This window comes from Euphorbia lathyris, chromosome 3 (assembly GCF_963576675.1).
Source record: "Euphorbia lathyris chromosome 3, ddEupLath1.1, whole genome shotgun sequence".
Lineage (NCBI taxonomy): Eukaryota > Viridiplantae > Streptophyta > Magnoliopsida > Malpighiales > Euphorbiaceae > Euphorbia > Euphorbia lathyris.
In genome coordinates, this window is record NC_088912.1 from 22,910,195 (window position 1) to 22,982,283 (window position 72,089).

General features: G+C 33.2%; 2 protein-coding genes across 4 annotated transcripts; one reads left to right on the forward strand and one right to left on the reverse strand.

Annotated features, from left to right (window-relative positions):
- The first annotated feature begins 41,042 nt into the window (after positions 1-41,042).
- Positions 41,043-43,475, forward strand: LOC136221622 ((+)-neomenthol dehydrogenase-like). The gene is made up of 7 exons (XM_066009014.1): positions 41,043-41,097; positions 41,229-41,313; positions 41,424-41,520; positions 41,610-41,853; positions 41,941-42,018; positions 42,313-42,498; positions 42,972-43,475. The coding sequence occupies exons 3-7, from the start codon at positions 41,477-41,479 to the stop codon at positions 43,347-43,349; spliced, it is 930 nt and encodes a 309-aa protein (XP_065865086.1). The 5' UTR covers positions 41,043-41,097; positions 41,229-41,313; positions 41,424-41,476; the 3' UTR covers positions 43,350-43,475.
- Positions 43,476-45,434: 1,959 nt separating this feature from the next.
- Positions 45,435-55,835, reverse strand: LOC136224393 (uncharacterized). 3 transcript variants are annotated; one of them, XM_066012725.1, is made up of 13 exons: positions 55,553-55,835; positions 54,646-54,796; positions 54,465-54,542; positions 54,100-54,215; positions 53,486-53,539; positions 52,641-52,728; positions 52,405-52,497; positions 50,538-50,578; positions 49,545-49,598; positions 49,252-49,415; positions 47,281-47,350; positions 46,691-46,823; positions 45,435-45,808 (listed from the first exon to the last, which is right to left on the reverse strand). In XM_066012725.1, the coding sequence occupies exons 1-12, from the start codon at positions 55,646-55,648 to the stop codon at positions 46,698-46,700; spliced, it is 1,131 nt and encodes a 376-aa protein (XP_065868797.1). In that variant the 5' UTR covers positions 55,649-55,835; the 3' UTR covers positions 45,435-45,808; positions 46,691-46,697. The 3 variants fall into 3 exon arrangements, with proteins under 3 accessions (XP_065868797.1, XP_065868795.1, XP_065868796.1); XM_066012723.1 differs by having other exon boundaries at positions 54,646-54,799; XM_066012724.1 differs by having other exon boundaries at positions 45,435-45,858; positions 54,646-54,799.
- Positions 55,836-72,089: the final 16,254 nt, after the last annotated feature.

The window sequence follows — 72,089 nt, forward strand, 5'->3', positions numbered from 1 at the left end:
ACTCGAGCTTATTTCGTGTTTGGGATGGAATTAGAGGGTAGCACAGGCATCCGAAGATGCGCAAGTGGGAATAGGTGGGTTCCTGTTTGTACAGAATCTTGGTGGGTGATTGATATCCTAGAACTTTGTGAGGATATATATTTAGAAGATATGTTGCTAATTCTAGAGCATGTTACCAGAACTTAAGCGGAATGGAAGCATGATGCATTACTGTTCTAATCAGATTATTAATGGTGCGAATGGTACGTTCTGATTTCCCATTTTGAGGTGAGGTATACGGGCAAGAGAACCGAAATTGCATTCCGTTTGTTTGACAGAATTGTTTAAAGGAATTGTTATTGAATTCACCCCCATTGTCACACTGAAAAACCTTAATTTCTCTTTCAAATTGAGTTCGAACATACGACCGAAATATAAGAAAAGCGGAATAAACTTGAGATTTGTGAGCTAACGGAAAGGTCCAAAGAAAATTGGTGTGCGAATCTAAAAACAGTACATAAAAATGATGGCCACCCGAGCTAAGAACGGGTGAAGTCCAAATATCACTATGAATTAAATCGAAAGGCATACAAGCAAAATTGTTGGAGGACTGAAAAAGTAATTTTACTTGTTTTCCATTAATGCATGAAGAACAAACAGAAGAATCCTTAACTTTATTACAAGAAATCAACTTTTTATTGAGCAGGGCGTTCAAAACAGGAAGCCCTGGATGTCCTAATCTATTATGCCAAACGACGGAAGACAAAGCAGTGAAGACAGAATGAGATGACGCTGAATTGTGGGTGCTAGAGGTGACTGGATATAGGGCGCCGGAACTCTTACATCTCATGATAGTAGTACCCGTCCGTAAATCCTTCACAGAAAAACCCAAAGGATCAAATTCAACAGACACTTGGTTATCTTTAGTAAATTGACGGACAGATATGAGATTTTTGATAAGATGAGGTGCATGCAGAACATTGGTTAATTTTAAACAGTGAGGATTAGCATGTAAATAGGCATTACCAGATCCACAAACAGGCATACAATGACCATTACCAACAATAATATTTTTATTGAGGTTCGAATTGAAATAAGAGGTGAGTGTACCTTTGTCAGCTGTCATGTGCGAGGTAGCTCCTGTGTCCATGTGCCATTGATCAGAAGGTGGAGCAAGTGTCATGGTGTGCATAGCTTCTGCAATATCAGTAGGCACATATGATGGGGATTCCATATGAAGGTGTGCTTGCGGCATTGGAGGACGAGGCCCTAAGATTCCAGATTGGGATGGTTGTCTGCCTGAATTAGGGTAAGGACACGGAGGAGTAGCCCATTGTTGTTGTGGTGCCCATGGGTATGTATATCCCCAAGGAGGAATGGCAGCAGGACGATAATGGGGTGGCGGAGCCGATCGGTTGTGGTGTCGACCGCCCCTGTCGCGATTATAACGGCCACCGTGTCTGCCCCCGCGATAAGACGATGAGCCGCGATAATGCGCAGGTCGTGGAGTGTTATGCGACGGCGCACCCGTATCTTCGGCGGATGACACATTCAATGCAATTGGTTCAGATTGAGGAGGGGTCTTGCGGGCACGAGCTGTTTCTTCCAGAATCAGCATGGATCGGGCTCTCTGAAAAGATGGAAGAGGATCCCCATATCTAATTTGAGTTCCAACGGTATCATAAGCCTCAGTCAGACCGGATATAAGTTGTAGCACCATCTGATCGTTAGTAACCGGACAATCCACATTTGTCAGTTGATCAGACAAAGATTTGAGATGCTGACAGTAGGCTGAGATATCAGAGTAGTCACTGAGTTTGGTTTTGGAGAATTCTTGTTGGAGAAATAGAGCTCGGGAATTCTTGTTGTCTGAGAAGGTTTCCTCTAAACGACTCCAGGCCCTGGCGGCTGTGGAATCGGTTTCAATAATGGTGTGGAGAAGGTCGAGGGAGATGGTACTATAAATCCATTGAAGAACAACGGCATCAATGCGAGCCCAGAGCTTAGGATTGGATTGTTTAAGATCATTGGCGGAAGGGTTGGTGGGTGATGGAGGAAATATATGGTCCAGGACCTCGAATGCGGTGGCATGGAGCTTGAACAGAGCAGCCCAAGTGGGGTAATGGCCTTTTTCTATGTCGAGAGTAATTTTGATAAAGGTAGAAATATTGGAGACGGTGAGGGACGGATGGTGATTTGGATTTGTGTTTGTGTTGTCCATTGTCGAGTTTGATTTGGGAGGGGTGCCGGTTGAGGAGTTTACGGTGTTGGTGCTCATTATTGTCGACGGGAAAGGAAAGAGAAGGGATTGCGATTCTGTTCTGAACCGATAAGTAGAAGGTGATCGGAAAAAAAATGGAGAGGCTAACGGCGGCAAGTTTAGAGGGCTAACTGGACATTTTATGCAAGTTAAAGGGGTTACTGAGACACTTTAAAAATTAAGAGTGCCAATCAAATTTTTTAGACAAGTTTTAAGAGAAAATAATGTATTAAGCTGGTTTTTTTAATTATAATTTAAGACATTATGTAACTGTCATATTTTTTTTATCATGTCGACAATAAAAATAAGACATATGCAACATGATGTTTACTTGATATATTAACACCCTTTTTACTGTGGCTGTAATTAGAACTGCCCCATGGGTTTAACCAAAAAAAAAAAAAAAATCACTTCAAACAAAAATAGAATTCCTAACTATTTATCTCCCTCTTTAACTCTCATCTCTAATGCGATTGAATCCCTCTCTCCTCTCTCCATTTCCTCTCGGCCCCCACAGTTCACCGTGCTACCTGCCACCAACACCAATATTGCGCCTCCACCTCTACCTCCCCTCCCCCATCCTTATCCTCTCGAACCCGATTGGTATAGTCTCTTTACTCTCCATTGTCTATGTGCTTTTAACAGTGGCGAATACAGGATTACTCGGTTGTGGGGGGAGGGGGTTGATTTTACATGTGCGTTCGGGGAAATATATATATATATTTTTTTTTGCTAAATCGAACTTGCTTAATTTTTTTTGTTGTATATACGTGTGTTATAATTTGAATGATCAAGAACCAATTTTAAGTATTAATGTACAATTTATCAAAATTAAACTAGATTTCGTTTAATAGTCCTAATAGTAAAAAAATGGACTTAGGAAGGGCTGAACATGTAAAAAAATTAAAAATTTTGGTTTCAGATAGCCTACCAATCCAAAAAAAATTAATAATTTGGATTTAAGGAGTCCTAAGAGGCAAAAAAAAATTAAAAATTTGGATTTATGGAGACCTAATAGATCAAAAAAATTAGAAATTTAGATTTTAGAAAGGCCTAACAGGTCTAAAAAAAATTAGAAATTTGGATTTATGGAGTACTTAATAGGTCCAAAATATTGAAATTTTGAATTTTGGACAAGCTTAACACGTAATAGGATATGTTTAAATTTTTTTATTAGTAGGGCTGCTATCACTAGATTAGATGTAAGCCCTTTTGATAGAAGGGTAAAGTCCTCTTTTTTGTTTCTGTACGGCTGTTTTTTCTTGGCTCGTTTAGTAGACAGCGCATATAGTTGCTGAATGGAGCAATCATTTCTAAAAAATTATAACATTTTTACATTTTTTTATTTTTAGTTTTAAAATTTTAAAATTTAATTTAGAAATTCAGTTGTTTGAGTTTCAAAAATAAGAAATTATTTTTTTAATGGAAAAGACATAATAAAAATGAGTTCAAAAGTGTTAAGAAAATAAATAAATTAATTAATAATGGTAACATAATTTTATAATTATTGAAAAATAAAATTTAAATAAATAAACACTTTCTAAAATAAATTGACGTTGAGGGGAATTGAATCTAGGACCTTTTAAAAAAAAGCAAGTGTTTTTAAGCATCTCATCTACTTTTAAACAATGAAATATTACTACATAGAGTCTATATAGACCATTACTAATATTAGAGGGGGCCAAAACTACTCGTAACCATGGAAATTTCGGCGGCCGGAGGGGTCCGGGCCCCCCCCAGGCCCCCTGTATCCGCCCCTGGCTTCTAACGATTCACAGCACCGACATCCTCCAACACCGGCTATGCGTATTGTGTGGGTTTTGTAATTAGTTTATACTCTGAAGTAAACTTCATTAATTGTGTTGGTTTTGCAATTCGGCTATGCTAAGTAATTTATTGTAACACTTATTTTTTTTTTTATAACATGTAGACTTTTGGTGAGGGCGAGCTTTGGCGCAACGGTAAAATGTTCTTGTCGTGTGACCGAATGTTACGGGTTCGAGTCTTAGGAGCGACCTCTTGCCGAAGACTTGCCCCCAGTACACCCTTGTGGTGGGACACCTCTCCGGACCCTCTCTTAACGGGGACGCGTAGTGCACCGGCCGCCCTTTATGTAGACTTTTGGTAATGTGCTTTTTTAATCTGAAAAAGCAAAGCGAAAATTAATAATCATATTTTCAATGTATATGACTAATTTTTTATGGACAAATCTTTGTAAGAATTCAGAGATATCAATAATAGATGGATTTATGTAGAACTTTGTTGCTGAAATGCAATTGAATTTGAAACCATGGATGAGATGAAAATATTTAGTTAAGCAAAAATTAATGAAAGAAAAAGAAATTCATTAACCTTTATGGAACAAATTTCAAAAATTAATGATCATCGGTGTGTATTTTAGCCAATAATATTTACAAAACTTCTCCAAATATCGATAAAGGAAAAGCTTCTTTAGAAAAATTAGCCATAAATTTGTGATTATGATACATATTATTGATGGGTGAGTTAGTTTTGATCGCAAACTAACAAAAAGTTTTTTCTCTAGCTAAACTAGAATGAGTTAATTCCAATGTTTTACGGGCAAACCCATAGAAATGGTGAAATCCCCATTGATAAAGGGATGAACCCTAAATAAGCTTTCAAAGAGAAAGACGGATTTTTGGTTGATAAAAATTAATAATTGATTAAAAAAGAAATAAATAAATTTATATCACCTCAAAACCTAAGGATAAAATTACAATAAAGGGAAAATCATACTATTAAATAAATAAAGTTTAAAGGGATAAAATGGGACAGCGGTAAAGTGGTGAAATGAGTTGTAAATAAGGGGTGACAAAGTTGTAATTAGAGTGGAGTTAGAGTGAGGGGCAATGCTGATTTATAAGGCTTTTTGAAGAGCCAACTCGGCGAATGGGAATAGCCACACGACGAGTGGGATTCATTTTGAAATTTCACACGATGAGTGAGATGCATGCTGAAACTTCTGATCCCATTTTAATGAACCACTCGGCGAGTGGGAATAGCCACACGCCGAGTGAGATCTATTTCTTACCCAAAATCCTCATCTTTGGCTCCAATGTATTGCCCCTTTTTGATCCAGCTTCTTCCACCACTCGTCTCATCTCGTCTAGTCGACTAGATGATCACTTTAGGGCCATGTTTGCAATTGATTTCCCATATCCTAAAGCCTTCCTAGATCTAAAAGCAACGTTTGATAAATGCAAAACTAATTTTCTTAAAAGTTGGAAAAGCTTACAAAATCGCTTTCAAGAAAAGCTACAATTTGTAGCTTTTTGGAAAAGTAGCTTTCGTAATTTATCCAGAAAAACTGATATTATTTTTCTTTTTATAAAAATGACCTTAACTTTCAATATATATATATATATATATATATATATATATATATATATAGGGGTGAGATCAAGCGTGACAAGGTCTTAAGTTGTGACAATGAGCTTATTGTGTGACATAACAAAACTACGTCGTTTTGGCAATAAAATTCAAAAAAAAAAAAAACGCGTCAATTAGCCTCTGTTCCTCACAGGAAAAACGCGCGAATCAAATATCTCAATTCTACTCTGTTCCTCATAGAAAAAATGCGATTTTATTCTCACAATCATCGATCGATTTCAAATCTGTATTCAGATTAAACTCTGAGTTTCTTCTCCGATGAATTATCGTTCGATTTTCCACTCTGAACATTACTGATCGATTCTCTTCACATCAACATTATCGATCGATTTCTCAACTGCATTCATATAATTCAATCTGAATATGGAATACGAACACCAAAATATGGAATCTGAAGACAACAATCAGTGCAATATGGAAGACAACACAACATCATCTCCAGGTATTTTGCTAATATCTGACACTTTACATTTTTTTATAATAGATTTATATTAAATTTAGACGATATATATGGATTTCTTGATAATAATTGATCTAAACTTATTCTCAAAATTGATAATATATTTCTTATACTAATTATTAACAAAAGCTGTACTGTAAATTCTAACAAATTGTAATTGTTATTCCATGTAAATATATTATTGGTTCCATAATAATATATTAGTTGTTCAAAATAGATATACTAATTGTTCCGAACTAATGTACTATTTGTTCAAAGTACATATTTGTCCTAATCTCAACTCTCTTACCTGTTTTGTAGATTTACTTTCGCCTACTTACTCTTCTACTGCAATTGTACCTTATAATTTATTGATAATAATTGATCTAAACTTATTCTCAGACTTGATAATATATTTCTTATACTAATTATTAACAAAAACTGTACTGTAAATTCTAACAAATTGAAATTGTTATTCCATGTGAATATATTATTGGTTCCATAATAATATATTAGTTGTTCAAAATAGATATGCTAATTGTTCCGAACTAATGTACCATTTGTTCAAAGTACATATTTGTCCTAATCTCAACTCTCTTACCTGTTTTGTAGATTTGCTTTCGCCTACTTACTCTTCTACTGCAATTGTACCTTACACACCAGAAGTAATCACAAGACTCAGCCCTAATGGAACAAAAATATGGATTCCTAATTGTTCAAATGAGTTAAAACCTGCTCTTGGAATGATATTTGAGAATTATAATGAAGCACAAGAATTCTACAAATCATATGCATGTGCTGGTGGATTTAATAGTAGGATATCAACTTCAAGAAAGAAACAAGGTGTTATAAAATGTATGCAATAAAGAAGGTTACAAATATCACAACAGAAAAGCAACATCCAGTGATATAAAAACCAGAAAAAGGACACTCAGTCGCGTAGGATGCAGTGCTAAAATGATTATCAAACTTTCCGACAATGCAAAATATGAAGTGACACAATTTAAAGAAGAACATAATCATCTTCTATACACTCCAGGATCTGTACAATATCAAAAAGAGGGCAGGAACATGAACCTTCTACACAAAAAGATGGTAGTTAATAATGCAAAGGTAAAAAATCTTCTTCATAATACTTATGCATTATAAATAATGTATTCTGTTTATTTATAGAATTTTACTCATTTCATCTTAAAATAAATAAATTCTGATTTGGTTAAACAGATGAACGTTGGACCTCTCAAAACTTATAGACAAGCAAAGGAACTTTATGGAGGATATGAAAATATTGGTGCATCGAAGATAGATTTTAAGAACTTCCAGAGAGACTTGAAAGCATATATTAAGGATTCAGATGCACAAATGTTTGTAGATAATTTTCAAAAAAAAAAAGGAGTTATGGAGTTCATTATTTTTTGAATTTGAAGTAGATCAAGAAGACAGACTATGTAGAGCTTTATGGGCAGACCCTGTATGTATCAAAAACTACGCTCTTTATGGTGATATGGTCTCATTTGACACCACATATAGCACAAACAGGTACTACATAATAATCTTTGGCATAAAATTATTGCTTTCTGCCATTCATATACTGATTATGAAACACAAAAATTCTGTCATGTTCTTCAAACAGAAAACTTATTTTATGTTACAATGTACAGGTATAATATGATATTTGGACCATTTACTGGGGTTGACAACCACAAAAAAATGTATTACATTTGCATCTTGTTTCGTGGCTAATGAAGATATTGCATCATTTGAGTGGGTTTTTAAAACATTTCTGAAAGAAATGGACAAGAATGAGCCGACTTGCTTGATAACAGACCAAGATCCAGCAATGATAGTTGCAATAAAAAATGTTTTCGAAAAAACAGAACACAGATTTTGCATGTGGCACATTATGAAGAAGATGTCAGACAAAATAGGTATGAAAAATAATTCTATGCTATTTATGTTCAATTGTCCAATTCAATAAATACAATGTTCCAAAATAATACATGTGTTGTTCCATACGAATACATAAAATGTTCCACAATTTTATATGTGTTGTTCAATACGCATAAATTAATTTTATTCTACCCTGTTTTCTGACAAATGCAGGAAGACAAATAATGCAAGAAACAGATTTTATCACAAAGATAAATTCTTGCGTATGGAGTGTAGAGTTGGAACCAGAAGAGTTTGAACAAAAATGGATGGAAATCATTTCGAAATTCAATTTACAAGAACATGGATGGCTGAAACACATGTATGATATAAGATCAACATGGATTCCTGCTTATTTCAGAGACTCATTCCTAGCGGGCTTAATGAGAACAACATCAAGGTCAGAAAGTGAAAATCACTTCTTCACTTCTTTCACAAAAAGTCATTTAACTCTAATTGAATTCCTCCTCCGGTTTGAGGGTGCAATGGAAGCACAAAGACATGCACAAGGAAAAAATGACAATGATTCTAAACACTCAATACCTATGACTCAAACACCAATTCCTATTGAAAAACATGCATCAGAAGTATTTACAAAAACAATATTCTGCGAAATTCAAAAAGAAGTCATAGATGCTTCATTTAAATGTGGCGTTGATGATATACAGAAACAGCCTGACAAATGCATAATCACTGTAAGGGAAAAAGGTAAAAAAACAACATATCAGGTTGTTTATAATACAGAAAACAGTGACACAACATGTTTATGCAAGATGTTCAATAGAGCAGGAATTCCCTGTAGACATATGGTTCTCGTATGGAAGGATAAAATGCTGGAAAAAATTCCTGACCAGTATGTGCTAAACAGATGGAAAATATTACAAGAGATAACATTGCAAAATAATGTTATAGAAGAATGTGCCCGAACAATGGGAAATAAAATAATGTTGAATAACTTATGGAGTGAGATTCACATGACTGTGTGTTTGGCTGAAGGGGATGAAGAGGAACTCAATAATCTCACAAGAAACATTCAATCATTGAGGACAGAGCTGGAAGCAAAGAAAAGAAAGAACATGAACAATTCAACTAAAATTCAAGACATAGAGATGTTGGTTGGAACAAGTCGGCCCTCTGAAGTACTAATCAAAGAACCGAAAATTTCTAAAAATAAAGAAACTGGAATTCAGCTTACAAACAGTGAGAAAAGATTGAAGGGAGAAAAAGAGAAAGCAATTGAACAATCACAGAAAAAACAAAGGATGTGCAAAGGATGTCACCAATTGTGCAACCACGACATTAGAAACTGCCCTAAAAAAACAAAGAGATAAGGTAAAAATCCTATGTCTAAACTCTGTTTCCTCTAACAGTATATTTTTGTTATTACCAGACTTGTAAAGCTGTGATTTTTTTTTGAAACAACTTGTTATTATAAGTCTTGATAATTACTTAGAATAATTACTGAATGCTGTAGAACAACATGTTCCATATAAATATATCATTTGTTCATAATTAATATATGATTTGTTCCATATAAAAACGTTTATGCCCCTTTAGCTTCACCATGATTCAATCAACATCTTAAAAAGTTCATCAGCAATGTCACTACCTGTATGTTAATTTAGTGTAAACTGAAATCCAGTTCCTTTTCTCACTACCTGTTGATATCACTATCTCCATATCAACAATGACCTTAAAAAGTTCATCAGCAATATCAACAATATATAGAACTATAAAAAACATAAAAACAAATTATATCATTAAATAAAAAAAAATACAGACATAAAAATAAAAAACATACCAACATAAAAATAAAAACAAAATGTTCACAATTAAAAATAAAACATTACAAATAAGGATTATCAGGGCCCATAACATCATTGTTATATTTCTTAATCTGGTTCTCCAGATTCATCTTCACTTCCTGCAGCTCCTCCTTCAACTCCTCCTTCTCCTCCACTCCTTTCTCAATAAAAGACATCATTGAGTCACAAAATAAAGACATAAAAGCCTTCATGCCCTTCAGCTTCTTTAGGATATCGTCAATATCCCCTTCCATGAAAGTTTCTTCCATATCTTTAATAACTTCAAAAAGCTCATCAGGAATGTCACTACGTTCATTACGTAGTGAAGGTTCAACAGGAGAAGAGGACCTGCTTCTTTTAGACGAACTCGAGATGCTGCCTGACATCTTTGCTAAAATTCAACTTCTACTAAAAAAATACGATCAATAAATAGAGCAGTACTATTTATAGAATTTTATTTAGTCTCTTCAACTTCATACTATCAAACACGCTTTCTTTCATTCAAATGATTATCTATTGGGAAACTCACAAGCTTTTATTAATTTAGACTCTTCAAATTCTACTGTTATTGCAATTAAAGACAGCTTTCTTTCCTTCAAATAATTATCTATTGAGAATCTCAACAGTACTAATATTATTACGTATATGAAAATATTTATTAAATGCAAACTAAATTAAAACTGTAAATCAGTCTTTTAAGCTATTGGTATTTATTCCTATATAAATATGTGAATCATTCTCTTAAACTATTAGTATCAGAATCAATAATTATTTACTCATTTATTTATTATTGCAAAAGGGTATGAATTAAAATCAGATTAAAATAAATCTTTATTCATTTTATTACCAATTAAAAGTTTAATGAAACATATATCATGTATTAATATTACATTCTTCCAACGGTATATATACTATGTTCTATTCCATGAGCTGTATTGTTCAGTTTGAATACATATGTTGTTCCGGAATAAATATTACATTGTTCCATCAGAAATAGTTACATTATTTTTATTTACTTTAATGAGATCTAAACTCATTTAACATTCCAAAATAATTAATACTATAATCCAACCCAATTTGTTTAAATGGCTAATGTATATAAGGTGGTTGTGAGTCCAAACCATTTAATATGCTCTTATACTGATCCAAATTATACATAAATTTGTACATAAATTGTACAAATTCTTCAATATAACTATATCATTTGTGATGAGTATTGAAAAATGATCTATACTGAATTCTACAAAATTGTACCACTTGTTCAATGTAACTATATCATTTGTTCCGAAATAATTAACAATTTGTTCCATTCCCTAAACTGAATAGTTCAATCGGAATACATATGTTTTTCCGGAATAAATATTACATTGATCAATAAAAAATAGTTACATTCTATTTATTTACTTTAATATGATCTAAAATCATTTTCCATACAAATATATAAAGGGATTGTGAGTATGAACCATTGGAAATGCTCTTATATTGAGCCAAAACTATACATAAATTGTACAAATTCTTTAATATAACTGTAACATTTGTTCAAACTTAATGTACCATTAAGAGGTTGGGAGAATTGAAAAATGTTGTGGATGAATTCTACAAAATTTACGACTTGTTCAATGTAATTATATAGTTTGTTCCGAATCAATATACCATTTGTTCAAATAAAATGTAACATCTGTTCCAAATGAATTATATCTCCTAAATATTAAACATATTGACATCTGTTAGGAATAAACAAACATAATTTCAAAAACCTTTATAAATGTAAAATTTTATATACAAATTCTAAAGTATATTTACAAATTCTAAAATATATTTACAAATTTAACATACAAAATATGCTATTCGAAATTTAATCCAGCACCAACAACCCATTCTTTTGACTTCTCATCAATTTCTCCAATAAGTTGATTTATTGGATTCAAAAGAATGCTCCAGCAATAAAAAATTCTAAGCTTTCTAAACTCTTTTCCCTGTAAAAAAAATGATATAATAAAATAGAATAATAGTAATACAAATTGTTACATAAAGAATTTACAACATATACCTTAGAATTCTTTGTCAATCCAATATTCCACTCCTTCACACTCTGACCAATGTATGTTTCCATATGCTTTAAAAGAAAAACACCACAATCATTGTGGTTATTATTGCTTCTCCACTTCATCCTCAGAATTTGCACTTTGTATGCACACATTTGTTTTAATGAATAAGCATCATTTTTGAAAACAAAATGAGCATAGGATTTTAACTACAACAAACAAATCAGAAAAATATGTTATCACATATACAAGAAAAACAAAAATGAAGTAAATCAATTTACAACATACCAATTGTTCTAGACAATGATCATACTTATCAGCACGACTGATTTTGTGAGGAAGTGTCATATTATCCAATATTTGAACACTCTTTGAAAGATTATTCACAACAATCAGATAAAAATGTCCATGAGCAATAACAGGGAAAAACACCTGATAAACAGCAAAAAACATTAGTATCTCAATACATTTAACAGTATTCAACAACTGCTGTTCCACCATAAAACTTACCAATTCAACATTAGTCAAGTTTTTAAATTTGAAAAACTTAAGTTCATTCTGAAGCCTTTCATTAAAATTATGTTCTCTTGTTCTACTAGCTCCAGAAAACAGAAGATTCTACAAAATAATCAAAACAACATTTAGCAAAACAATTATTTACAGAATGAAAACAAAAAACAAACTTACAAAGTTAGGAAACATACAAAAGCATATGTACTGAAAAAAAATCTTTTCGGCTTTCCACTACATTTTTTCAGTTCTTCAGTATTCAAAATTGAACTCCAAGCATCCACAATATTATTGACAATATGATCATGACCAGACATTGATAAAATCTCCCGTTTATCAATAAAGGTTTGTCCATCGTTGAAAAATACATCACTTCAAAACAAGGAAAAAAACTATCAGTATATGCAAAAATAACATATAAATTCATATAACAAACATAACTTCAACTTCTTACTTGCTTAAAACAGGACTCAGAGCATATTCAACAATCCTCCTTTTACGACTATCCATGTTATCAACCAACTTTGGATGCCGAGAAATAAAAGGAGAACGGAGGTACTTCGAATCCTTAACAATCCTCCTTAAACGATCTCCTCCACAACTTTCATTATCAACACCATATCTCAAAATAATATTTGCCAAATCTCGACGTAATTCATTTATCACATCTACACTGTAAGATGATCTCCTAGCATACTTATCCCACTAAAAAACAAATCACAATTAACATAATCCATCAAAACTAATTGTTCCAAAAAATAAAAATCAATTGTTCCAAAAATAAAAACCAATTGTTCCAAAAATAAACACCAATTGTTCCAAAAATAAACACTTACAATTTTGTCAATTGTCAACACTTTCTCAGACACTATATCATACATATACTTCATTACATAATACCCACAGCTTTTTGTATCTTTCTGAGTTGGAATATTCTGCAAAATAAAATACAAACAACTTAAAAACAATAAAAAACAAAATTACACAAATATACATACAAATTAAACACGTAACACAGGGATAATCCACTTTACCAAAAACTTCTCATGATAAAAAGAAACAATAGATCTGCAAAATAATATCATATATATGTCAAGCTATTGCATTCAATAAATAAAATACATTATAAAAGAGCATTTGATTATTAACATACTCATCAACAACATTTCTCCATTCATCATTTTCCACGCCCAAACGACTTTTCAATGGATTCAAAAGAAAAACACGTTTCCGCTCAAGATCAACAACAGTCAAAGTCCAATGATAACTGAAGAAAACAAACACATAATAATACATTATTAAACAAATAAAATAATCATCAATATAGACAAATAATGCATACCCTTTGTTTCGTGGTATCAAATACAAACATTTGTTGCCAGACTGTTCATATCTCTCGGTCAAAAACTTGATCTTCTCCCCAATCTTATCAACTCTTTCAAAATTATTAGTTATGTTTAGATCAACAAGAGAGAAGGTGATATCCAATCTATCATTATCCACAATCACATCATAAAGGTGCCTGTAGAAAACACACACGAAACATATACACTAAACATGTCATTCAAAAAAATAAAACAATATAACCACTAATACAAACATACAATTATAAACAAAAAAATACCTCATGTAATACAAAATTGGGCCACAGCCTATTGGATCTAGATCAGCCAATTCACGAATATCCTTCCTCAATATAACTGCTTTAACAGAATGACCAAAAATGTAATCTTCAAATGTAGTAAAAACTGTCCTCCCATTACATAAATAATTGTTAGCCCATCTACACATGTCAGCAAATTCATCTGGAATATCTCCAGGCAAACACTCCAAATCTATATCATCATCAGAATCAGAATCAGAATTCTCTGACTCAATCGCATCATCGATATCACTGGCAAAAATATAAAACAACTTAAATATATAACAAAAAAAAATAAAAAATAAAAATGTTCCATACATATACAACAAAGGTTCCAAAAAACTGAACCATTTGTTCAACAAAATAATAACTTACACAGTTTCATCAGCAGCATCAACAAACTCATCCCCTTCATCTTGATTTAAACAAACTAAAGGACCAGCCCCAGAAACTATATCAGCAGCCCTACAAACAAAAAAAATAAAAAAATAATTAAGCCACAAATATTAAATGACATGATCCAAAACAAAAAACAGGAATTATTCAAGCATAAATAAATTACATTTCAGACGAAACAGATTGATCAGCCACACTCTGGCTTAACAACTCAAATTGAGGAGCAGAATTCATCTTTATTCTCAACCTCAGACTTTCAGATGACCCTACTTTCACTCTAACTTTCTTCACTACTCCTCTCTTCTTTTTCTTATCCTTCTCCTTCTCTGCTCCTCCTCTCTCTTTTTCTAAACCTTCAGCTACCTTTCTCTGAACCTGCTTGTTATATTCTTCATTAACAGCATCATATTCTTCCCAAAAACCAGGCAGATTAAAAAATTCATTATCCTCATCACATTCATTAGATAATCTTCCCGAATGCTCACTTGCTGGCATTCGCTCAGAACGCTGGCTCATCCTCTCTTCCTTACTAACTTTGTACTTCGTAAAAATGTTTTCAACAAATCTATTCATCCGTACAGGTAACTCATCCTCATCAAACATATTTTCAACTTCATCCACCAGCATAAACATCTCAGTTACAGCATTAGCTAACTTTCTAGCCACTGATTTAAACCTGACAGTGAAATCCTGCATTTATAAAAACACTAGTTACTAATCTATTAAAACGAAACACAAACTTCTATATAAAAGAAAAACACAGTTGCATACCATGAAGGGACTGGGACAGCCAGAAACTCCTTCTTGAGTATCTTCTTCTTCTCCTTCTTCTACATGCTTATTTTTCTTCTTTTCTTCTCTCTTCTTCTTCTCTTCTTCTCTCCTCTTCTTCTTCTTACCTTCAACATTCGGGACTTCACATTCTACATCTGCTTCAGATGTAGATAATCTCTTTAATACAATGCCCTTGCCAAAACCACTGGCATTTTCCAACTTTATTCTTTCAGAAATAAGAACATTATTCCAAACAGAAGTTAGCGGAAAGGAATGTGGCCTCAAATCAACCCCACGTTGCAACCGATCAAAATAACATATCTACAATAAAAAAATGAGAAAAACAAATTATAAGATAATACATAAATTATTCAAAATAAATTCAAACATATTAAAAGAATTACCAGAATAAATGGAAGAGGGCCTGTGAAGAAATACGGATTGGAATCGTTCTTGAAAGAACGAACTGAATCAATAAGATGCTTAAAACTAAAACGACACCAATCTAACTTTGAAATTTCATTGACATTCATACAACTAAATAAAAACTTATGGTACAATGCCCTGTTCTTGTTTGAACGAATGCAAGAATTAACCACAATAACGATAAAGTTCCAGATGAACTCATCACATACATCAACTTCCAACAGACTTTTCAGCTTACAAAGCACATCCTTATCCTTCGGGCTGCCAGTACTTAAACCATAAGACTTCCTCTAAGTGTTTAAAAAATTACACCAAACATCCCCACTCTTACTATCAGCTTCCAATATTTCCTTTCCTCCACAAGGCAGACCATAAACACAATTAAAATCCTCTGCACTCAAATCAATCCGGTCATTACCAGAAAGAATGAAACAACATCTATCAGGATCAACAGAATCCACAACCTTCCCACAAAAAATTCCATTAAGCTTCCCAATATCCAAACACAAAAAACCACCAAAACCTATCCTCCTAATGGCAACTTTATGTGTCTCTGGCATAGTTTTCACAAATTTAATAAAGGCTGTTGGACGAACCCTTTGATTCAATACTACACCAGATAAACCTTGCTCTATCGTTCTTCCACAATCATTGTTCACAGATCTAGGAGAACCAACTCATTTCACAACCTCAAATTTATTCCTTCTCAATTTAGAAGCACCAGATACATTCACAAACTCAACATTCTTCATCTTCAACTTAGAAGAAACATCACCCTTCAAACTAACTCCAACTCTTCTTCTCTTTGCAACAGAACCAGAAACAATATATTCATCATCTGCTTGTTCTGATGGTGTACTTGCACTGATAACAAAATCAAGATCATTAATATTATCCCGATCATCAGAAGAAGACTCATCAGCATCAGAACAACTTTCAACATCCTTGAGAGCATCTGAAGAACTTTCATCAACACGAACACAACTATTTGATGACTTCTTCTTTAAAGAATGAGATTTCTTGACAAATTTCTGTTTACTTGCTCCTTCATTATTCTTTTCAGAGACCCTTGAAACATAAAAAATAACAAAATTAACAACAATACTAAATAAACAAAATACATATATAGTTACAAACGAAATTAAAAAATGTTCCAAACGAATACATATATTGTTCAAAACGAATACATATATTGTTCAAAACGAATACATAAATAGTTCCATACAAAAACATAAATTGTTCCAGACGAATACATATATTGTTCATTAAGAATGCATATATTGTTCATTAAGAATGCATATATTGTTCCATAAAAACATAAAATAGTACCTGTCCTTATCAACCTCCATATAATCAGAGTTTATAGAACGAAGTAACGCAGGATCAATAACATGATCAGGCAAAATATCTTCCCTACAAGAAGAAGCTTTCGACATTCTGATATATACTGAAAAACAACAAAAAAAACACATATACATGTCACAAAACTAAGAAATGATAGACGCAAAAAATGAAAAAACATAATAAAATGCCGTTGAAAACCTAAAAACAACAAACAAAACAAAAACAAAATACAAAACCGAAACAAAACATATAAACAAACAAACATAATGTACATGCATAACACAATCTAAAATGAACAAAGAAAACACAGAGTAACTCACCGATAACTTCAAAAATACACAAACAGAGAGCCTAACCTAGCGATAAAGAAAAAAATATAGGAAATCAGAGCCATAAATATTCAACTTAAAAAAACGAAGAGAAATGAACAAACCTAAAAACATAAAAACGATCAAAACAAACAAAAAAATATACAGGAACTCACCGATATATTCCAACAAACACAAAAATGCGAGACGGAACAAAGAAATCCAAACAAAAACTCAACAAAACACGATCGGAAATGTAACGGAGCAACCGCAAAAACCAGAGAAATATCAGAGAATCATCGGAGAAGAAAGAACGAGAGAAATATATGAGATTACAAATTTGCCCCTAACATAATAACTATTTATACTAAGCGCGAAAAATTACAAATATACCCCTCTGTTTTTTACATAATTATTAAAAAGCCACTGTTGTCACACAATAAGTTTTGTCACACCATAAGCAATGTGTCACACCTGATCTCTCCTCTATATATATATATATTTCGTTCTTGTTTTTCTTGTTTTTTAATTTTTTTTATCATGTACTTACTAAATACTTATTAGCTTTTTTTTCCTGCGGCACTTTTCCTGAAGCACCTCACAACACTTTCCTCCATAGGAGGTTCGTTTGGCCGTAGAATATCAAAGTGGCCCTAAATGTCATATGTTTTCCTGTCCTCTAATATATTTTGTGCATCCTTTTTCTTCAATTTGTGATAGCTAGAAAACTTTGAAAAATTCACATTTTTTTTGTTTTCCATTATTTGTAGATAATTCTCTGCATACGATAGATTTCACTAAACGTGTCGTCCTATATTGAGAGATAATTACTTTGTAGTGGCTAAATTTTTTTTTAGGCTCAACAATTTCTTCCTCTGTTTTCCTCTCATCACAAAAGTTAAAAAAGTATTTTGTAATTTTTATTTTCTTTATAATTTTGATTTATTAATAAAAATGATTTTTTTTTGTTCGTTTTGTTTTTTTATAGATGTTATATCTAACATTTACAACCTGGCAAAAGCAAAGCAAAACAAATGTAAAATGTTTAGATCATATATGGATGATGAAGTCACAAAAAGAATTTTGTATACAAAGATATGAAACCTTGTCGATCGAATAAAACAAAACATTTATGCAATTTCTTTAATGGAAATGTGGGTTCATATCTTCTTTTATTAAAAATATTTCTAATCAACGTGAAATTTATTTTTACCAATACGTTATTAATAATTTTAAAAGACTGGTTTACTCTCATTTAACTGTTACATCGGATATTCCAAACATCAATTATGTCTATGATATTTAGTAAGTTAAAAAAACGATTAAAATACTGATAACTAAGTTTGATAGATATAAATTAATCGCAATTTCTTTTATTAAAATATCTAAAATATTTACCATGTTACTAATATAGTTACAAATAACTAATAAAAAATGTATGGAGGTACTTCAGTTTATCAACAAATTTGTTTAGAATATCTGATATGACAGTCAAATAACTGTCAAGCCAGCTCGGTTTAAGGTTCTATTAGATAAGATAAATTAATTTTACTTGAAAATGTTAAAAATAATTTAATATCATTTCATATGTTAATGTTAAATCTACACTTTCTAAAAAATATTAGAGTAAAATTTGAGATATGTTTTGATATGTTAACTATTTGTGTGAAGAAAATAAAAATTTTAGGATAAATAATTTATTAATTTCTTTATTTTTACATAATGTACTGTTTAGGGTTATATTTTAATATACATTACATGGTCCATACTTTTTATTCTATTAAATATGTTTTTTAAATATTTAAATATTTAAATTGTTTATTTCATTTATAAGGATTAAATCGTTTGAATAGAATAAAAGTTAAAATATAAAAACTAAAAAATATGTTAATTAAAAATATATGAATTAATAAATTATTTATTAATAAATTTAAAAATATTAAAACCAAAATAGTAGGGTCCTACAAGGATGTTGTCCACAAGTTTAGCATAAGAATGGGAATAGGAAAGAGTGATGATGAATAATGGGGTTAGGTGGTTTTCTCCTCCTTCGGAAGATGGAAGTTGATTGTCTTGAAATGTGAACTTTCCAATGTTTGCATTTATGAAATGGGATAATTTGGACTGTTATGAATTTGTTTTATCTAGTGATTGTTGCTGTTTTTTTTTAATTATTTTCTATTTGAAAAAAGCAATAATTCTATGTTTAAAAAAAAATTAGTACCTTTTATTTAAATGATAAAAAATAGTCATGAATTAAACATCTAAAACTATGATTTTTAATATGAAAAAACAAATAAGGAAAGAAAAAGAATTAAACAAACATATCATTATAGTTTGTCTGATTTTTCAATTCGAATCTTATTAGATACTATTTATAAATAGTTTATATATAAAAATTATCATTTTCATTATATATATATAATAAAATAATTCATTAAATTTACTGTTTACAACGATTGCAACTTCACCAATTTTAATATATTAGAGAAAAAATGTTACCAAATTCTAAAATATTAGAAGGAAAAAACTAAAAATTTCAATAGTTTAGGAGGTAAACGTTATTAAATAGAAGATCAGGGAGGAAAGGCTAAAATTTTAAATAGCTCAGGGGATTAATAGTGATTCAAACCAGTAAAAATAGGTCTAATACACAAATAACCTCCTGAACTTGTCTAAATGTTGCAACTGTCCCTTTCAACTTTCAACTGTAACAACTTACCCCTTAAACTTGTCCAATTGTAAAACATAACCCCAAATTGAGAATTTTTTAACCCCGTACTTGAAGCAACCGTAAAAACGTTTCTCCGGATTCGTATCACACCAAAGATCTGATTATCACACTCCACGAGCGTTGTAGCTTTTGTATTTCACATGTTTCTTTAATTGCAGTCCATGTCAGCAATTTGGGGTTACGTTTTATAATTGGACAAGTTTGAGTAATTATGTTTTACAATTGGACAAGTTTAAGGGATAAGTTGTTATAATTGAAAGTTCAGGGGGACAGTTGCAATATTTGGATAAGTTCAGGGGGTTATTTGTGTATTAAGCCATACAAATATAAGGGTGTAATTGATAAAAAGAATAAATTTGACAAGTCAAATGGTGTGTTTTGTCTTGATGAAATTGACGTATAAATGTGATTAAACATGAAAAGGGACTTTAAAAATTGAGTTTTTGTTTATAACCATCACATGTTGATGTCAAAATCAATATAGTTGAGATGACTTTAATGGAGATGAGAAATTTATAAAGTCAAAACATATACATGCCATTAACATTTCTTTTTCTTAATATAATGATGTCGGTACATATTTATTTCTTCCTACTTATAAATGTAACCACTTGATTTGGAGTCATCGACATTGGGATATAATGTATGAGCAAAGAGGAATTTTAAGAAATAGTGGAGGAAAAAATAAATTAATTTCTATAAAAATGGTGAGAGAGTGATTGACCATGAGCTATGGATTGTAGGGTCACTCTTCATTGTTAGAGATTAATATAAGTTCTATGATTGAACCTTAACTATCAGCTCGAGTTTTTAGTTAAAACGGTTCCATGACACAAGTAAGGAGGTCCAAGATTCGTTAACCATTGGAAAGATAGAATACATTCTTCTCCAAAACGTTTGGCAATGTTAATCTAATAAAGAGCAGGTTACTCGGTTAAGTGCTCGAGAAAAGGGAAAAGCGAGAGGTTTTACTAAGCAGCTAAGCCATAATTGATTCGGGAGTAAACTACTTGCACACAGTCTTATACTATTAAGTCTAGTGTATATCGTAGCTTCTGTTCTCAAGAGAAAAAAAATTCCTCTTCACTTCTTACCGATGACATATAATTAAAAATTATATTCATATAATTGATTTGTAATCTTTTTCACACCTCATTTAATTCTCACACAAATTTAGAAAAAAAAAGCTGCTCACTCCAAAAAATCCCCTTCAATCTCGTATTAATGATCTTCCGTGCCTTCAATTTCGTTTCTACATATCTAATCAAATTATCGTCTCATTCTATTTCCAAGATTTGAAGATAATTCTCATGGCAACGGACAAAATCTAAATTCTAATTTTCGCCTCTTTGAATTTCATCTTTTGTAACATGTAGATTTTTTATTCAATGTACTAACATATAACTTATCCATGAAAATGTGTTTTTTTTTATTAAAAAATTATGTTTAAAATTTAAAATGTATTTATGAAGGGTTCAAGTGAGCGTAAATGATCTTTTAATCCGCTTGAATTGCATATGTTGTTTCTTATTCTTTTATTTGTAATTTTTTATTTATTTAGGAAGAGCAGAAATGGTAAATCCCATCCATAGATGACTATATTTACGTTGTTGCAAAAGAAATGACTCAGGTCCAAAGATTCATAAGAGTTTAAATGATGAAAATTGGATTACATGTGCTTTTTTGGAAATTTGGAGTTTCAATAAATATATGTTTCATCTGTTTATGTTACTTGTATGTTTAATGTGTTTTCTTACATATATGGATTCTGTATTAGCCATAGTTTGTATTTGTGAAAGGTTTTATTCTTTACTTTTCTTGTTGTACTTACACTTTTCTTATCAATGAAATGATCTACGAATTTTTGTAAAAAAATAAAAATGAATTATCCAACAGTTCATTTGATATAATAAAATCATCACAAGGTGTTTTTCATTTAAAATATCATAAATTCTTGAAAGTAATTTGAATTTTATCTTATTCATCCCTTTTTCAATTCATGCTAAAAATTATTTAAATTAATAATCATTTGATATAGTATAGTTGGATTTTTTTTATAAGTATGAAACACTTGTAATAAATCAAGGATTTCTTGACTTCCATGTAACTATCCCAAAAATAAACTTACTAACTAGGAAGCTAACCTGTCATATTGCCCCAAGCCCAATTTCAAAATACTTGTCATGCCTTTCACATGTGCGGCCCAGCCAAGCCCGTTTTGAAAGGAATTGGTTTCAATAATGAGAAAATTACACAAAAATTCATCTTTTAAAAACTATTTACAACTATATCAAGTTATAATTTTAGATTATATCAAACTAGTAAAATTAGTACTTTTAATATATTTTAAGGATTAGAATTTATAAATTAGGAGTCTATTAATATATTTTCTAAGGTTTATGATTTATGAATTGGAGTCTAGATTTTTTAAATTATGATGTAAAATCATAATATACAGAGAATAATGACATATTAAAAATTAAATTTGGTGATATGACTAATTATGATATTTATGTATTTGACCCTTGAATAATTAAGAGAAATTTATATAGAAATTCACATTTGACGAATTATCTAGAATTATGTAAATTAACAATTTAAATAATATCAAATTAAACAAATCATTGTTTGTAATATATTTTAAAAATTAGGTTTTATAATTTAGAGATCTAAGATATATTTTTTTGGGGGTTTAAGATTTATAAATTGATGCCTCAAAAAAAGATTTATAAATTGAGGTCTGAAATTTATGAATTAGGATATAAAATTATATTTTATTTATGATATATAGAAAGTAATAATATATTAAGAGTTAAGTTTTTTTTAGTATGATTAATTCTTACTTTTATAATTAATATAATTTTCAGTTACATATAATATGAGTAAATTACACTAATGGTATCTGAACTTTACCTTAATTCACACATTGGTACCTAGATTACATTTTGTCTCAAAAATATACCCGAAGTAACGATGACCGGACAATTAAGTATATTTTACCGGTTAATGGCCGGTCAATGAAATTTTGACGAGTAAATTACACTGATGGTACCTGAACTTTACCCAAATTCACATTTTGGTACCTCGATTTCATTTTGTCCAAAAAATAAACTTCAAGTAAAGATGACTCAATATTTTAGTATATTTGACCGATCAGTAATTGATCAACCCGAGTTTGACCATTTTAAATTAAAAATTGAGACCAATCATACACTTAATTAACATAAAATTATAATACTGTCATTTAGCTCATAAATGACAATATTATAATTTTATGTTAATTGAGTGTATGGTGAGTCCCAATGTTTAGTTCATGTTACCCGGTCACTAACCGATCAAATGAACAAAACCTTTCGGTCACCTTTACTTGTGTTATGTTTTTAGGATAAAATAAAATCTAGGTACCGAAGTGTGAATTATGGTAAAGTTCGGGTACCATTCATGTAATTAACTCATGAAACTCGCGTTGACCGGTCATAATCGGTAAAAATATACTAAATTGTCCGGTCATCGTTACTTCAGGTATATTTTTGGGACAAAATGTAATCTAGATACCAAAGTGTAAACTATGTAAAGTTCAGGTACCATTGGTGTAGTTTACCCCATATAATATATAAATAATACAATCTGGCCACATATATATATATATATATATATATATATATATATATATATATATATATATATATATATATATATATATATATATATATATATATATATATATATATATATAATTACTATTCGAGAAACCATGGACAATTATTTTTATTTATTCTGTAATGTTGAATTATGTGTTTTAATATTTTATTTATGTTTATTTTTAGGTGCAAGCTATGGTTAACAAAGTAATCCTTACTTAATTTTTTTTACCATTGAATGATGAGATGGAAAACTAATCTAATGGTGAAAAAAAAACAAAGTCATCATTTAATAGTGGGAAAAAACAAAGTAATGGTTACTTTGTAAAAAACAAAATAACCATAGTGTCTTTCTTATTTTTAATTAAAAAAGTTATTTTTCATAATTTTTATTTCTAATCCGATGGGCTAAGCTTGGTTGGAGTCGAGAATAGGTATAACAAGCCCGGTTCCATTCGAGTCCAATATTCTAATAGAACATGTTGAAATGAGGCTAGAGAATATCAATAATGTCAAATACTAATTTCAATAATGTCAAATTAAGAAAATCGTTGTTTTTCATATATTTTAAGAACATTCTTTCATGCAAAAAAAAAATATATATATTTTAAGAACTATGTTTTATAAATTAGGGGTCTAAGATATATTTTTTTAGGGTTTAGAATATAAGAATTCAAGTCTAAAATTTATAAATTAGGGCATAAAATCATATTTTATTTGTGATATATAGAAAAAAATGAAATATTGAGAATTAAGTTTTGTAGTATGATTTAATTGTAATTTATAATGAGATATGATTTTCATGTAAAAAGCCCTAATTATATCACGGTATCAAAACAAGATGTTGTGTTATAATTTGTTATCCAATTTATATATTCCACTTAATTGTATACGATATAAAACAGAAAGTTCTCAAACCAGGGATTAAAGTGAATAAAACAGAAGTTCGAAAGTAGGGATTAAAATAAATAAATAAGAGAGTTCAAAAGTAGGGACTAAAGTGAATAAATCAGAAAGTTCAAAATTAAGGACTAAAATGAATAAAACATAAAGTTCCCAAACGAGGGACTATAATGAATAAAATAGAAAGTTCAAAATCGGGAATTAAAACGAATAAAAATGAAATACTTTGGGATACCTAAATGAAATTGAGAGGATTAAGTAAGCAAAACAATCGTTTTATTTATAATCAGAACTTGCAAAATGGAGAAATTTAGATCTACATGTCTCTAAAGGCTAGTCTGAAACACCGTCAGAACTTGCAAAATGATATTGAAATCAAATGCAACTTCTTCAAAGGCACATAAATGAATTAAGATATAAAATTCAGATTTTTTTACTATATATGTATTTAATTTATATATCATATAAAAGAAAACACAAAAATATAATTAATATTACTGATATTATATAAATAATAACAACATAATAAACATATAAGTTTACAATTTATGTATGATTAAAAGTAAAATATAATATTAATGGGTGTACCTAAAACACTTAGTAATAGTCGTGCAAGCTCTTCTATAAGGGTTAGCCCTCTTAGTAGGGTAACAACTATAGTAAGACTGACCCTTATGTCCACATGGCACTCTATTAGCCATCAGAGCAGCATAACTAATGAATTTCTTACTTTTAAAAGCAAGGACTCTTCGACTCGACTCCGAATCCATCATCATCTCCTCTTCATCGTTAATGTTGTCCGCCACAAGTCCTCCATCAATCGCGGAGGCGGTTGAATGCTTCGCCACCATTGCGATGGCGAGGACAAGGAACACCAACCAAAACTCGAGCTTCATTTTTCTTCGAAGAGAAAATAACGAAACTGTCTAAAAGTGTATGAAAGTGTTTGAAAGTGTACGAAACTCTTCTTTCCTTTCCTTGTTAAAAGAAAGAAGAGAATGAAGAATTCACTTCTTCAACATAATATTATATATATTTTTTTGTTAAATAACCTTTTAAATTATGGTTTGTTTGCAATTATATATTTAGGTGGAAAATAAATAAATTAAATTCTAAATAAAACTATTTCTTAATTATATGAGGTGGAAAATGATACAAAACCCTAAATTTTAGGCATGAATGGCTAATTTAGGAAGAAAAAAAATAGGAACCTCATATCTCAAACTACTCAACTAAAAAAAAGCATAATCACACATTTTTCCATTCTCTCCTTTCTTTTAACAAGGAAAAAAAAGAAGAGTTTCATACAATTTCACACAGTTTCATACAATTTCATACAGTTTCATACACTTTCATAAACTTTCGAAGAAAAATGAAGCTCAAGTTTTGGTTTGTGTTCCTTGTCCTGGCCATTGCAATGGTGGCGGAGCATTCAAGCGCTGATGCCACCGGAGGACTTGTGGACGATGACGAGGAGAGCATGTTGGATTCGGAGTCGAATCGAAGAAACCTTGCATTTAAAAGTAAGAAATACATAAGTTATGCTGCCCTCCAGGCGGATAAAGTCCCATGTGGAAAAAAGGGTCGTTCTTACTACAATTGTAATGCTGTTAAGAAGGCCAATCCTTATAAGAGAGCTTGCACTGCTATTACTAAGTGTTATAGGTACACCCATTAGTATTTTATTTTATGTTGCTTTTAATCATAATAAAAGATAATCTTGTATGTTCTTAATTTTAATTCAATCAATTTATGGTATTATTTAGATCATTGTTGGTGTGACTATTTTATTATTATTATTATTATTATTATTATTATATATATATATATATTAAAAAAATAATTATATACTAATGCTATTTAATTGTAAAGGTGTAAATGACATTAAAATCAATATTTTATTATAGGTAATTTTAACTAGATTGCTAAATTAGTAAGAAGAATGAAAATTTTATAAATAAAATTAATAGGTATAGATCTTATTTTCTTAATTTTTAATTTGTTAACAATAAATATTTTATATTAAAAATTTAAAATGGTGAAAGTTGCAGAGCAATTACATGATGATATGTATTTAAAAATAATAACAAAAAATACAATTAAATTTTTATTGATGTGATAGTAATGTATAAACCCATTACCTGCAATTGCAGGATAGAAAAGCTATGAAGTGTGAACTATGTTTGGGAGCAATAATTTCCTATTATTTTTCTTTTCAAATTGAAATTAATGTGAATTCATTTTTAATTTATATATAAATTTATATTTATATATATTTATATATCGAATATCGAAATGGATGATTCCAACATTTAGAATAAAAAAGAATAGTTATAAGAGGTTTTTCAACCCATAACAGATCTTTATTTTTTTTTTCTATCAATATTTCTAACTTGGAATTTTCTTGTAAAAGTGAATAATGTTTGATGAAATGTTATTTCTGTTCTAAATCTTGATATATACTACAAATTGGAGTATAGAAAAGGTTAAATATTTTTCTTCCAATCCTTTCAGAATATTGTAGGCATCTTATCCAAACAAAGTGTAACATGTTCTGTTTAAAAAACATAAGGGATTTAAAATTAATGAGAGGGGTGTTTATCATGATTTATGTCTACTAAATTGATTTTTTATTTTAGTATTTTTATGTAAAAAAAAAAATTAAAACTTGGTTCACGATTTCGATAGAGTTTTCAGCATTTTTTGACGATCAATATGTGCTCAAAATCCCCTTGGGTTCGTCTTGAACATGACATATGTTATACTTATAAATACTAAATAATTAATCTTTTAACATGATTCTACCTACTAAAATAACCCAACATTTTAATATAACTAAAAAAAATAAAAGCATATCTCCACTCTCTAAAAATAATATAAATAATTAAATATTAGTTATATAAGAGTATCAGAATAGATGTCATCTCCAACAACACTTCTCATACTCATTAAGAGTAGAGAGAGATTGATCAATAGTAGAGAGAGAAAGGAGATTCTTAGATCTCGTTTGGTATGTTGTAACGAGCATTGTAATGGAACGTCCATTACAACAAAGGCTCATTACACTGTTAAGTTAGTCATATCATTTTTATCGTAATGGAATCACAAATATCACTTATTTTTTTTAGAAATTTATGTAATGGGCGTTACACACAAAAGTGGCATGAATCCCAATTACGATTAACCCTTGTATTTTTTATTACTAATTGCGAAATACGAAAAAACATGAAAACCGAAAAAGTGGGAAAAGAGAAAAATGTGAAAAAACTGAAAACGAGAAAAAATACAAAAAACGGAAAATCGCGAAAATCGGAAAGGCTAAAAAAATGAAAACGAGAAAACCCATGAGCACCACGAAAAAAGAAAAATGAGAAAAAACGAAAAAGAGCAAAATCGAGAAAATAAGGGAAAAATGATTCAAACGAATTCTAGGAAAAAAATCGTTTAGGAAAAAAATCTTTTAGATCTCTTTCCTCTCTTGACTCGAAATGGGAGCAGGTTTGAAAAAGGAGCTTTGGATCGTCTTCTCCAGGATGTCGAAAAGGGGTTTTTGGATGGGGAGAAAAGGAAAATAGGAAAATGTGAAAAATGAATTTTTTTTTTTTTGAAAAAAACGCGAAAAACATGAAAATTACATTTAACTAAATAAACATATGTATTATAATAGTAATTATACTTTATCAATTTTATTAAAATTTCAACCAAACATGGTAATGGAATCATTATTTCACTCCATTACATTACACATTTAATTATATTACATTGCATTACAATGTACCAAACAGATTCTTAGTGATTTAATGAGTGACTAAGAGTCTCTTAGAGTTAGATCATCTTCAAGAGACTCTTTTGTTGGACTCTTAAATTCAAATTTGAGGAGATCACATTAAAAACCAACTCCAAGAGACTCTTAATCACTACTCGAATCACCAAGAGTCTTCATTTCCTCTTTATTATTGAGGAGCCTCTTTCTACTACTCCTAGTCAACTCATTGTTTCATTTTTTTTATTAATAATTTGTTATTGAAGAGTCTTTCTTCTTTCACTATTAGTAAATATAACAATACTTACTAATTTTAATGATCAAGTAATAAATATCTAGTGAATATGAATAGTATTGTTGGAGATGATATGGATTAGCCAGTCCTTAAATCACTAAAAATCAATTATTTATATTATTTTTAGAGAGTGACTAAGAGTCTCTCGGAGATATCGTCCAAATTTCCATAGAACATACAAAACCATTTGTTGGGGGCTAATTTTTTATTTTATTTTTATGTAATTAAATAGCATAAGTTATAATTATATTATAGAGTTGATAAAATAAAAATAATAAATAAGAAAAAAGACATAATAATAATAATAAAAGGAAAATAAAATGTAAACGTGGGAAAATATTAGCTATTTTTAAGGAAATCCGAGCTATTAACTTTGATGAATTTTTCGAGGCATAAAATGATAGAATTTTGAACGAAAATAAGGAATTTTAAAACTAGAGATACCAACGAATCTAAGGACTATTCATGGAGCTAAAATAGACTTAAATCGAAGGAGATACGAATTTTCGAGATTGGACCAGAAAACACAAAATCCAACTTGTGGACAACTATTTTAATGACATTTGTTATGTCATTTTCTTTAATTGGGATGTGCGAATTTCACCTCTAATCTTCCAATTGAAATAGTGGGATTGAGAATGAGTGAAAATATGAGATAATAAGGTTAATGGATGCCTAAAAACTCAATAAATAAAACTTGAATTCTTCATTTTTAAAAGCCAACAAAAACAACAATCAAATAAACAATCATTCAACAATTAAACTCAGTAAAATCATTGCTTATCTCCTTAATTTGGAGTTTACTGCCTTAAATTCCCGATTCAAGTTTATCTCGTTCGATTTTCAATTCTCAATTTCAACTCATTTTGTCAAACCCGATCTAAAATAGAATCGGATATGACAGTGAGACACTATCACAAACATGTACAAGTCGGAAGTAACATCTCACGATTAAATTTTAAGAAATTCCAATTTTGTTTTAAACTTAAGAAACGTTTTAAAACTTACTTTTACATTTAGAATAGGTCAAAAAATTTACTTCCAATTTCTAGTTAGGAATACTTTTCTTTTGCTTTTTGCTAAAACGAGTTTGAAATATAGAAATACGCCCAATTCTTAGATGTTAACTTTTGATATGCCCAAAATCACAAATTAACACCACAATTGAACATTTTAACCAAAAATTTGCATAATACAACTTCATTTTTCAAGCCTGGTAACTCAGGTGCCTAAATATTCAGTAAGCACAAAAATATACATATATCTATATGTACAAAATGGTATGCAATACCTAAAAGACGACTTGGATAACTGTGGCCATATCCAATCCTCACCCTAGTGCCGAATAGCTCCCTCGATACCTCATAATTCTTGGGCTAAAAACATTAAAACATTTGGAAATATGAGACATAAATCTCAATAAGCAACTATCAACTATAGAAACTAGTTTTTACTTAAAATAGCTATACGTATACATTTGTAAAAAACATTTAACCAAATCAAACCTTAAACTTTATAATTTGTAAATAACATTTTATTCAATTAACAATGAAAACATAATTATAACCAATATCTTCAATTCCTACTGAACCAAAACATAATGATCTTTATATACACACTTTAGTAAAAACCAAGTTCAAATCAAATTCAATATTGTATCCATCACCGAGTATCCCCATTGTATATCGATCCACAACATGTAGACATATTCGAGATATCTCTTTAACTTTGCCTAATCCTGATGAGGACATCTTTTCAGCAAATTCCAAGTCCAGGTTAGGGAAGTAGTAAGGTAACAAATTTTGTCAGGTGTGTGGGGAAAGTGATTCAGAAGAGGAGAAAGACACACCTAAAGTTCTAGTATATCTTTTTCTTTTGGGTGTATCTACCTAGGCGGATCTTCTTCGACGGATCTTCTTCGACATATCTTCTTGATGGATGGATCTACTTCACCGTATCTCCTTCAAGTATCTACTTGGACGGATCTACTTCAATGTATCTCCTTCAAGTATCTACCTGCGCAGATCTACTCGATGTATCTACGTCAATGTATATACTTCAAGTGTCTACTTCGATGTACCTACTTCGTTGTATCTACAATGGTGTATCTACTTGTTGCATATACGTTGGCGTATCTACTCGTGGTATCTATGTCAGCATATCTACTCATTGTATCTACATTAGCATATTTACCTATTGTATCTATATCAGTGTGTCTACTCTTTGTATCTCCGTGGGCGGATCTACTCATTGTGTCTACTTCGACGGATCTAATCACTGTATCTACTAAGGCAGATCCCAGAGATTACTTTCTTTCCAAGGAATGAACTTTCCTTCCTTGTGAAGGAAGGATAGTTGCAATCTTTCTTTCCTTCACAAGGAAGGATATAAATCCTACCTATTTTACAAGTTTTCATTCCTTCACGAGGAATGATATACAAGCTGCCTAATTTACAAGTTTTCTTTCCTTAACAAGGAAGGATATACATTCTGTCCATTTTACCCTTTATTTTCTTTCTTTAGTTGTAACCCTAATAAGGGTAATTATGTCTTTTCTTTTTATTTAGGGGAAGTATTTAAACCCCATCTTTGTAAGGAAGAAGAACTTTTATCAATCAAATTATATCTTCTCTTTGAAAGTGTTTTTAGGGTTTATCCCTCTTAACAATGGGGATTTCTAATTCCTTCAAGTTTAGCTTGAGAATATCTTTGGTAGTTTACGATTGAAAACTATCGCCTGTTACTCGATCTGCATTAGTTGGTATCAGAGCCGGTCGTTTTCTGATCTGAAACTTCTTTCGATAATGGTAGCCACTGACAAGAGTTTTGAAGAATGGCAAGCCGAGCTTGAAGAGATGGATTTCAAGCTTGCCGAAGTAAGGAGAAAGACAATAGAAAACATGGAGCAAGAAAAGATGGAGAAGCTACAAAGAGGAACCAGAAGTAGCCGAAATAGCCAGAGACGACAGCGTCGAGCCCAACAAAAAAGAGATGAGAAACCACTATCTCACCTCCTAAAGATTCATGCCAAATATGTCCTCTATTGCACAAGGAAAAGGTCAATCCAAAACTTTCAATTCTTGATGTGGAAGTTGTGGGTATGCCTATTATTAGTGAGGATTTGGTTGTTTGTGATGTTGCTAGTGATTTAAGTTCTCATTTTGGAGTTGTTGAGAATGAATTTGCAAATAAGGATTTAAATGTATCTGTGAATGAGGAGGAAGGGGGGTTAGCATATGGGAACTTTGAAGAAGTTTAGGTAGAAAAGGGTGCATATTATGTGTTTGATGAAATGCCCCTTAGGCAAAACTTCACTTGTATGCTTAATGATGGTGATAGCCTTACTCTTAAAGAAGTGAAAGGTGAATTTGGGCTTGCGGATCTCTTTGGGGAGAATGATAAAATCATTTTATATGTGGAGGTCGATGGCTACGGTGATGGGAGAGATGTTGGCGGATCAACGATGCTCGGATGTAAGATGATGTTTAAGTCGGACAACTCGACGAATGGAGTGATCGACTTAAAGTATAAAAAGGAGAGGATGGAAGCTATAGGTCATGGGAAAGATTGGGTGGAGGAAGAAGAGCCATATAAATTTGAAAATAATCATGAAGGAGATGAACTCGAGTGGAAGATTGATAAGGAGGAGGACCATTCTGAGAATGAGCTGGATAGTAATAGTGAACTTGAATATGATGATAATGGGTTCAGGAATAGGATTGAAAAGGAAGAGGATGATTTTGAGGGTGAGTTATATAATGATGGTAGATTTCGTCATCATGAGGATGAATTTGATTATGATGAAGGTGATGAAACCTATTGTGATGAAGATGAGCATCAGATCACTGGTTGGAGCCAAAATGAAGATACTTATGCATATGAGGAAAATAGATTTCATTGCGATGATGAGTGGAGCCAAAATGAATATACTTATGAAGCCGATGAAGGTAGGTTTTATGAAGATGAGTCGAGGAACACTGAGTGGAACCAAAGTGGAGCTCCTAATTATGAAGATAATGAAGATAGGTTCTATTCTGATGATGAGTTGGAGGACGTTGGATAGAGCCAAAATGAGTACACCTACGACGACGACGATGAGGAGCTTCATGGAACATTTGACGAATGGGAAGGGCACTCCAGGTGATAAAGAGGAGATGGTCTGCTGGTGTTTAAAGGCGATTCTGAGCCATTTCTTTTTTTTTTTTTAAAGAAGGGGAGTATGATGAGGACATCTTTTCAACAAATTCTAAGTCCAGGTTAGGGAATATTGAGCGATTTCCGCAAGTGCACGGTATACGCTTGTAGTAATCAAAGATATCGAACCCATAGGAAACGCTTTTTAATAAAAACTTATTTTAATTCAGATTTAATTCACTTCTTTTAGGTTTAATTAGAAAATCGTCTATTTGTTTGGTTTGGATGGAAATAAATTGTTGTGACTTAGAATTCAATTCTGTCAGTAGTTTTAATTACAATTACAGGAACTTAAATTTAAGAATAAGAAGTATTCGAAACTCGCTTGCATAAAGCAAGAAAGCAACTATAACTTTGATTAGATTATGATTATGTAATAATTTATCGTTTAACGCAATTAACGGGCTTCGAACTGCAGACGATCTTTCTACGGTCGGAACAGATCGCTACCTTAATCAAATTGGTGTTTTATGTCTGATAAGCCGAACTAGAAAATTATCAAAAAATTTCAAAACATGTAAAACATCATTTTAAGAAACTTTAATTCTTGGCTCAAAACGAGATTCCTTATGGTTTTGACCCAATAAATTGTTGAAGCATGTAAAATAGATAAAATTAAGGAAAAAGTTTTATTGGAACTAAACCGTAAGAAGTCCTACTTCAACTCAAGAATTAAAGTTTCTCCGAATAATATTTTACATTTTCTTGAATATTTTGAGAATTTTCTGGACACTTTCAGGTTTTTCACAGGAAAACGCCCACTTAATCGCCGGATTCCGTTGATTTGGGACTAACCCGTAAGGGATCTCACTTTGAGTCAAGAATTAAAGTTTCTCAGAATGATGTTTTACATTTTCTGGAATTTTTTGAAATTTTTTTGGATATTGTTTTCTCACAGAAAAACAGATCGCCGGATTCCGTTCACCGGAAATTTTTTTACCCGAGCTTCTGGGATCTTAAAATGACCGTCCAATTAAGACGAGTCCAACGGTATAATTTTTTTTGAAAAACGAGATTGGAAAAGTCGGAAAAATGCATTTTAAAGAAAAAAAATAAAACAATTTTCTCTTTCATTTTATTTACAAATTTGTCACATTCCCCTACTTAATTATAAAATTGGTCCTTATCACACCATAAAAAAATTATGACATTGGATCTCTTTTATATATATATATATATATATATATATATATTTCTGTTTATACTTGGTATATGTATTTACGGATTACAAAATAAATATGTATTTATCATCAAAAATAAAATAAATATTAATATTTTTTTATTTATTCTATAATAGTAATTTCAAAAAAGACAAAAAAAAAACTTTTTCCGATGAATTTTGTCAGAATGTTCAATAATGTGCAACTTCTGATGAAATTATAAAAAAGTTTCATGTGTGTTTTCTGATGGATTTTCTCCATCTGAAATGTGCTTCTTGACGGAACAAAGCGTGCTTATGTTTTATTCAATCCATGATTCTGTCAGAGAGCCTGACGGAACATACGTCACAATTAAGTCAGGACATCCTGATGTTATGTTCCGTCAGAATTTCCGTCCGCAACTCTGACAGAATGCCATCACGATTCCGTCAGAAATCCCGTCAAAGGTGAGACTAAAATTTGCGTCGATGGTTTCACCCATGTTTTTCATTCCGTAAAATTGGATGATTTGTAGGGAAATTTCCGTCAGTATTCACTATTTTTCTAGTAGTGTTAGGCAAAAAGCATCATTAGATCCATGAACTTTCATTTTTTGGTTCTTTGATTTTTTATTTGGATACATTAAGCTTCTGATCATTTATTTTTTTTTTGTCTCATTAAGCGTTTTATGACTAATTAGTAAGTTATGAACATATTAATTTAGTTAAAAATACTTTATTAACTTTATCTGTATTTAAAATTATTAAAAAATATATTTTTTACATTTTTAATTAAGGTTTTTACAATTTTTCTATAACCACATTACACATCCAAAACTGCTTTCAAACAGTGAAAAAATACAAACTTTGAATTCAAGTACATTTTAATAACATGTTTATTCCATAACAACTAAATAAAAAACCATAATACTAACTCTCAATTCTTATCAATTCGATATTCAAACCTGCAACACTAACTTTTATAGTAAGTTGAAAGCTGTAGGGGAAGAGAAAAAATTAACTCTCGAATAGATAAAGATGTTTAGAATTTAGATTTAATAGGTTTTTGTATTTAGTTTTACAGAATAAGCAAGTTTAGAAAGTTAGTGAGATACTTATAAAGTTTAGGGAACTGATCTACTTTTATAGAAAAATTCAGATAGTTGGTGATATGAAATAATCAAGTTCAAAAAGCTGATGAGACACTTATAAAATTTAAAGAACTCATCTATTTTTATAGACAAATTCAGGAAGCCAGTATTGTATTAGGACTTTTTGTTTTGAATAACAATTAAATAACTTCTCCCATCATTTTGAATAACATAAACTAAAAAAGTAACACATTTATGAGGAGGACAGCATATCCAGTTTTCTCTTAAATTGTTCACATATGGGTTGTTTCCTTTCCATCTATTTTAGATGTACTTCACTGCTTTATTTTGCTTTTCTGTGTCTTGCTGAAAATATAATACTCTTATCCATCGTGAGGATTGTCAAATAGCAATTGGCAGAATTTGTTTGAGTGTCCGAATAATTCCATAATAAAAATAGAAAGATAGTAATCTCTCATAACGAAAATTGATCTACAACTACTCCCACCACTACGTTTTAACTTCTAATCCTATTTGATTGGGTTTCGGATATCGATAGTAACTTTTATTCGCTGATAATTTCTCCACGCACTAGTAAAATTATTCGGATCTGATTCTATAAAAATGAAAGCACAGTAACTTTTTTATGACTACCTAATTTTAAATAAGTTCAAGAGCTATCAATAGCCCTTTATTATACCAAGTTGAATGAGTTGATGTATTAATTCCTGTAAAATTATTATAAAAAAATACTATTATTTTTTAGATTTAAGATGTGAGCCTGTTTGGTTCAGCTGTTAGCTAATAGCTGTTTGCAGTTGCAGTAAACTGTTAGCTGTTGTTGTTAGCTGTTTGTTATTAACTGTTTAATTACTAGTGTTTGGTAAAATTATATTGAACGGTTGCTGTTCGGATTTAAAATGTCCAAAATGGAGATGTTTTACATTAATCAACGATGAAATTATAAAAGGAAAAATGTGAAAAAATACACATAACGTTTACAACTAGAAATAATTTTACTCTTAATGTCTAAAATGGTGCAATTTTACCAACGCTGAGTTAAGAGCAATTTTACCTCTAACATTGGCAAATTGGGTCAATTTCAGATATTATTAGAAAACATAGATATTTTATTTGTTATTATACACCAATTGCACATACCAGTAGTTCTAAAATAGATATTTCATATTTTTTTGTGATTTAATAATAAAATTGAAAATTAATATTTATAAATTCGATAAAATATCGGAATTTTTTTGTCCAACTTGTACAAAAGACAATATTGAGGTATTTTTGCACCTTATCCTATTATAAAATAAAAAATGTATTACACAAATTAATAAAAATAATCTATATAAAAAATAAAAAAAATTATTGAACGCAACAAAATCTTGTTTTCCGGTAATTATGTTGTAGAAATATAAATAATGTTAAAGAATAAACATATTTTATGGAAATAAGAAGGATAATTCTGTCAATAACAACTAACTGCAAACAGTTGTTTATGAAAAGCTCCAAATAGGAGCTTTTCGTGAAACGCTCCAAAACGCTGCAGTTTCTAGAGAAAATGTTAAACGCTGTGTTTATATAAACCTAACCAAACGCTATATTTCCTGCGGTTTGGAGTGAAACGCTAAACGCTCCTCCGAAAAGCTGAAACAAACACTCTCTTAAACTTCAACTTTTTGTTCTTCAACCATTGAGGAATATCACTAAATTATTTTATTCTTATTAACTAACGTTCAATTTTTTTCAATTTATAGATGGATGATTTATTAAATTTATATTTTGTTAAGGGTTAATGTGTAAAAATACCCCTAACATTTTGGATCAGGAGCAATTTTACCCCTAACGTCTAAAATGGTGCAATTTTACCCCTGACGTTGGAAGGTAAGAGCAATTTTATCTCTAACATTGATAAATTGGGTCAATTTAAGAAATAATTCATCAAACTGTTTTCTCGGTCATGAATCTTGTCATCTACACTTCACACATGCGTTATTTTATCAGTAACAAATCACAAATATACGTTGGAATGTGAAAAAAAATAAAAAAAATATATTGTCTTTTGTACAAATTGGATAAAAAAATTCAAAAAATTCACCGAATTTATAAATATTAATTTCCAATTCTATTATTAAATTATAAAAAAACATGAAATCCATTTTTTAGAACAAATTGACATACAATTGGTGCAGAATAAGAAACAAAAATATTTGTGTTTTATAATAGAAGGATAAAATTGACCCAAATTATCAATGTTAAGGGTAAAATTGCTCTTGGCTACCAACGTTAGAGGTAAAATTGCACCATTTTAGACGTTAGGGGTAAAATTGCTCTTGACCCAAAACGTTAGGGGTATTTTTGCACCTTAACCCTTTTGTTAAATTTGTAATTTTTTTTGTTTTATTTATTGATTCTTAACAGATAAGAGTACCCGCAGGTACACGCAAATTAAATGGAACGGATATGGGATGCAAAAAGTATGTTCGTTAGGCTAATGGGACGGGTACAGATAATTAAAAAATAAACGGGTAAGAATAGAATTGACACTATCCACAGATACTCTATCCGTTGCCATCCCTAGATTAATGAGTGGATAAAACTGTTGAATTAAATTATAAAATTACTACTCCTACTTATCAACAAATTAAGGCTTAATACATCACCAGCTCCCTGAACTTGTCCATAATAGTAGATTGGCTCTCTGAATTTTATAAGTGTTTCACCAACTCCCTAAACTTGCTTATTTCGTATCACCAGCTTTCTAAACTTGTCCATAAAAATTTATTAGCTCCCTGAACTTTGCAAATGTCTCACCAGCTCTCTAAACTTGCTTTTTCTGTAACAACTAAATACAAAAACCATAATACTAACTCGGGTTAAGGTGCAAAAATACCCAAAACATTTTGGGTCAGGAGTAATTTTACCCTTAACGTCTAAAATGGTGCAATTTGACCCCTAACATTAGTAGCCAAGAGCAAATTTATAAATTTGGTGATTTTTTTATTTTTTTTGTCCAATTCGAATAAAAGACAGTATTTTTTTATTTTTTTTCACATCTCAATACTTGTTTGTGATTTGTTACTGATAAAATGACGCAAGTGTGAAGTGTGGATGATAAGATTTATGTCTGAGAAGACAGATTGATGAATTATTTCTCAAATTAACCCAATTTATCAATGTTAGGGGTAAAATTGCTCTTGGCTTCCAAAATTAGGGGTAAAAGTGCACTATTTTAGACGTTAGGGGTAAAATTACTCCTGACCCAAAATGTTAGGGGTATTTTTGCACCTTAACCCGAGTTAGTATTATGGCTTTTGTATGTAGTTATTACAAGATAAGAAAGTTTAGGGAGCTGGTGAGACACTTACAAAGTTCAGGGAGCTATTCAATTTTCATGGACAGATTTAGGGAACTGGTAATACAAAATAAGCAAGTTTAGGGAACTAATATGCAAAATTCAGGAACCAATTTACTATAGGAACCAATCTACTATCATGTTCAATGAGCTAGTGATGTATCAGGTCACAAATCTATATATAATATAAAACAGTAACGATGGAGCTGATGTGTCACTTCATTATTTTTTACTGATAAAAAATATAATATAATATATAATATATTAATTTTAATTATATTAATATATTTATCTATAAAAAGATTATTTAAATTAAATGTGAAAATAAAATAATAATATTTAATTTATATACTATATCTAAGAGTTCTACAGAATTTAAATTAATCCCTAAAATCTCTCTAATTCTCTGAATATCTATATCTAAAAGTTCTACAAAATCTAAATTAATCCCTGAAATTTCTCTAATTCTCTGCATATCTATATATAATATAAAATAGTAACGATGGAGCTGAGGTGTCACTTCCTCATTTTTTACTGATAAAAAATATAATATATTAACTTTAGTTATATTATTATATTTATTTATAAAAAGATTATTTATCCGTATTATATCTAAGAGTTCTACAGAATTTAAATTAATCCCTAAAATCTCTCTAATTCTCTACATATCTATATCTAAAAGTTCTACATAATTTAAATTAATCCATAAAATCTCTCTAATTCTCTGCATATCTATATATAATATAAAATAGTAACGATGGAGCTGAGGTGTCACTTCATTATTTTTTACTGATAAAAAATATAATATAATATATAATATATTAATTTTTTTTTTTGGTAAGAAGGGAAGAAAAAAAACAACAAACAAAAACCTAACCCGGGATCAGTCTAGGAAGACTGACCCCAATCCTATCCTCAAGAAGAGAAGGTAACAGAAAAGAAGGAGGAACGGAAAGGGTAGAAACACCTAACATCCCCCATGCCCAGCAGCTGCCAAGCGATCCGCCACGCGGTTTTGCTCCCTATAAATATGGGAGAAGGTAAGAGAATCGAAGGCAAGACGAAGCCTCAAGATGGCTTTAATGAGATTCTGACTCTTAAGACAAACAGCCTGTCTATCCGAAATCCTGTTGATAGCCTCCAAATTGTCAAACTCCACCGAAAGTCTTTTAACACCTATGCGATATATTAATTTTAATTATATTAATATATTTATCTATAAAAAGATTATTTAAATTAAATGTGAAAATAAAATAATAATATATAATTTATATAGCATTTTTATATCATTAATTGTAATTATTAAATTATATTTTTATTAATATTTATATATTAAGATGAATCCGTGCATCGCACGGGTCAAAAACTAGTTTGTTTTTTTATGGGAATGCTAATATTTCATTAAATCATAAAATTGCAATTACACGATGAAATCAGTAAGGAATAAAACCTTACACACATATAGGCTAAGCCTAATACATAGTCCACTAGGGCAAGAAAATGACTATTAAAAGCAAAAACATGACTATTAAAAGCAAAAAAAAAAAACCATTAAAGGTACATTAAACATAGACAACATTTGAAACATATATAGATCGTAACTCCAAATTCGCCACAAAGCAACTGTAGTCCAATCTTCAGCATTTGAACCATTCTGAATCTTCGGATCTAAGTCATTTCTTTTGCAATCACGTAGATCCAGTGATCTATGGATAAGATCTACCGTTTCTGTTCTTGCTACTACAGAAAAGGTTACCAAAACTGAGAATTTAACCAATAAGTGCAGTTCAACCGGATCCAGAAGCACGATGAAATATATATGAGGGTCAAAAACTAGTTAAAGTATATAAAATGCACTATGGAATCATCCCAAGAATTTCGAACGTGGTTGAGAATTCCAAGATATTCTGGCATATTAAATATTACTATATGCTTAAAAATAGCACCTAAATAATTTTTTCAATTAAATTAACATCTTATTGCTAAATTTTAGTAGCATTTAAATTTAAGACAAAAGCATCGTTAAGCCCCTAAATTTTATCTGTTTTAAGAATTAAGTCACTGATTAATTATTTTTCTACATTAAATTCTTAATCATTTATTCTGTTATGGATTCGACCCTTATTTATTCTGAACCTTCAGAGGGCGAGCCTTGGCGCAACGGTAAAATGTTGTTGCCGTGTGATCTGAGGTCACGGGTTCGAGTCTTAGGAGCGGTCTCTTGCCAATTAAATTGGCAAGGGAAGGCTTGCCCCCAATACACCCTTGTGGTGGGACCCCTCCTCGGACCCTCGCTCAGCGGGGACGCGTAATGCGACCGGGCCGTCCTTTTTTTTTTATCGAGTTTGGGTGGCACGCATCGTTAGAAATCAATTTCTAATAGGTTCTTCCAAACTCGATCTTCTCCGCTCCCATTTTGTGATTTTCAGCATTAGAATCACCAAATCCATATTCTTCTCTCCCAAACTAGACAAAAAAGTTAAATAATGACTAAATACATAACAAAATCAATGATTAAGGGTTTAATATGGAAAAATAATTGATCAGAGACTTGATCCTTAAAACAGGTAAAGTTCAGCTTGTTTTTTTTTACCTAAATTTAAAGGTATTTGTTTTTTCCTTATTTATGTAATGCTCTTTCTTCTAAATAGCAATGTGCCTCGCTTTCGCTCACTTTCACTCCAACTTCCCAAAGATTGCATCTTTGTTGTGAGTTTCATTTCCTTTTTACATAAACTTTTTTGTCTCAAAACCCCATTTTCCCTTCACTGGAAAATTCACAAATGATGATAGAAAGATTCTCTTTTTATTTCTAAATAGTTTTATGAATTTTATTGCAGAAATCAAGAAGAAGCCCGTTACAAAGTTACCCTTTAAGAGCAGCTGTTCATCAATATTCAACAATTGGACCACTAACTTTGAAAAGTAAAGATCTTTTCTTTTTCTTCTTTTAGAAAATAACAAGGAGCTGTTTGGTTGCGTCATATCAATCAATCCAAAAGTAAAAAGTAACAGTTTTTTCCATTATTGAGCAGATTCATCAATCCAACAAAGGCCAAGGGCAAGTGAGGAAATTCTAATCCCTAAAATGGAAGCAGCCATAGCCACCAATGGGAAGCAAAGGGTACAAAAGTAAGAAACTTTTACTTCTCCTTCTTCTTCCTTTCTTCAATTTGATTGATTTATGATTTGATTTTTTTTTTTGTGTGTGTGAAATGAAGAATTGCGGTGGTGACCGGAGCAAACAAAGGGATTGGGCTGGAGACGGTGAAGCAGCTAGCTTCTGAGGGAATAACGGTGGTGCTGACGGCGAGAAATGAAAAGAGAGGAATGGAAGCAAGAGATTTGCTTCATAAAAAGGGTTTAACAAATGTGATTTTTCATAAACTTGATGTTTTGGATCCAATTAGCATCCACTCATTAGCTACATTCATCAAAAACAAATTTGGATGCCTTGATATTTTGGTAATTATGTTGGAAATTTGATTGATTATAGAATCTGTAAAATCTAATCTATTTTTCAGAATTTCTGATTTAGTATAATTTTGGCAGGTAAACAATGCAGCAGCATCTGGAACTATAGTTGATGAGGAACGCTTAAGGGCCTTAAATATAGATCCTGAAACTTGGGTATGTTGTTAACCACAAAAAATTCAAATTCGTTCAGCTGTCTCGTCATAGTCAAGCCAATTCAAATGGGTCTAGAAGGTTGTTCGTATTTAGTTGACACTGTTTCTAATTGTATTCATTTATTACAAGATTTAGAGTTATGCCCTGTCTCCTTTGTTAAGGATTCAGCAAATTCGGTTGTCCATGTTCTAGTAAAAGCGGTCAATTCTGCGTTTGTTCAGATTTAAGTTAATAAAACTTGTGGTTATTAAAAAAAACACTAATTAATCCTATTTAATTTTGATCTTGGTACAGCTTTCAGGGAAAGCAGTAAACATGATTCAAGAAGTGATTACAACAAATTATGAAACCTCAGAATTATGCTTAAACACTAATTACTATGGTGTTAAGAGAGTAACACAAGCTCTCCTTCCACTTCTAAACCTCTCATCTACTGGGGCTAGAATTGTTAATGTTTCATCTCTGCGAAGCGAGCTCCGAGTTAGTCTATTCTAATACTCTCTCCGTTTTTATTACACCGATAATAGTAAGAAAGAGGAATTTGACTAACACTGTTTTATGTTGATGATGTTGCGATTGGATTGGCAATGTCATCAGATCAATATGTCACATTAACATCATTGCAGTGCCAGTATCACATATCAAAACGAGTCCTAGATCAATAAATTTTGATACTTTAAATATGCTCTAATTGTCATATCTAGTATTCCGGTTGAGAATTTGTCATAAAACCTCTTTTATTTTACAGTTGTGTTACCTTTATTAACATATAGTTAAGTGATTGTATATGCATTTAATCCTTAACAAAACACGCTAGCAAAGTCGACGGAGCACATTAGCAAAGTTTACAACCGTAGGTTAAATTCTTCAATTTTCTAATGCGTAAAACAAAGAGTTTCTTTTGCAACAAAAAATACCATATTCATTCGCTTGTGACTCCTAATCGTTTGCAGAGAATCCGAAGCGAAGAGTTAAGGAATGAACTGAATGACATAGAGACATTAACTGAGGAGAAACTAGATGGAATAGTGGAGAGATTTATGCAAGATTTGAAAGAGAATAGGCTTGAAGAAGGTGGATGGTCATTGATGCTGCCAGCATATAGCATATCAAAAGCTACACTCAATGCCTACACTAGAATCCTGGCTAGGAAATATCCAAAAATGGTGATAAATTGTGTGCATCCAGGCTATGTTAATACAGATCTAAATTGGCACACTGGTCCATTGCCTGTGGAAGAAGGAGCTAAAGGTCCGGTTACGTGTGCCCTTTTGCCTCATGAAGGACCTACCTGTTGCTATTTTGATCAAACTCAAGTTGCACCCTTTTGACCTTTCTGTTTGTTTCGAGTGCTTTTTTTAACATGTTATTCGGAACGTCTCAAACTAAGTAGTCAAAAGTGCAATCCTAATAACAGAAATTCATATTACATATGGTATGATGAACTTTTATTATAATGCGTATAAACACTTGCCAAGTTCCCAAGTTCTTCTTCAAAACTCGGCGAGTTCTACCCATTTTCAGTAGCCCACCAAGTTCTCTTCAAAATGCCCCTCCAAAATTCCATCAGAAACAAGCCAATTATGTTCCAATTGCAGCTTTTTTTACCATTATTTTTGTAGGACGCATTATCGATTTTACCCCACTTAAAGCTACGTTTGTTTTGAGATTTCCTAAAGTACATTTAGTGCATCAGAATATAAGTAATTGTTCCAACGTGTAAAGAAAGTGTAAGAATAAGTAATGGATTAAGTTTTTCAACACTCCAAATTTAGAGAGTTTTGATGGTAAAATAGTTTTATTTTTCAAAATTACCCTCACCTTTCCACATTATTTTCAAATGTTAAAGGATATAAAAATAATCTATATATAATATAAAACAGTAACGATGGAGCTGAGGTGTCACTTCCTCCTTTTTTACTGATAAAAATATAATATGTAATATAATATATTAATTTGAATTATATTATTATATTTATCTATAAAAAAATATTTTATCCGTACTATATCTAAGAGTTCTATAGAATTTAAATTAATCCCTAAAATCTCTCTAATTCTCTGCACATCTATATATAATACTATAAAACAGTAACGATGGAACTGAGGTGTCACTTCCTCCTTTTTATTGATAAAAAATATAATATATAATATAATATATTAATTTGAATTATATTATTATATTTATCTATAAAAAAATATTTTATCCGTACTATATCTAAGAGTTCTACAGAATTTAAATTAATCCATAAAATCTCTCTAATTCTCTGCATATTTATATAATAATATAAAACAGTAATATTAGAGCTGAGGTGTCACTTACTCTTTTTTTTACTGATAAAAAATATAATATAATATATAATATATTAATTTTAATTATATTATTATATTTATCTATAAAAAAGATTATTTTATCCATACTACATCTAAGAGTTATACAGAATTTAAATTAATTCCTAAAATCTCCCTAATTCTCTGCATATCTATATCTATATATAATATAAAACAGTAATGATGGAGCTGAGGTGTCACTTTCTCATTTTTTACTGATAAAATATATAATAAAATATAATATATAATATATAAATTTTAATTATATTATTATATTTATAAATTGTAATTATTAAATTATATTTTTATTAATATTTATATGTTAAGATGTATCCATGCATCGCACGGGCCAAAAACTAGTTTTATATATAATCTTACTTGGTTTTTTTTTACCCTCAAATCACATAAGCTTACTTTGTTTCAAAACACAGCAAAGTAACACTGCAAAGTAATTCTAAACCATTACCATACATGAAATAAGATACAAAAGCATATAAATAAGGCCTAATGCATATTAATATCCTTAAACTTAAGGAGTTTTGCCTAATGGCACCTGAACTTTTAAAATAACCTATTACACATCTATAGTTGGCTTTAAAAATCTATCACATACCTATAGTTGGTTTTAAAAATCTATCACACACCTATAGTTTGTTCATTCGGACCTCCTGCACACAAAATCATTTTTATCGGTCATCTTTGATCGATGAGACGACATACTGAACAAAATCACGCGCTTTTCCTTTTCTCTATAGCGCGCATGCCATTTCATCCGTCAAAGATGATAGATCAACGATTTTGTGCGTAAGAAATCCAAATGAACCAACTATAGGCGTGTGATAGGTTTTTAAAGTCAATTATAAGTGTGATAGGTTTTTTAAACCAACTATATGTATGTGATAGGTTATTTTAAAAGTTCAGGGTGCCAATAGACAAAACATGTCAAGTTTAAGGGTGTAAATATGCATTAAGCCTATAAATAACATGAAATTACATAAAACTAAACTAGAATTGAGCCCCAAACATGTACGAAAACACACAAATGCATATAAATTACATAAAACTAAACTAGAATTGAGCCCCAAACATGTATGAAAACACATATTATCAACCTTCACAACACCTATTATTTACTTGGGATGAAGGATCAATTAAGTCTTTTAACTTGGCTTGCATGATCAATTTGACTCGAAATAAACTCGAGTAACAATTTCATTCACACTTTGACATATGCTATTTTAAACTAATTTGACCAAAATAAGTAAATTAAAGAATTGATAACCAAACATCATTTTGAAGCAAATTGGCCCTCGAGCCAATGGCCTAATTGACCCTTTATCCGGTTTTCCTGCCATTCAACTCAGTGCAGTTGGTTTGTTATCATCTAACGATCATGACTGCAGCCCCTCCTTCACTCTGCTCCAAATGAAAGCAATAACAGTTGCATTTTTGGAGTTGTCTCCTGAAATCACAAGGACATGGTAGCAACAGCTATCAAATTCTATCATGTAGCTGTCAATAATTGTCATGTATTAGCAAGATACAGTAATAAAATGAAAACCGAGTCCAACTTCACTCTTCCAAAATAAAAATGGAGGAAAGATAGAGCAGTTATTAATCACATTATTGTTATTAGGAAAAAGTACAAAAAAAAAAAAAAAAAAAAAAAAAAAAAAAAAAAAAATCACACGTTTATAAAGAAGTTCATATGGTTTAAATATTTGAAAATATGGGTCCGAGGTTTCCTCCATTTACATAGTCATTTTTTCAGTAAAGACGTCAGTATAGAATAGAATTTTAGTCATTTTATTATTTTTTTTCTTCTATAAAATGTTATTAATGTTAGGAGTACAACTAAGAAGGAAAAACCGTCAAAGTTTTGTTTTACATGATTGCTAAGTAGGCCAATTTGAACAATTTTAGTAAAAAAAAGTTTGTCTTTGCAAATGGAGAAAACTAGAATGGCTTATTTTTGTATTTTGCCCTTAATATTTTATTGTGATAATTTCTTTTAAGCTCTGATCAACCTAATTATTCCTAATCAACACAACAAATTGATTAATATAAATATTAACTCATTAGCACCATTAGTATCCCAAAATCTCTATCCAATGAAATACTTCGCAGAAATGAACACCTTTTCATTGGTGGTTCATCAAGTTAGGGGTGTCAAAACAGGTGTCATAATCGTTTTATATGATCTATATATTCATACTGACTATGTATAATATAAATATCACAAAAAATGACAATAGTATCAAAAGGGTCGTGTTGTCGTGTAAGAAATTGACAGCACTACATCAAGTAATAAAATCTCTATCATCCGATGGGTAAAGATACCAACCTGTTTTTCAAGGGAACAAATCTTGAATATCAAGAATATCAACAAGTACACCAGCAGCTGTGGTATCATTCCCAGCTCCAGCACCTTGGATCACCAATGGTTGTTCTTTATAACATCTGCTGTATATTTCCAACTGCAGTACCATCAAAACAAACACTATAAGCTTTAATTGAATTACACAAACATGGCCACCAAAGATTTATATTATGAACCTTTCATTATATTAATATTTTAATTTATTATGTTAAATTTTGTTAATTTGGTATCTTGGAATATTATGAATTGGTATTAAACAACATTATTTTTATAATTTTTATTAATATTGTTAATAGTTTACTATGTTAGAAGGATAAATGAAAATGAAATCATCATTTTTCACAGGTCCGGTTGAATCTCTAACCTTTGATCTTTTGTCTTTTTCGTTCTTTAACCGGTTCGGTTTTGACAACCATTATCTTGATACATGAGGTGTTGGGTATATATATATATATAGCTTGAGAATGCTAGTTTCAATGTGACATGGCAAAACACAGGGAAAAAGTGGGGTTGGAAGGTAGGTCTTAAATATCAGAAGGAATTTAGGATTTTACCACATTGTCACTTCCTCTCAATCTCCCCAAAGCAGAATTTTTAGGGAGTTCTTGAATGCCAACTTCGCACCTACCAAGGAAGACATAACATGATAGCATGTCAAACAAATGATTGAACTACTAAAAACGAAAACATGTTATAATTAAATTGAGATAAAGTATAAAATTAGCCCTATAATTATTGGAGAACAAATTTAGACTCCACATATAAAACAATATAATGCTAGTACTAATGTTTTATATATGGAATAATTGAAAACTCCATTAGTGACAGATATAACAGAAGTCCATATCACACTAATTGGGTTCTGTAAGATATTAATATGAATTGGACCTTTAATTAAAAGCTTAAGCTTTTAGTTTAATTGGTTTCAGGACATTGGTATCAGAGCCTCTTTCACTAAGTGATCAAGGGTTCGATTCCTGGCAACCCCATTTGTTGACCTTAGCTTTTAGTTCAATTGGTTCCATGACAGGTTCCATATTTACGTCCCCTGAACTCTACTAGGAGTCTAAATTTGTTCTCTTCCAATAACGATGGGCTAAATTTGTACATTAGATGGCGCAAATGTAGAACCAAATTAAAAGGAAATTGACTTATATTGGATGTTTAATGGAGTCTAAAATTGCTCCATCTGCAAAACATTAATGCTAACAGCCTATAGATGCACGATTTTATACGTGGAGTGGAGTCTAAATTTGTTCTCCCCAAAAACCATAGGGCTAAATTTTTAGCTTATCCCTAATTAAATTGGTTCCTAATTTTTAAAATACTGTCTTGGATTAGATATTGCAAATATAGGTGTTATCACACCCAAAACATTAGACATAAGCATTATCTGATATCAAAAAATGCTTTTTTTGGTTACAAACTACATCCTAGTACTAGAATCTCATGCTTTTTCTTCAATAATAGAGCATCATATCTCATGTTTTTTCCCAAACTACTACACCATCAATCCAGTGAACATTCATCAATTAGATGGCAACTTCCCACATTTCGTTTCGGAAAAAAACGTGTTGATCTTTAAAATTAGAACAATAATGCAATGACCAAAATGATCTTCCTAAACTAGAGGGCGAGCCTTGGCGCAACGGTAAAACGTTGTTGCCGTGTGACCAGAGGTCACGGGTTCGAGTCTTAGGAGCGGCCTCTTGCCAATTAAATTGGCAAGGGAAGGCTTGCCCCCAATACACCCTTGTGGTGGGACCCCTCCCCGGACCCTCGCTCAGCGGGGACGCGTAATGCGACCGGGCCGCCCTTTATGTTTCAAAAACTTCAAGCAAATCTTACCCTGTCCCCTAGAGACGCACAAAGCAAACTTTTTTGGCTTGTCACTTGGTGCAAATCTTACATTGTAATGTTAGATTTTTTTTTTATTATTATTATTTTCTATCTAAGACGGTAAACGTTGTTGTCGTGTGACCAAGAGGTCACGGGTTCGAGTCTTAGGAGCGGCCTCTTGCCAAATAAATTGGCAGGGGAAGGCTTGCCCCCAGTACACCCTTGTGGTGGGACCCCTCCCCGGACCCTCGCTCAGCAGGGACGCGTAGTGCACCGGGCCGCCCTTTATTATTTTCTATGTAAGCCTCAATAAGCAAATATTCAAATTCCACCCATACAACCTTAAAAATTATCCAATCAAACCATGATCCATCCCTATAGGCTATATCTAATTAATGTGTGGACATACTCATATACAGTTTCCACCGCCTAAAGCAGCAAACGAATGAAAAACCATTAGGCTAAAAGTTTATTACCAAACCTCTCTGCTGCCTACTGTTAACTTAAAAGCCTTAAAAAGATCCGTATGAATTTGGTTTTGCCCAGTATCCCTAATAGGAGTTTATCTAATTCTAATCTCACCAACTCATCCTACATCAGCTATTTTTGTTCCATAAACTGTAAAATAATAAATGGCTTGTGATAATAAAATACATTTAAGGAAAAAAGAAAGGAAAGGAAAAAACCTTGAGCCCTCAATTACACAAACATAACGGAGCACATTCCCCTTCAAAGATGCTTTTTCAACTCTTTCTTGGATGTTATTATCAAGTGACACAATCCCACTGCTCAAAAATTCTTCAACAGACATGTTACTTGGTCCCATTTCATCAGGATACAAGCTTTCAATCTACCAATAAATCAACACATGTGAAGAAAATTAGAGTCAAAGCGTCTTTGATGACATATAATGGTCACTCGAACAAGCATAAACATTATGAATATTACAAAAAGAAAGTACGAGTGAGTTGGAACTGACTTTAAGGCTATCCAAATTGATCCGCCTTCCAAGAAGTCGAGCAAGAATCAATGCCTGTTTAAAATACAAAAGAATAAACTAACCTGTTAGTGTTTCTTATAAGCTGCAAAATACTACATCTATATCATCATCGAGCAAAGTACATTCAAGAGACTGTTTACATCATCTCACTTTGTACTATTACCATAAATTTCTTAAACCACCCCAAACTTTAATGGAAGCACAAGTCAATTTGACGTCATAAACATAGATAATTTAAACTACAACCTGCCAGTTTTGAATAAAAGCAGTTGTGTATTATTATAAAAATGGGGTGAATAGCAAAGAAGAGGAGGTAAAAACCTAATCTTCAAATTTGCAAATTTATCCAATTGTTTTAATTTTGACTATGAAACCAATCAGTTACTATTTTTATCCAAGTTATGAAATTAAAACAAAATAAACTAGTGATTTAACATTTGAGTACCAAGGGCAAACAAAAAATATTGGTTTTCAACTTGATTTAAAAAGACATTTTCAATATTCAAAGTGGAAAAGAATTGATAATTCGAGTATGTTAAATGATTAAGTTCGACATGTAACTTCTTGAATCTAATAATTACCTTACTACAATTTAACTATGACTCATAAAGGATCACAATGCAGATTGGAGGATTACTGAGGTGGTTTCCATGAGATGGTTATGTCACTTTCAATGGCCTGGCTAAAAATGCAAATTCAAAAAAGTTTCGGCTGTTCTTTGCCATTCGGCCTAAATATACTAATTTATGTAAATCATATTAACTTGTATATTGAATTACAATTAAAGAAATTTCAGGTCCAAAATATATACCATAATGTGGATATCACCAAAGTCTACTAGGTGGTGATTAGTTACATTACATTAAAAGTATAACAATACTTCAAATTTGCTTCTATCACAACTAGAAGCCTGGAAACTTGAAAAATGCATAGACAACCAATTATCAATAATGTAAAGATATGTATCCTAACCTTCCTTGCAACATCCATCCCACTAAGGTCATCACGGGGATCTGTAACATGCATATTAATATTAAAAACCATAGTATAGAGACACTACATATTATTGCTAAATATGGAATACAAGAAAAGATAATCCCATAGACTAAAGACCGAAAATGCATGCCCAGTAATCAAAGTGATGTTCCATCCCACTATTTCATTTTTATCAAACAAAACATCAAGAACACAGTAGAATTGCAATAACTATGAATCAGAAAGAACCAAGAAAGATTGCTTCACGATCACAAAAAGCCTCACATACTTACTCATGGCTCTGCTGTTAAGCAATATAATTGCATCACTAGTCATAGCTATCAAAACCAGAAGCATCACAAGTCAACAACCGCTTTTAGATTTATGTTAAAAAAAACAACAAATTATAAAAACCAAGGATCTTATCACAGTCATAGCTGATTATTGCTCAAGTCCTTTTGTAAGATGGATATGCAAAAGGAAGAAAAAAAAAGAACATATAGAAACATTTATTAAAATTTAAGAAATGATTATTGCAAAACAGTGTCAAACGTGACCTTTTTACCACCAAAAAAGTGTATTAGCAGTGTCTTTAGACAGAGTATCTAGTCGTCTTTCATTTACTAAGATGTGTGAGTAATTAAACAGAGGATAGGTGGTGAGTGGTGACTACAAAAGCAGGGAATAGAGCCAGGTTGGCAGCCAAAAAGGCCTTTAAGACCTGATAACTGAAGTCACCATTAACCAATAAAGTCATTATTGGATCACATTAAATCATCCTCAATTTAACTGTTGGGCAGCAAACATCGGTCAATTTTTGACCTCTTAGTCAAAAGTAGACCAAATAACCAATGTTATCAGAACCAGACTGAACATCAAACCGGATTAATAGTTGGGTCATGGGTCACTTGGTCGGACCAGATGACTCGGATTAGTCGAACCGGATGATATAATAAATAAATAATATTTATATATTAAAATATATAATTATTTTATAAATTATATATATAATCCAATAATTAACATGGTTTGTATAATAAGTATACAAGTATATTTAAAAGAAAATATAAGTATAATATACTTATATAGGTATAATAATAATATAAGATTAAATCTAATCATGTTTTAACCATTTTAAAGATTTTGTCTTATTAAGTATAATAGCAATATACTTATATAGGTATAATAATAGTCTCTACCACCATAATGGCGCAAGCTATAATAATATATGCAGACAAGTATATAAAGCTATAATAATATATAAATTTGTTTGGTCCCCCATGGGTTTTGGCTGTGATGTTTGGGATTTCTCAAATCCTATTTGTCCCACATAGGAAAACTGAGGCAAACCAATCTAAAGAAGATGCTATAAATAAAGCTTAAACACCCAATAAAAAAAATGTTGCCTTTAACTGGAAAGAAAAGTAAGGCGAGCAGTGGGAGCGAACTGCTTGCTCTGAAATTTTTTTTTAATTCAAACCGGGGTCACACCGGTTACCGGCTGAACCGCCGGTTTCTGTTCCGACTCCGGTTCCATCCGGTTTGTTGCACATGCAACAAACCAGTATAACTCGGACCGGAGAGCTGGCCTGTTTCCGGTCGAACCGGCCGGTCCAGTCCGAGTTTTATAACGTTGCAAATAAATACACGTTTAGTAAATGTAATGCAATCTCACGATAAAGAGCAGGATGGTGAAAGAAACCCTAGCACACAATAAAAGGAAAGAAAATTGTTTGGCAACTCAAAATAGAAATTTGATAGATGGTAGTTCAAAGGGAAACTTATTTTAATACATTTATTTACGCAGATATGAACATTTAGCAGTCAACAAGAAAATCTCCCTTTGAGAAAGTTATTGAATGACCTGGTTCAGTGAAGCCCAAACTTTTAGCAGTCTTAACGACTTCACTTAGAGGCTTTCCATCTTCAACCTCACTCATTACATATCCCAATGTCCCTGAACAAGCATTTCACAAGTATGGGGGAAAAAGAAAAAGTTGATGAGCATGTGCTTATAGTTGTTGTATAGAAATCCGCGGCATGGAGATATATAACCCAGCAGTTTAGGTGAAGTATCAAAATCTTGCAAAAAATCATTACCACTCAAACTCCCAACTATACGATGAACAGGATCGCCGGATGAAATTATGCGATTTAAGGATGCTATAACAGGAAGGCCAGCACCAACCTATCAGGAAAACTTAAATCAGTGTAAAACCACTCAAGACTTAACCATATTGTTTCTTTATACTTGCTGCAAATAAGAGTCCATCTTTAGCAAATTGTAGCATGAAGTAAGCAAACATAGATAAAGTATAAGAAGATGAGAAAAATAAATCTTATGCCGAATATTCATATTCTCTTAAGATCCAGAATTCCCTCACCAGAAGCCTGTTCTCTAGCATATTCTTTTAAGATCTAAAACTAAAAGTGCAGCTAAATGAATATCACTATTAGTGTACTAATTAGATTTAATTAAAAACAATTAGGATCCAAGACTCAGGAGTAACTATTCAAATCGTTTCTTTATATTAAAATAAGATGTAAGTTGGACCATCCCATGGCTCCAGCCAAGCAAATGACTTTTCATCCCCGTATGACTTCCAGGCTTAAATTCAACACAAATTAAATTCGGGTTGGAGTTACATATGAAATTCTGATACAAGAATACCATAACTTCTCAGTAGCATGCAAGCACAAAATATTAAACCCCAGCCACATGCAGGACCCTCACACAATGTTAAATGTTGACCATGTGCTATGAAATAAAAAAAAAAAAACCATTTGCAATACCCTGATAAAAATACTACAAGTTTAAGCTTCAAATTCTGCTTATTATCATTTGAAGAAAGCAAATTCTTTTCTTTTACCACTTGATTCAGCTTCTACTTTCAAGAGGTCAGGAAATAACAATGGCAGTCACATAAACAGAGAAGTGAACTAACTGTTGACTCATGTCTTATGCGGCGTGGAAAGGAAACTAGTTTGTCATAATCTTCCTGCAAGAAGAGTACAGAAGATTCTCAATGTATGAACCGCATATAAGAAACAAATGCAACAATAGTGAAAGAAATATACTTATGAAGTGAAACAAAGAGAAATGGCTACAATCCAACTTAGCTGTGAACTTTTAGCCGAGGGTCAATTCGCAAAAATGACCTTTTCAACCAAATTTTCTGTAAAGAATTTTTAAGCCAAATCAGCCTAATTGGACATGTATCGTCATCCAATTGATTGAAATTGGACATGCGTATTGACCCAATGAATATGTATCTAACTAGGATAAGAAAAAAAGAAGGTCGAGTTGAATTTGGCCAAAAACTACCATTTTGGACTAAATTAACCCTCAAATACAAGTTCACTAAGTAAATTGGACTCTAACCAGATGTGACAGTGGGCCTTGTCATTGTCAAATCATTACCTCCTTTCTATTTATTAACTAATAGTCTAATACTATAGCTAATTCAAGTTTTTACTCATTTCCATTATACAACTCGAAGCCACTATTTTCTTTTCATATATATCATTAATTAATAAGGATGATAGCAAGAATGATTACTAGTGAGGAGGTAAGAGGCTTCTTGTTTGCCAAGACGACGCAACATCCTAGATCAACAGCCTGATTTAGTACTCCAATAGTATCAGAACTTGCAGAGCAATCTACCAAAGCCAAACCTGTCAAGTAAGACAAACAAAACAAGTTCGACTCACAAATCAGAACATTCAGAATATGGCAGCTAGACCATATTTGTCGTAAATCAAATGAACAGAATCTTATAACAATTGAACTAGCTTCACTTTCTAAAATAAATAAAAAATAGAGCAATAGACCTTTTATTATATGATAGGCTAAAGCCAAAAGATCTAAGAATTTTGGAAGATCAAAACATACAAGCAAAAGAGGAGATGAGAGACAGCACAAACCTGTTGATTTACCCACAAGAGCTGCAATATCTATGACTTTTCTTTTCAACTCCAAATCCGAGTACACCAAGCATTCATCTATATTGCAAAGCACACGACAGAAGCATGACCGAAATAGCAAATTTAAACTGCTTCATGTACAGAAAACAAGTACACAACAAAGTTCTCTTACAATTCTCACCATTCTCACCAAGCGTAGAAAGAGATGAACCACTCAACTTCACCCGGCAAATTTCAGATAGAAATTTATCATCCAATTCCCTAGTTAATACATCAGATGCAACAACTAACGATTTACTGTCACTGACTCCCACCACTCTCAAGTGGACTCCCTGCTACACCCAAATATGGTCAATGTGGTTGTGAGTACAAAACAATAAAGAAGTAAATATCATAAAAGTATAAAACACATATTTCATCATGAAAGCATCTTCACAAGTCAACCCCAATTTAGCGGGTTTTTCATAAGAAAACTGTTGCTTTTGAGGAACAATCCATAAGGCCCGATTAAAAAAAAAAAAAATCAGGCCTAATGCCCATTTTTCAGTCGTCACAGGGATACGAAACGGGAACACCGGGTTCAAAATCACCATGTTCAGTAACATACATCATATGTCAGCATTTGACATGCCTGATGAAATACGGTGTGAACAGCTGCAACAACTTTCTAAGTTGCAGAAACATTTGCCAGTGAGCCAAGTGATTGAATAACCGAGTTCTTTTCTTCCGGAACCGATGTGGGAACACTGATTTTATACACACTCTGACAACCAAACAGGGGCATTAGGCGCGGGAACAAAATTTAACAGGGCCTTACTTGATGATTTTTTTCTCGGAAAAAAAAAACATTATTCCGAGTAAAATTCCAATTTCGCCGGTGAATTAATTAGTGCAGGTACGGGTAGAAAATCAATCATATAAGGAGCTTTAGATATAATTAAACCAAGACTCGACAACACCACGAAATCGATTCGATCATTTGGAGATATGAGACAGATTCACAGAAGAAAATTAATAGAAGTTGCTTTTATTGTGGAATCGTAACCAAAACCAACGGGAAAGAAATGAAAAGATAAAGGTGAATAAACCTGCTTGGCATGAAGTGATCTGCAGGAGATAATGTGTTGGAGGAGCTGGCGGCCAACGCCTCCACAACCCATCAGAAGTAGAGGTATAAGCTTCATTCTTCTTCTTTCAAGTTTCGACCAATTAGGGAGGTTTGCTGATTTGCTCAGCCTTGAACGGTGGTTTTTAAGGGTTCTGGGGTTTTGGTAATGCCGGAAACTTGTCAGTTGTTGCCACGCGGCGATTAATCCGGAATTATTCTAAATTTTCAGTTTCATTTGTGCTTCAGAGTTCTTAATTTAGGATTTAGGCACCATTTAGTTGATTGAAATAGTTTATCATGATTCATGAAAACATTCTAATTTTTTAAAGGGTTAATATACATATTTGTCCCTATATTTGTCCGTTTTAGCATATATACCCCTATATCAAATAAACACATAAATATATCCTTATATTTTTCAAATTACTGCAAAAATACCCTAACCTAACAGACTAATGATGTGGCACTAACGGTGCAACACGTCAGCCTCCACATCACCTGCCACGTCAACTAAAAAATGTCACATTATATTTTTAACGACAAAAAAATTTTGCGGCAAAAGTTTGCGCGACAATTATTTTACGCGATGAAATTTTACACATCAATCTCTCTAAATTTGTCGCTAAATGAGACCATACCTATAAATTAGCGACGAAATTCGTCCTCTATAGTCATTCTAAATTTACCGCTTTAGTTGTAGTGACAATTTTAAGTGTCTCTATTAGTAATTTATTTATTTTTATATTATATTTTATAGATAAATTTTATACCTAATAATAATAATTGACCAATTACTTCAATTAAATCAAAAAACTTTCAAATCATTTGATAAAGAGCATATAATATCAAAATTTGATAAATTTCTAAATTTATTAAATGTTATAAATGGATCCAAAAGGATATATTACAAGTGTTATTTCTAAAATTACAGGAACTGCAGCTGAAACAAGAGCACTGTCTGATATTTTAACACCATGATGTAGCTCATATCGCTCACGAAGACCACGAAGAATGGATATTGTGTCTTCAATGTAGTTGATATTTTAACACCATGAAGAAGATATTGCTCCACTTGTAGCTCCTGACCATTATGTTGATTTGTTTCAGCAAATGATAAATTCTCTTGTCCATATGCTATATAGTATATTAACAAAATGAGATGCTCAAGTTGAAGTTGTAACTTCCTTCAGTACAACTTTTAACCTTTCCTCAAAATCTCCATGATATTTGGCTCCAGCAACCAATGAACACATGTCTAGGGAAATTAGCTGCACATTGACAGTAAATCACAAATGTCATGAACCAAATTTATCTAAATTATAGGCGAGTCCATAAAAAAAATTTGACCTTTCAATGTTAACTCTAGCTGCACATCAGCAGACCAGAAAATGAGTACAAACACAATCCTTTGGGCCAACCTACAAAACAAACAAAACTTGCATATTGGCTAATTGATTAAATGTAGACTTAAATAATTAAGGAGAGAGCAGATGCTTTATAAGTAATTACACGCAACTGCAGTTTTTCCTACACCAGGCTCACCAATAATAAATCTGGATTGTTCTTTTGTTCCCCTTGATAAAATTTGGACACACCATCGAATTTCATCATCTCTACCTATAACAGGATCTAGTTTTCCATGCCTAGCAAGTTCTGTCAAGTCATTCCCATATTTGTCCAATGCCTCGTATTTTCCCTCAGAATCTGCATACATTAAAGTCATTAGGATAACATACTGTTTGAAGCAGGAAAAATAGAAAAAAAATCAAACTTTGATCAAGTACTCTGAACTGATACTCTTCAGTAATTGCGAGTCTACAAGTGCAAAATTGATAAAGCTATAGATATTCTTATATACCTGCCAATTCAGTGCACAAATCACTCAATGTCACTAGTGGATATTGATGAGTTAAGTTTTTGGTAAGGAAAATCAAGGGTTTTACCAAACATATCTGGTAAAATTGCCTTTTCCTTTTCATTAATTTACAACTTCCTTCAGCTTTGAGATAGTTTATCCATGTTCATGGTTCAATTTCTACAATTTGAAAAGTCTCCAAATAAGCAACCTAGATATTATGGCCAGAACTATAAAATTCATGCCTTTAAGTTTTCACTTCGAGATATAATGTATATATATGTATAGCATTAAAAGTTTATATATATTCATTCAACAAACCTAAATTGATATTCATCAAATAAGTTAAGAACTGTTAGAGATAATTTACCTCGGACGAACTTGGGATGATTATATGACGTAGAATATCAGAGACCTGAAACAGGATATGTAGTAGGGGGGTTATCTTTAGGTGATAAGATGCAATCTTCATCAGTAAAATCGACATTGAAGATATTGCATCTAATTTGCAATTCCGGAAGCCTTAATTGTCAATTGATCTTACTTGATTAGGCTCTCTAGGCACAAATTTGCATATATCCATGCCCAACAAAAGGGTATGGATATATATTATATACAGATGGCTCTTTCTGTTCATTCAAGCACACTGATAATTTAAAATCCTATTTCTTGATTCAGATTCTACAGAACTAGAGCCCAAGTCCTTCTTTAGTCCTTTGATGATCATTAGTTCCCTTACTTGTGCAGCATCTTCCCATTTTCCCATCTCCGAATACAAGTTAGACAGAATTACATAATATGCACTATTCTGTGGTTCCAATTCAATAAGTTTCCTAGCCACAAATTCACTAAACTCCAAGTAGTTATGAGCCCTACAGCCAGTAAGCAATGATCCCCACATAGGTTTTGTGGGCTCAAAAGGCATTCCGCTGATAAAGCTATCCAATATGATCCCATGGCTTTCTCAAACCGATACTCTCTCATTCCAACTCGAGACATCTCTGTCAGCCATTTCATCGAACACCTGTATGGCATACTCAAAAGAACTGCACTTTGCAGACAAACCAACAAGGGAGCTCCTCACAACAATATAAAACAAAAGACCAGATTTCAACAGATGTGGATTTGTAACAAAATTAAATGAGATCTAAGCATTTCTATGGATTTGTAACAAGGATTTGTTCCCTTTTAGAGTTTTTTTCTTCATTCTCAAATAAACCAAATCCACCAAAAAACCCTTTGAGAAAGATCGAGAAATAGAGAAAGAGTGACTTACTGAAACAGTCGTTCTATGTCGTTCTCAGAGAAGAAATCACCACCACTCTTTGTTGTTCCCCACTCTCGCTCAATCGTTCCCCGTCGATCGTCGATCAAACAGAGCTTAAGATCTTTCCAATTCCGACTGCTTCATCGCTCAAAGGTGTAGAGAGAAATGGAAGAGTCGGCTGGAAAGTTTTAGGGTTTTTTCATGTCCATGTGTTATAATTTTTATTAGGATTTAAAATTAGTTTTAATGATGTGTAATATATTAATTGGAGTTATGTCAGTGTTATTGTGATGACTACTAACGGTGTTATGCTTACTAAGCATTCTGTTTAGATTAGGGTATTTTTGCAGTAATTTGAAAAATATAAGGATATATTTATGTGTTTATTTGATATAAGGGTATATATGCTAAAACGGATAAATATAAGGGCAAATATGTGTATTAACCCTTTTTTAAAATTCGAACTTAAAAAAACAAAGAAACAAATTGACAATTCGAAAGGACCAGCCGTATGTCAGATTTATTTTATTTTATAAGTCATATTAGGATGTTGGGTCGACTTGATTTTTTTTTGTAGGAAAGGAAAAGAAAAACAAAACACAACAAACGCTCAACCCGGGATCAGCCTAGGGAAACTGACCCCCACCATATCCTCCAAAATCAAAGAAGAGATGAAGACCGGAGGAGAAGAAAAGGTCGAAAGGCCCAACAACCTAGAGTGTCCTTCCATTGCAAGACGGTCCGCAACGCGGTTTTGCTCCCTAAAGATATGAGCAAACTTAATAAACTCAAAGGAAGAGCCGATCCTTAAAATGCCTTTAATGATGTTCAGACTATTCCGGCAAATAGCATTGCCCTCAGAAATCATTTTAACCGCTTCTTGGTTATCAAACTCAACAAGAATCTTATTCACCCCTAGCTCCTTAGCAAGCTTCAGGCCAGAGAAAATCCCCCAAAGCTCTGCCGAAAAGGAAGAACCAATACCCAAGTTCTGGGAGAATCCAGAAACCCATCTGCCACCATCATCTCTAAGGATCCCTCCTGCGGCAATTCTCCCATCTTTAAGACAAGACCCATCCGTGTTGAGCTTAACCACCCCTTCCCTCGGCCTACACCAGCCTAAAAGACTAACCTCCTTCCTCTGAACAGCCCTAGCCAAGGGGTCATCAACAAAACTTTCAACCAAGGTACTAAGTTTTTTAGAAAAGAAATCAAAGACATTAGGCTGATAAGACACACCACCTCCAAAGATCTCCTCATTGCTCCATCTCCAAATCTGATGGCAAACCACCATAAACAGAAGAACCCCCTGATCCCCAGGCAGAAGAATCCTTTTGATTCCATCAACAAACCAATCGTTCTCAGAATGGGCTAAAAAGGAAGATATCACATCCCTCGGGAGAATTCTCCTCCACACCTCTTTACTTTTCTCACAGTCCCTGAGAGCATGGCACAATGTTTCTTCAAAACCTCTACATCTGCCACAGGCTCCAGAATCCACCAGATGCCTCCTTTTTCTATCCGCATTAGTAAGCAACCTATTCCTAGCCCCAAGCCATAGGAAGCTCCTAATGCGGTACGGCACCTTTAAAGCCCAAATCGTCTTCCACACCCCCGGTGAAGAAGACTCCAAACCCTGATAAAACGCCTGAAACGCAGATTTGCACGAATAGGCTCCATTGTTCGTCAGCGCCCAATAGTAACTATCATTGTCTTCCAATTGATTACTGATCTGAACGCCTCTGATAGTTAGGAGAGTTTCCAGATTGAGGTAAGACTCAAATTTATCCCACATCCACTCACCCTCAGAATTCACAACGTCAGCAATCCTTCAGTCTTGAATGTCCAATGGAGGCAAGGAAGTACAAACCTCCAATAAAGGATTCTTCCCTATCCAAGTATCCTTCCAGAAGCTGATGGACCTGCCATTCCCCACATTCCACCCAATTCCAGAACAAAATTCTGCAAAAATAGCATTAATGTCTTTCCAAAGAAAGGAACAATTAACCACTCTATCCTTAGGACCCCCAAACACCTTATCTTTTCGATACTTCCCGTAGAGAAGTTGGACCCACAGAGCCGAAGGAGACTGCCACATCCGCCACAGGAGTTTCATTAATAAGACTTTATTATTATCTTCGGCTCTCCTAATGCCCAGACCTCCTATATCTTTAGGCTGACAAACCTCCCTCCAAGGAACAAGGTGAATCTTTCTCCCCTCCTCAGCTTCACCCCACAGGAACCTACGGTTAATTTTATCAAGATCTTTAAGCATAGGGCCAGGAAGATGACAAGCTTGCATAATGTGGTTGGGAGCCGCACTATTAACCGATTGAATTAAAGTAAGACGGCCCGCGAGAGAGAGAGTCTTAGCTTTCCACGTGGCACATTTCATATTGGCCTTATCCAAGGTATCTTTAAAAGACATTTTAGATACTCTAGCACTATGAAGGGGAATACCCGGATACTTCCCGAGAGAGCTGGTCAGAGGAATACCCGAAATATCACTCAACCTCTTACAGACTCTTTTATCCATATTGTTAGAGCACATCATCCTAGATTTTTGGACATTAAGCTTCTGCCCAGAGGCCGAACAGAAACACTCAAGAATATCCATAATCAAACTCAACTGCTCCGCATTACCTTCCAGAAAGATCAGAACATCATCTGCAAAGAATAAGTGAGTAACCTGGGGGCAGAAACGATTGATAGCCACAGGGTGGAATTTCCTACTATCAACAGCATCTTGGATCAGATGAGACAACCTTTCCATTGCAATAACAAAAAGGAAATGGATCATAGGATCACCTTGACGGATACCCCTGCCCGGAGAGAATTCCTCCGACATATCCCCATTAATCATAACTTGAAACACAGGAGAAGAGATGCAAACCTTAACAAGACTCCTCCAACTATCAGGGATCCTATCTCTCTCCAGACTCTCCATCAGGAAACTCCAGTTGATGCGATCATAGGCTTTCTCTAGATCCAACTTAAGAGCCACAATGCCTTTCTTCCCCTTCCTAATCTTCATAGTGTGGACCACCTCCTGGACAATCACTACATTATCCATCATTTGTCTACCAGGCAAAAAACTACCCTGGTTCTGACAAATGATCTTAGGAAGAATGCAACGGATTCTATTTGCCACAATCTTTGTAACAGTCTTATAAAGAACATTACAAAGACTGATAGGCCTCATATGCAAAAAGGAAGAAGGCTTCTCAATTTTAGGAATCAGAACCAGAAGGATTCTATTCACCAGCCCTATATCCTGAGAGCCATTAAAAATACCTATGATAAAGTTATAGATACCCTCCTTCACCACCTCCCAGTGCTTATGGTAAAAACCTGCAGGCAGGCCATCAATCCTATGAGCTTTAGTAGCCCCAATACTAAAAATAGCTTGATCGATTTCCTTCAGGGAAATAGGTTGGAAAGCATCCCGAATACCATCCTCTCCAACCATAGGAAAAGTAGCCACAGAATGAGCCCTCTCCAGCTGAACAGGCTCCTCTTTAAACATATCCTTATAGAAATCCAGGGCCAAGTTCCGAATATCATCATCCTCATAGACCCACTCACCATTAGAATTCTTAATAGCATCAATTCTATTCCTCTGCCTTCTAATGATGGTAGAGAGATGAAAATACCTGGTATTACGATCCCCATCTCTGATCCAGGACTTCCTAGACTTCTGAAACCAAAGAAGCTCCTCCTGCCTGAGCACAGCTTCCAGCTCCTTCTGAAGGGTTCTGAGAAGGCCATTCAACCCGTGATCAAACCTAACCTCCAATCTACGCTGAATGCCCTCAATTCTATTAAGTAATTTATTTTTCCTCCTAATAATATGCCCAAAGACATTCTTATTCCACCCCTGCACATTATTCCTGAAACCATCAGTAGCTTGAAGGACATTTGAATGAGGTTTCCAGTTATCATGAACGAAATCCTTAAATTTAGGATGAGACTCCCAAGCCAACTGATAACGGAAAGGTCTCTCACCCCTAGGGCGATTGCCTCTCATCAGCCTAAACAAAATAGGACAGTGGTCCGAATGACGGAACGGAAGGTTTAACACAGAACACTCAGGGAAGGTAGTCTGAGCTAAGATATTTGCATAAACCTTGTCCAAACGAACAAAGGTATTATTACGCTTCCAAGTGAATTTATGCCCAGAGGCCCCAAGGTCCGAAAGCCCACATAAATCCATACTATTCTTGTGATGAAGGCAGCGATTGACATAATGCTGCGAACCCCCTCTCTGATCACACATAAAAGCAATATCATTGAAGTCCCTAGCCACAAACCAAGGCTCAGACATGCTGACACTCATAGAGTAAAGAACCTCCAAAGCCATTTACGATTAGCCAAAATAGGGTCAGCATACACCAGGGTAACAAAAAAAGGTTTTATTACCCGAAACACACACTTTGCAATGAATAAACTGCTTATCCATGCTAATAATGTCGAAATGAATCCGATCTGGCTTCCAGAAAAGCCAAATCCTACCAGCTCGGCCAGTAGCCTCCGATCTAACACAGTTCCAGCTCCTAAATGTTGGTCCCTTATAACGTAACAAGTTAGTTCCAAGGGGGGGATAGGAACTATTTAAAATTTGTTCGTTAAGGCTGACTTCTTTTCTCTAGAAAAGGTTTACACAGTTTCACTAAGTAGATTCAAGACACAAGCTTAGTCAACTTGTGACTAAGTCTGCTTCTTTACTTGAGTCAGGAAATAGCACTTAGAGTCTATTCCTGAACTCAGCTTCTTAGCAAACTTAACTCAGCGTGAGTTCTTTACTTAGTCAGTTTTAAGCAAGCAATATATATTAAAGGAGTTTAAGGGTTAGAAAGATACTACTCAGCAGACTTATCCTGGTTCGGCCTCTTCGCCTACGTCCAGTCCTCGGAACGCGTTCCGAGCTTTTTGAATTCTCTACTGAGCTTTTTAAAGGTAGAGCACGAAACCTTTTACAAATAGAAGCTGAGTATAACAAGAGTACCTTCCTCTATACCTCTACTCACTCCTATACTACCGCTGAGTACTATAACCCAGTACTCAGCCTCTCCTTTCTATTCTTCTAGAAATGATAAAGAGTTTGTCCTAAACAACAATTACTAAGACACTTTAGATGATTTAAAAATCACTCTAGACTTTTACACGCTAATATGGAAATTGGTGTAAGGATTTTTGCTTTGCTTTTTTCACAGAATCTTCGAGTATGAATTTGGTCAGCGTTTCGACTAATTGAAGTTCTGCATCGATTGAAGCAAATGGATGGCCTTTATATAGTGACACTTGAGGCACCGGTCATTTCGAATTTCGAAATAACCGTTGGAGGGAAACGTCTTCCTATCGTTGTCACTCTGGGCGTGCTCAGCGTCGTTGGCCAATAGGATTCTTGCATCTTTTGTCTTCGTCAGTCCTTGGCAGAATGTTTCGACATTTAAGGAAAGGTCCACGAGACAGCTTCCTGCGCCTTCTGAACTTTTCCCAAAGTAGAAATACTTTGTCTAGAAGTTAAACATTGTTTGCCGCTGTCCAGACTGCGATGTCGTCCAACTCAGCAGCTTCCTCTTGAAGCTTTTCGGTTAGAAGGCTTCTCGATCCTTCTCGAGCTGAGTCGTCGTTTTGATCGATACGGCTACGTTTTGAACTCATGGGCCGAATGGTCTTGATTGTGTTGACTTCCACTCATGGGCCTTTGGGCTTTTCAATCTTGATGTCTTATACACAATTAAACTCAACATTGAACAAACACATTAGTGTAATAAATCAAAGCATTTAAATTTAATGTGTTAGAATATTTTAAATAATTTTGTCAAATCAAAATCATGTGGAAAGGTGTTTCAACACTAAACTTTTTAACCACCTCATCTGCTTTATCTCCACTAATCTTAGTTTCCATTAAAGCAAAACAAGAAGGATTAAACTGTTTAATAAGATCATTAACATGGATGCGAGTAGCCTTACTAGCCGCACCTCTAACATTCCAACACAACAAATCCATAGAAAGGAGGAAAACTGACCGCACCCACAAACCTAAGATAGGTATTTATTAGGGGCTCTTGAGAGCCTTGCCGAGGTACCCGCAGGCCCTCTCTTATCAGGTAAAACCAAAGCATTATGGCCACTCTTCTGCTTGCCTTTTAGCTTTTTCATACTAGTTTTATTAACTCCCATACTTTTCCCAATCCCCAGATCCCCACCCTGATTAGGAAAACTAACCTCATTCATCTTTTTCTTCCTTTGATAGGTTAAAGTCTGGGAACCCACCTGGGATTCGCCTTTGGAGACAAAAAGGGGGTTAACAGTTTCAGTCACCTTAGTTGAAGGCTCTATTGATTCTAACCTTGGCATGCTTTGATCAATCTGTTCATTAACCTGGCTAGAATCCTGTACTTCCTCAATAGCTAGGGCCCCAAACCTGGAACCTGAATTGATCCCTGCCACAGCCCTGGAATCCTCAATATACTACAAGATACTAGTTTTCATTCTACCTTAATTGCTTCATATTTTATAGGTCTAATATATAAATAACTCTCTGAATTTATTCAAATATTGCAATTTTCCTCTCCAACTTTTAATTATAACAACTTATCATTAAACTTGTCTAATTGTAAAACATAACTCAAAATTGAGAATTTTTTACCCCGTATTTAAAGCAACTGTAAAAACATTTCTTTGGATTCATATCAGGACAAAGATCTGATTATCACACTCCACGAGTGTTGTAGCTTTTGTATTTCACGTGTTTCTTCAATTGCAGTCTATATCAGCAATTTAGGGTTATATTTTATAATTGAACAAATTTGAAGGGTTATGTTTTACAATTGGACAAGCTTGAGGGGTGTTACAATCGAAAGTTTAGGAACAGTTGCAATATTTAGATAAGTTCAAGGGTTATTTATGTATTAGGTCTATTTTATATCTACAATTTGTCAATTTCGTCGTGAAGAAATGGTATTTAATTATTTCATATTTTATATCTACGATTTGTCTATTTCGCAGTGACAGTCCTGATCAATTGGACCCTAAGGTCCAAGTGAAATTTTGGACCTTCATCCTTAGATCTGGTCCAATATTAATCCTGCGGCTATCAAATTTTCTTAATTAAAAAATTATTTAACAAATTTCTTTTTTTATTAATCCTCAATTAACCCCTAAAAACAAGGAACCATTATTGCAAAGGCAGAAAACTTCATGTCTTTCTCTACTTAGTTGGCCAGAAAAAATTCACTCCGCTCATTCCTCTCTGAATTGAACATCAGATTAATCCACATGCTCAGCTGTAAACTATAGTTTTATTCTGTATGCATTCGCTACAAGTCCATGAAACTGGAAAAAACGAAATATGCAAATCATTGATAATAATTTTTGAAGTTAGATTGTTAGTTTTGCTTGCATCAAATGGGCATGACCAGGAAAAGATGCATATACTTAAATTTACAAACAAAAATGCTAAAAAGTAGACAAATATTACTAGAAATATCAGACCTTAATTAACACAAAAAAATCAGACTTTAATTAACGAGTTTAATTATTTTCCAGAAAAATCAGACCTTAATTAACCACTTCAATTATTTGGTATTTAGTTCAATAGGAGAATGAGGAGTGTGAATGAAAACAATTCTCCAGAGAAATCGATGTCGATTTTTTTCTGGGTGATTTTTTCGACTTCTGGGTACTACTCATGCGATGCCCACTGTTTTACACCATCCAACATAGATAATCCCAAATCTAAGGGTGATTGTTTTGGGTGATTGTTTTAATTACTTCAGATGATCAATGATTTACTGATTTAGTTTTCCAGTTTCACAGGCGAAGTGCAAGAACAAGACTGTTCTATTTTGGCTCCTGCCAAGTTGAAGAATCCAGTTTTGTTTCTAGCTCCTGCGAATTTCTCTCTCTCATGTTCCTTATTTTTAGGGGTTAATTGATGATTAATATAAAAAAGAAATTTGTTAAATAATTTTTTAATTAAGAAATTTGATAACCCCAGGATTAATATTGGACCAGATCTAAGGGTGAAGGTCCAAAGTTTCACTTGGACCTTAGGGTCCAATTAATCAGGACTGTTTTTTTTTTTGGTAGAAACAGGAAAAGAAAACAAACAAACAAAGAAAAACTAACTCGGGATCAACCTAGGCAGGCTGACCCCAATCCTATCCTCTAACAGAAGAGACGAAAGAAAGATGGGAGGAATAGAAAGGGTAGAAACACCTAACATCCCCTCATGCCCAGCTGCCGCCAAGCGATCCGCAACCCGGTTCTGTTCCCTGTAGATGTGGTTGAACTTTAAGAACTCAAAGGAAGGGCGAAGCCTTAAAATAGCTTTGATAAGATTTTGGCTGTTAAGACAGATAGCCTGGTTATCTAAAATCTTGTTGATCACCTCCAAGTTATCAGATTCCACAAATAACCTCCTAACACTCAGGCTAATAGCAAGCTTGATACCTGAGAGAATACCCCAAAGTTCCGCCGAAAAGGAAGAACCCATCCCTAGGTTATGGGTAAAACCAGCCAGCCAGGCGCCACCCGCATCACGAAGAGCTCCTCCGACAGCAATTTTGCCATTGCTAAGGCAGGAACCATCCGTATTCAGCTTCACAACCCCTTCACTCGGTTTTCTCCAACCAACGAGATGGACCTCTCTTTTCTGGGTAGATCTGACCAGGGGATCCCCTTTGAAGCTCTCAGTAATAATAGAGAGTTTTTTCGAGAAGAAATCAAGTAAATCAGGAATAAGGACAGATTTATTAGCAAAGATCTCCTCGTTCCTCCACTTCCAAATTTGGTGACAGATGATAGCAAAGAAAATATCACCATACTCCATGTTATCCAATAATTTCCCACTAGCACCCTCAGAGAACCAGTCAACCTCAGAATGGGCCATGAAGGAAGGGAGAGAGTGGTGAGGGAGAATCTTCTTCCAAACCTCTTTACTCTTAGGGCAATCCCTCAGAGCATGGCACAAAGTTTCAACATGGCCTCTGCATCTACTACAGGCCCCTGAATCCGCCAAGTGCCGTCTGTGTCTATCCGAGTTAGTGAGCAACCTGTTGTTGACTCCCAGCCATAGGAAACTCCTAATACGGTAAGGGATTTTAAGGGCCCAAATGGATTTCCAAATATCCGAGAGAGGATTGGGTTTGTTAGGGGTAAAGTCTTCATAGGCTGACTTGCAAGAATAAGCGCCATTGTTGGTCAGGGCCCAGCAATGCATGTCCTTGTCTTCCTCTTGATTACTGATCTTAACTCCTTTAATTCTAAGGAGGGTCTCCAAGTTAAAGAAGGTATCAAACTTAGACCGGATCCAGTCTCCCTCCGAGTTCACCACATCGGCTACTTTCCAGATACGGATGTTACTAGGCGGGGGGGGAACTACACACTTCAATAAGCGGTTTGTCACCAATCTAAGTATCCAACCAGAAACTGATTGACTTGCCATTACCCACCTCCAGGCCAACCCCCGTGTAGAACTCAGCAAACACAGCGCTAAGCCCTTTCCAGAGGAAGGAATTCGCAGTGAAGAAATGGTATTTAATTATTTCATATTTTATATCTACAATTTATCTATTTTGTGGTTAAGAATTTGTATTTAATTAGATTGGAGTGGTTGTTATTATATATCGGAGAGGTACATGGTTTAAAATGAATAAATTTATTCATAAAAATCGGCAAATAAATATTGTTGCAGATAATCTTGTCTAGGTTTTTTCTCTTTTATATTTAAAAATTCTTATTGAAAACTTTTTGCTATTTATTTCGATTTTAAACTTATTCTGATTTTTTTGAATGCAAATATTTGTTTATAAAAAAAATAGACTCTAAATATATATAACTTTTATTTGTAATTAAAATTTTGAGAATGTTTTTTATGATTTTGATTTTTTTTTCTAACCCTGAACGCTTTTGTATTATAATTTTTATTTTGTAAAAGTAATATGTAATTTTATATATATAATTATTTACTTTTTTTAACCTATAATTATTTACTTAAATTAGAAAAGGTTAATTAAAAAAAAACTATATGGTTTCACCAGATTTATTTATGTGGGGTTTTTTTCTGAAAAAAAAGGATTGACTAGTTCTGACTCAATAATTTTTAGATTGACATTGTCAATTTAATTGTTGATGAACCTCGAAATAAAAAATTCCAAAAAAATGATAATATTATAAGCAACTTTAATGTTTCAACTTTTTAGTTTTGTGATCATTTTGTATGTTGTTTGGTTAGGAGAGAGAAAGTTAATGTTTAGAGAGATAAAGCTCCAAAAATGATGGTTTTGAAAAATAAAATGATACAGATTGAAAGCGATAAATGAAGGTTTTAATCGTAAACCAACAAAGAGGTTCTTCTCTAGCTAAACTAGAAGGAGTGAATCCCAATAACAAGGTATAAACCTTAGGTTCTCAAAGAAAATAATATTTGATTGATAAAAGTTGTTACATCCTTACAAAATGAGGGTTTAAATACCTCCTACTAATGATAATAAAAGACAAGGACTACCCCTACTAGGGTTCCGATAAGGCTATCCATAAAAGGGTAAAATGGGTGATACGCCCCAACAATCAGTACAATGGTACAGGTACGGATTGTCAGGGTTGTTGGTGAATTACTTTGGGAGGAAGTAAACCTAGAGATCCGCCCAGGGTAGATGTTGATACGCCTCCTGGCGTACTCCTAGATCCGCCCCGCTTGTATGTCCTGGGGATCCGCCCCCCCTAGGTACAACCTCCGTGGGCCTGATGTTTGAGGATCCGCCAGGGCGAGTGTGATCAGTGATCCCAGTTAGGATGTCTGCATCATTCTCTCCTTCTTTAAAAGATCTCGGCACTGATTCGCCCTGGTTGAACTCCAAAGGACCATCCGGCTTCCATGGGCTAAGGTCACGGATGTTGAATGCTGGTGAGAGCTTACCAAGCCAATTCGGTAAGGCTATATGATAGGCATTGGCATTGACCTTCTTGGTGATCTTATATGGCCCGTATTTCCTAGGCCGGAGCTTGCTACTTGGGGCGTTGGCGAGTCTCTCTCTGCCCAAATATACCATAACCTCATCCCCAACTTCAAACTGTAGGTCCCTGCGGTGCTCATCCGCCTTAGCCTTTAATTTCTGATTTCTCTCCTCAAGAGTCTCTCTCACCTCTTGGTGCATCTGTACATAATCCTTGGCCAGCTGGTTGGCAGTCACGTTTCCTTTAGTAGGGGTGGCAACGGTGCGGGGCGGGGACGGTTATGCAATTACCACTCCGTCCCCAAATGTTTACGGAACGGTTTCGGGGAATCCCCATTAAGTGATTCGGGGATTTTTTTCATCCCCATCCCCTCCCCATACGGTTTCGGTACGGTTTCGGGGAATCCCCATGCCCAATAAATTAATAGTACTATTTGTAATCGACAATTAAAATAAACCTAATTTAAATAAACTAATTATATTCCGTTGAAATTAGCTAGTTCTCAAAACAAAATAAACTCAATTAAAATTAATAATACTTCTAGCAGAATTTAAATCACAAATCTATCTGAACTTGAAGAATTTAAAATATAAAATGGTAAACCTAATAATACTCTGTGTAAAGTCTAATATGAGTTAGAAGAATTTAAATCACAAATCTGAGTTAGAAGAATCTAAACAATCACAAATCATAAACATAAAATTTGATATGAGTTAGAAGAATCCAATGTATGATCAAGTAAAGTTTAATATATATATATATATATATATATATATATATATATATTATAAAAGTCCGTGTATATATTCTGTCATCCTGTTACTAATTTATATGATACATTGGTATAAAAATAATAGTTAGAAATTAAAATTAATAATTTTATTCGGGGATCCTTACGGGAATTTACACGGTAACGGGGCGGTAATCCCCACGGGGAGGATATAGCAATCCCCATCCCCATCCCCATTTAGATTTCGGGGAAAAAAATTTCCCCATCCCCGTCCCCATCCCCAATTTTTACGGTTTTTCCCCATCCCCGTCGGTTCGAATACCCACGGTTTTCGGATAATCCCCTCCCCATTGCCACCCCTATCCTTTAGGAAGATGGGCTATATCAAGGACGTGATTCGGGGTCTTCGTGTATACCATCTCAAATGGGGATCTCCCGGTTCCCGAATGTGCAGAGCCGTTGTAGGCGAACTCAGCTTGGGCTAAAACCACATCCTACATCCTGGGTTTATCCTTACATTTGCTGCGCAGTAGGTTTCCCAAAGTTCTATTGACCACCTCGGTCTGTTCGTCTGTTTGAGGGTGGGCGGTGGTACTAAACTTCAGAGACGTATCAAACAGAGCCCACAACGTCCGCCAGAAGTGACTGAGGAACTTCGTATCACGATCCGAGACAATGCTCTTAGGTACGCCATATAGCCTGACAATCTCTTTGAAGAATAGCTTAGCAGTCGCTGAGGCATCATTAGTCTTGCGACATGGTATGAAGTGGGCCATCTTCGAAAACCGATCAACCACGACAAAGATGGAATCCATGCCTCTCTGAGTCCTGGGTAACCCTAGGACGAAGTCCATGGACAGATCCTCCCATATGGTCTCTGGCACAGGCAAAGGTAACTGTAATCCGGTATTTGTAGTGCATCCCTTGGCGGTCTGGCAAATGTAGCATCGTTCTACTAAGTAGGCAACATCTCTCCTCATCTTAGGCCAGAAATAACGGGAACTCACTGCTTCATATGTCTTGTCTCGCCCAAAATGTCCTCCAAGGGATCCGCCATGTAGATCACGAATAACCTTCTCGCAGATGGAAGTGCAGGGTAAGCAAAGTTGGTTACCCCTCATGAGATACTAATCCATCAGGTGATACGCCCCATCCCCATGCTGGTGTTGACACTTCTCCCAGATACTGCCAAAGTCAGGATCCGCCAAGTATTCTCCTCTAATGTGTTCAAAACAATCGGTCTCCAGGTTGACTATTTTTATTAGTGACACCCTTCGACTCAAGGCGTCCGCCACCTTGTTCTGTTTTCCAGCCTTATGGATAAGCTTATAGGGGAACTTATCTATGAAGGCGGACCACCGGGCATGCATGGAGCTTCGAAGTTGCTTCTGACTTCCCAGGTACTTGAGAGCTTGGTGGTCAGTGTAGAGGATGAATTCTTTCCCCACCAAGTAATGTTCCCACACTTTCAACGCCCTCACTACAGCATAAAACTCTTGATCATACGTGGCCCACTTCTGCCGTGCCTCACAGAGCTTCTCACTGAAATATGCAATGGGCCTCTTTTCTTGCATCAAGACTCCACCAATCCCAACTCCACTGGCATCACACTCAACTTCGAATAGTTTATCAAAATTGGGATACGCTAGCACGGGCGCTGTACTCAATTTTTCCTTGATCAGGGCGAAGCTCTTCTCTTG

Bases quoted from the DNA above. Each gene is read 5' to 3' on its own strand.
- LOC136221622 (XM_066009014.1), top strand. From the start codon at position 41,477: ATGGAAGCAGCCATAGCCACCAATGGGAAGCAAAGGGTACAAAA. The intron at 41,521-41,609 runs GTAAGAAACTTT...TGTGAAATGAAG, and splicing joins GGGAAGCAAAGGGTACAAAA to AATTGCGGTGGTGACCGGAG. The intron at 42,499-42,971 runs GTTAGTCTATTC...AATCGTTTGCAG, and splicing joins CTCTGCGAAGCGAGCTCCGA to AGAATCCGAAGCGAAGAGTT.
- LOC136224393 (XM_066012723.1), bottom strand. From the start codon at position 55,648: ATGAAGCTTATACCTCTACTTCTGATGGGTTGTGGAGGCGTTGGCCGC. The intron at 54,800-55,552 runs GTTTATTCACCT...ATTTGGGTGTAG, and splicing joins GATCACTTCATGCCAAGCAG to CAGGGAGTCCACTTGAGAGT. The intron at 47,351-49,251 runs GTTTTTTCCTTT...CTTCCTTGGTAG, and splicing joins TGTGTAATTGAGGGCTCAAG to GTGCGAAGTTGGCATTCAAG.